General features: G+C 36.7%; 1 long non-coding RNA gene across 1 annotated transcript; it reads right to left on the bottom strand.

Moving 5' to 3' along the window:
• Window positions 1-43,843: 43,843 nt before the first annotated feature.
• On the bottom strand, window positions 43,844-63,825 carry LOC139083371 (uncharacterized). Its single transcript, XR_011540034.1, has 2 exons — window positions 63,363-63,825; window positions 43,844-46,686 (listed from the first exon to the last, which is right to left on the bottom strand). It is a non-coding gene; the product is annotated as an uncharacterized lncRNA (long non-coding RNA).
• Between the last annotated feature and the right edge of the window lie 8,264 nt (window positions 63,826-72,089).

Here is a 72,089-nt window from a genome sequence, read left to right as displayed (position 1 = left end):
TACCTATTTATTATATTGATTGACTATTGTCTATTTCCTCTGATAGAACATAAACTCCACAAGGGCAAGACTTCTTGCTTTGTTCATTAGTATATCCCAAACATGTAGAACAGTCCTTAGGAAATAGTAGGTACTCAGTTAAATATTAGTTGAATCTTGTTGAATGAATGTTAATAAAAAGGCTGCTTATGGTAATGAAGTCTGTACGCTTCCTTGTTTATTTACAGGAAGCACAGAACTGGCTTCTCTTGTTCTGGAGAACAAGAAGACTCTTTAGAACAAGGAAGTTTCTATCTCAGAAAGGACAAACAGAACTTTGCTGAATCTCATTGGCTAAAAATTAGATCACATGCCTTTCTTGAACCACTCATGGTCAAGGAAAATGAGGTTACTGAGATTGGTTTAAATTAAGCAGAACCTACTTCTCCAGTTTGGGGATAGGTTGAACCCCATCTAAATTAAGTCACATGGGCTTTGTGAGGAAGAGATGATTACTTGTACAAAATTAAGGTATTTTTAGGAAGAAGAGAATTGACACCAGTTAGGTAACCAACTGAGCCCACTACACTTCCTCTCTTATTTCTTATTTTTGTTTTATAGCCCCTCAGACAATAAACCGCAGGGTCATTTGTGTTTCCAGTGCTTGTCAGCTCTGGCTGCATGTTACAATCGCGTACAGAGTTTTCAAAACTCCCAGTGCCTAGGCCGCACCTCAGGCCAATTAACTTGGGATCTGGAGCGGTGAGCCAGAGACATCAAACATTTTTCAAAGCTCCCCAGGTACTGTAAAAGACACATTGAACTGGGCCAGTTAAACAGACAAGGAAGACTCACTCAAGACATTTGCAATAGGGAAGAGAGATGTTCACAGTCACGGAGAGAGACTGAACCCAACTCTGCTGAAGCAAAAAGCTGGAGAGTTTTTAAGCACTGGAGTAAGCTAGAAGAAAACCATTAGAGGAGTCAATTAGACTAGGCCATCTATGTTTGCTAATCGTGACTTATTGAAGTTAGGTTCCTACTTTCCCACAGACACTGGGGGATGGGAGCTGTCTTTCTCGATGATGGCATTTCAAAGAGATGGATCCCAGGTCCCTGAGAAGTTTATTACTAAACTGTAGAAGATTGACATCTCAAAGGGACAGAGAAAGAACTTACAGTTGCAAGTTTTTAAAAGTAAATGCTCTAAGAAAAGGGAGGTCAGGGCCTATTGTTGGGAAGAAATCTGTCTAAAGTTTAGTTAAGCTGAAAGGAACATTAAGGTCATCTGGTAAATTCCAGTGTGCAACTATTTCAGAAACACTGCTCTACTCCTTTCCCTTCCTCAATAACCACATGCATTCAGTTGTTGAACCCTCTTAATTTTATCCTCTGTAGGTAAAATTACGTATCTCTGGCCTGATTCCTTCTTGGCTCATGCTGTGCCTGGGCTCCTAAAAGAGACCCCAAACCAATCTTCCTAGCTTGGTTATTTTCTCACTATGATAAAACTATAACTTACTGCAAAAATTGTCTTACTAAAATACAAATCTCTTTATGCCATTTTCCTGTATAAAATCCTTCAGTGCTCTCCATTTTCCTCAAGAGAGCATCAGATCCTCCCAACATGGTTCATGAAGATCCTATGAATCAAGCTATGTCTTCCATTTTATTGTTTTTTTCCCCAAATTATTGAAGAGTCAACATTCCCTTGAGGTTTATATCCAATTCCAGCTTCTTTAGGAAGTCTTTCCAAATCCTTTCCAGACTCTCATGACATGTGTCATTATTACAACAATGATCATTATCTGCCTTGTATCATGTTTTCTGTGTAATTGTTTGATTTTTTCCTACATTGTGAGCACCTGTAAGGTCGTCCCCTCACTCCCCACCTTGATCTCCACACTCCCTGCCTCCAAGGCTAATACATGTTTGTTAAAATGAACTAGTAAGTGGTAGAACTGGGATTTGAACCCAAGAAGAAATCCTCCAGAAAATGTATTTGTAATCAAAATCTGTATGCTTTAGGTGTAAAGAAGATTTGGAACAAAGCCTAGGCTGACATATAATGTGAATGGATAATCAACTGGTTTATTTGTTACTAAAGCATAACTTAGACTAAACTCATTGGTACAACTCCCTTTAGTCTTTAGCTTTTGGGTTTTTATTTATTTTTTAGTTTCATGGCTGTTTTGTCTTTTGTATAAGTGGTAAATTTGTAGTGCATTGTTATAAAATTGAACTTAACAATTCATTCCATTAATGTATTTATTTTGTAAATAATAAAAAGAGATGTTCTTATAAACTAGCTTTTATTTCTTTTATTCAGAATTAAAAATAAAAGAAAGCAACAAATCGTGGCATGGTTCTGACTATCTTTGTCTGGTTAAAAGTGTCTTTCCACTCCTGAGAAATTTCCAGGGCAGCCTTCTCAGCAAAGTGCCTTCAGCGTTTCATGACCAGCTAGTGGACTCATAGCTATAAATGGTTGACTTGGGGGAAAGCCGTTTTATATCTGTGAGAATTTTAAAGTTATGTCTGAAAGTTCACACCTTTAGTCTTGGATTGGCATTGAACTTAAAATTTTGCCTCCTCCAAACTCAAAGAAAAGCTGACCTGAGTCAGAATGGTAATTGCCATAGAATGTGCTCAAAGAGAATAGCCACTTCAGCTTTTATCTGTGAGTTCACTGGTGCTGACTAATTCTATTCTGCTAATTGCTGTCAAAAAGAAATGCCCGTGTTCTTCTGTAAACCTGGGCAAGACTGACATATTTCTTGGCTCAGGCTCACAAGAGCCTTTGTAACAAAACTTATTGATCCCTCTGGAAATGAATCTGACATAGAAATATGCAATTTGCTGTTAGATGCTTAACACTCATAGACACGGATAGTTCTCAAATTCCATTAACTGCACTGTAGCTAGTCTGTAGCAAAAGTTCTTTTAACATTTGTTGACATGTGAGAGTACCTATGGTATTCTGTTTACTTACTTTGTTGGCTTCTTTCTCTCATTTTGACAATAAATGTTTACTTGGCTGAATTCTTCCTTTCATGAACATCTGGCACTCTCTACTTATTTCTAAATGCTCTTTATTTCTAGCAGACCAGTGCTTTGAAATCAAAACTTTTAACCACTGTCCATGCTCCATAAAATGTTTTTTGGAAGATTATTTTGCTTGGTATTAGTCTGAGTTGGACGTCTCTGCCCTAGCATAATTCAGCAGCTAGAAGGATGGAATAGCCTTTGGGTGCTCACTTCTCCCCAAAGTTTTCATTGTGATATTTTACTCTTTGATTTTATTGGACTTAAAAATGATATGTTTTCACTCAAGATCAAGGATAAAAATACATCTGAAGTCAAATATAAACTGATATTTGGAGTGGCCATCATTGTGTGTTATGAGTATGTCAGCTCCTTATTTGTGGAAGTGATCAAGAAGTAACTATACGGAATATTCTCCCCAGAATTCCCAGCATCAGTCAGTAAATAGGAGCTATACTAGAGAACAACTGCTTTGTATGGGATTGGCATAGGTATATGGGAAGTGGCCACAGTATTATCATCAAAAAGAAGATGCTGCCAGAGAAAATCTTCTATGCAGGAGATTTTGCTTTTTGTTGCTGTTACCAGAAGGAATACCTGGATTATTGAGTAAGTCTTTAAAAGTCATAGAATCAAGTCAAGTTCTCCACTATGCACTCTAGTTGTTTAACCTCAGAACACAAATCTTTCAAAAATTATGTCAAAGCCCTGCCTAACACTCCCAGGTTACTTTAGGAGGAACTTTCCTAGGTCCCACGGCCTCTTTTGCTTAGAACCTTATTGATCCGATGTTAATCATCCATTTGTTAGGCTCTATTAAATTCTATGCTCCTTCAGGGGACTTACCTTATAAACTCTGTCTGTTTATGTTTATGTCTGTTATGTCCAGTGACTAGCTTAGCAAGAGACCAATAGATGCACATGAATCAATTAATAAAAAGACAATTTTAGCTAGGGCCTCAGGACTGCTTGGAAACTTCGTTCTCAGTCAATTCCTTCATCAATTCTATCATCTATATACGATAAAAAACAATTCATTGTGCTCATTTCTCCTTTCATGGGGTGTTTTCACAGTCAATATTTATTTAGAGTAACCTTTACTAAGTTCTTGACTCATCATTGCCTCTTGCTGTCCACTGTCTCCTCCTAGATTGACATTTTCTTCTTGTTAGAAGCCATCCACTGAGAGGTGATCTATAGCAGCCACAATTTATGAGTGCTTGTATGTCTGAATATGTCATTAATTATCCCCACGTGTTTGAAGGACAGTTTAACTGAATATAGAATTCTAGACTCCCAATTCATCGAAGATACTGCTCCATAATATTTTTGCCTACCATGTGGCAGATGAAAATCTGATAATAATCCGATTCTTGCTTCTTCACTAGTAGCCTACTCCCACATTTGGTGTGTTTATATATGTATATTTTTATCATCGATATTTTTAAATTTTACTATGATGTATCTAGAACCTAGATTTGTTTTTATGTTGTTTTGTTTTTGTTTGCTTTTTAATTTATATCCTTAACACTTAATAGGTCTTTCAAATGTAAGTACTCTTATCTTTCTTCACTGTAGGGAAATTATTTGCCATCTTCTTTAAGTATTGATTCTTTTTATTGTCTCCATCTGGAACACCTATTGGATGAAGTCTATAATTTCCATATCTGTCTACAATGTATCTTTTCTTTTTTTTTTTATGTATTTCTTTTATTTCAGCTCAATACTATACTATTCAGCTATGCCAATTTTTCTATTCAACCACGAAAATTTATACATTTAAGTCCCAATATCTAAGGAGTTCATTTTATACGTAATAGTGTTTTTGTCACAAATGGCATATTCTTCCTAATTTTTTCCTAAAAATTATACTGGTTATAAATCCTCTATTTATTGTTTAATTAACTCTCTACCCTCAGGTATAAGTTCTTATACTAGTTGAGTTTAAGTCACTTTTATTCAATATATCAGTACTTTTCATATAGTTGGTGATGTGCTCATCATTTTAGTTGATGTTGTATGTCAGGCTGTCTGTTGCTGTGTTTATGCAGCTTCCTTTGCAAAGAGCAGGAACTCCTGCCTAGCTTGTACTCCACACTATTTCAGGGGTAGTGACCAATCGGCATGAAATGCTGCTGGGTGATTTACTTCTGTGGCTCATCTTCTGATTGTTGGTTCTTTATGTTCTTCCTAGAAATCATCAGCCATCTGGTTCCCTGCCCTTTCATTCATCCCTCAACTACCACATGTATTACTCTTGTGTGTAGACAGCTAACCTATTATTGCCTGGTCCTTTTGGAGTTAGGGATGGAGCATGTGTCAAAGAGAGATGCACAGCATTTGAAAGCCTTCTGTGTTTTCATAACAGAACACCAATGAATCAGCTTTGATTTCCCCAAGGCTTTCTCCTGCTCCTTGTATCCATCACTTCTGTGGAGAGATATATATATATATATATATATTTTTTTTTTTTTTTTGAGGAAGATTAGCCCTGAGCTAGCATCTGCTGCCAATCCTCTTCTTTTTTGCTGAAGAAGACTGGCCCTGAGCTAACATCCGTGTCCATCTTCCTCTACTTTATAGGTGGGATGGCTGCCACAGCATGGCTTGACAAGCGGTATGTAAGTTCACACCTGGGATCTGAACCGGCGAACCCCAGGCTGCCAAAGCAGAACGCACAAACCTAACTGCTGTGCCAGCGGGCCGGCCCCTGTGGCAAGATATTTTTTTCCTGCACATTCTGGCATTTTTCTCTTTAATCTAAAAACCTCTGCTTTCAGTATTTCAGGAATTCTGTAGGTTCAAGTTCCACCAAATCCCCCTCTCTCTTGTTTTTGAGCTGTGCTGACCTTTTATGTAGAAGGGGAGAGATTACATCATGTGCTCATTTTGCCATCCTACTTTTTTCAGATTTTCATCAAAACGAAACAGAAAATTTCTCATATACAGCTGAGGTCATGTCCTCAGATATACATTTTTTAAAACACTGTCCTTCACCACATAATCTCTGAGTTGAAATAACACATTGCTGCTTCCTTGCCATTGGATTCATTTTGGTACTGTTTTGACAAACAACTCAGAGCAACCTGGAAAGTACTCTTCTTGCTCTTGAGAAATCCGCCTTGTCTGCACACCAGCTTCTGAATCAAAGCAGGTGTGAAAAGCACAAAGCAGGCCAATTTGCCCAGATGGTATGGAGGTCAAGTAAAAACATGTTACATTCCCCTGAGTTGACAGTTGTGGGTAGTGTGAAAACATCAGTTATAAGACCTTGCTAATAATCAGTTCTGTATCATTTATGTGTACTCAGTAGCTCTCTGGTAACACTGTCCTTTAGAAATCTGATAACTGGAAAAGATGCATTACCCAGTATTGGAATTTCTTGTAATGACACAGGGAACACAGCCAGGGACAGATATCTAAAGAGACTATTTAAAAGGGTCAAAATATTAGACCCAGTTCAGTGAGTTCTGGGAAAGCACACTGTACATTTTTCATTACCAAATAGCATTACATCAATTATTATGCCAAGATTTTTAAGGCAGCTGCCAAATTGATGTATTGAGTTGCCAATACAAAAATGAGCCATTTATAATTAATTGTCCCTAAAGCACTCTTTTTAAAAAGCAACACATTTTCTTAGATTTATTAGCTGAGTTTATATAAAGCCTATCAATATTTTCATTTGGTAATAAGCTATGAGAACTGGACACAAAATATATTTTGCTAGAAATGTGACTCAAAAATAACATAGTACCAAAGGATTGAAATTCTAAAAATTTAATTCTCATTCAAGAAATTCCATCAGAGCCTTCCAGCATCATCTACAATTTACATCCTCGTGTTAGACTCTTCCTTCTTTGCTTTATGCGTTTTCGGGTCTCCTGCTCTGAGTAGCACTGCCCTTTTGGTTCAAGATCACATGGGTGCAGTGAAGCATCACAGGATCTCTTCAGTTTCAGGGCTATATTAAGCTCTAAAACCTACTTTTGGAAGCCATCTATGTATATTCTTGTTAGAACAAGCATTTGCCTTCACCATGAATTATTCACCATGGCGGATGGAGGGAAATATATCTCATCAAATTTAAGTGGGACATAAATTAGGATAAAACCATTTGGGGTATGAAAATAATCTTGGATTTCTATATGATATGATAAAGGACAATCACATCATGCAAGTCAAGAACTAGAATTCCCGGAGGAAGCTTGAAGTACAAAATAGTTTTACCATCAAGTATGGAGATACCTGCCAGTTGAAACTGATACTTTTACTGGCTAGTTCATTCATCCATCCATCCTCTTAAAGAAAATCTGTCACTACCACATCATAATCGCTATTCATCCAAATGCATTCAGACCTAGAAATTTTTCAGCATGTTTACAAATCTTAATAAAAAATAAAATACATTAGACATTAAAGTCTTACACAGTGGCATTCCTGGTGTCTGTTACTGCTTACTTAGCCTTTCCCATGGAGGTCTGGAAAGGTTCAAGATGATAACGAAAGGCAAGTACTTTGTCTTTCGTTGAGATGCTCACCAAGTTGTCTATCTGCTCAATTTTAAGCTAGTCTTTATTTCAGTGAGCATATAATCTGTTTATTCAAAAGTGCTTTAATACCAGTTTCCTGAGAGACAGGCATTGCTAACTTCCATAGGATATTTCTTCTTCTTAAGAAGACTGGGGAAAATTTCATAAGCCTACATAGTGTCAGATCCAAAATAATACTCTTAAAGTCAGGATGAACAGCAAACTTCTCAAATTGTTCCAATCACCTGTTATTCTTCTGCATTTAGACAGCCTCTGAGAGCGCAGAAGAGTGGAATTAAAATGAATATTGTGACTAGACAGATTTAAGTTTTCACCTTACCCCACATTTTATAGATGTGTCATTTTCATAAACTGCTTGGTCTCTCTGGGTCAGTTTCTTATTCTGAAAAAATTAAGTCAATACATACTTTTCAGGTTCGCATGTAGGTATGTGTGTGTGGATATAGCAATAGCTGCAAGAATTGTGAGTATTTTACACAAAATCTTGTTTAATATTCATAATAGTCCTGGAGGTAGCTATTATATCCCATTTTACAAAGAAGGAAACCAAATTCGAAGGATAAAGAATTTGTCATAAATCATTGAGCAAGTAATCATTGAAGTTGGGATTTGTATAAGGTTTCCTCACAATTTACCACCATTTTATGGTGTATATTTGGACTGTGTAACTCTTAGTGCAAAGAAATTTAAATGATCTCTGCTTTGAACCAAATAAGGAGATTAGGACTGTTGGATCTAAGTTCTAAGGGCCATAATACATCAAAACTGACAGTCCTTGGAGCCAAGTAACAGGACTATATTTTCCACCAAATGAAACTTTGTAGCAACCTTGGAGGAGCTATGGGACTGAGAATTTCTTATGTCAGGGTATGTCAATTATGTAAGATTGCAATTTCAAAACAAAGGAAAAAGAGACTGAGCGAGGTTCCATAGACCGATGCAGCGATTGCTAATAAAGAACTTGTGCTATCATTGTCTCTTGACCTTTCTCATTCAGGTCTTTCCACAAAGTCTTATTTTATCTTAAAACAACATTAAGATTTAAATAAAATTATTCCATTTCAGATATAAGAAGATCAAGACTTAAAAGTTACCTTTGCTAAGATCAGAGAGTTTTCAGTAATGGAAACAGCTCTTTGTGTTAAGCCCTCAGGTACCAGCTAAGAACTGTGGTTTATTCCAGGCCGCTACTAGATACAGTCTTTTGCAGTAGTACCAGGGGCCAGCTTTTGGAAGAGCCTGACAACTTTCTTGCATTTTCTGAAGCCGTTTTCATTATGTAGCAAGGAAATCTCTACTCACTTTGAACTCATCTTCAATCATCTTTATGGTTCTGGCTATGGGTTTGTCTAACAATTCTTGAACCTAGTTTTACTTACATATTTTCTGAATGGTAGTACATTTCAGAATTTTTATTGCCACTATGAAAAGAAGTGTTTTTATCTTTGATTCTAAAAATTATTTCAAGGTGCTAGTATGGAGGGAGGAATGATAACTAAGACAAGAAGAAAATAATGAAATTCAGGAGATCTGGGTGCTCTCTCCAAGATTTAGTCCTATTATGTATATAAGAAAGTAAAATTCTATTAGACCATTTGTAAATTGGAGTCCATGGAGATCTATTTGTCTATAGAAGGGCCCTCTAAAGTTTGCAAACCTCCTGATATTGTAGGAAAAATTGTTTTCCTATATCTGTATTTACATATCTGTAGTTTTTTTAGGGCGAGAAACCAAACTTATTAAGATTCTCAAAAGGACACAGTCTTTCATTCACTGAATCAACACATTTTTATTAGATGCCTAATATGGGCCAATCACTTTGCTAGTTCTAGCTTTATAGAGGTGACGTTTAAGAACTACAAAGAGTCTCAGATTTTACTCTACTTGCAAGCTCACAAGTTAGCCTGCTACAGATTCATGGATGCTGACAGAAGACATGAAATACTTGGGTCAGAGAAAAGGGGTAGTTTATTACTCACAGCAATAACATTAGCCAACATATGAGCATTTTTATCTGTTCCCCAAGCCCTATTCCCCCTGGGTGCTGTAAAGAGAGCCAGATGGCACCTGCAGACACAGTGGAGTGTGTTACAGGAGAGAAATCCTGGGAATAGGGAACTTAAGATCTTTCATAATAGTCAACAAGCACTCCTGACCTTTGTCTTGATGAAGACTATCTATATCTTCCCGGACAGTAAGAATGCCTACTTTGGAGACACTACCTCTATCTTCCAGGGCTATTTGCTATAAAAACATCCTTGAAAAGATAGTCAAGAACGAAGGCAGTCAGTGTTTCTGCCATCAAGATGTTCAGAAACTTGAGAGACGCATGCAAACTTGTCTCCCGAGAATAACCAAAAAAGACGTGCTCTCTGTCTTCACGGACTTTTTCTGCCTGGTTTTGTAAACAAATCCAAAACCAAATATATAATTACAAGATGTGATAAAAATCGAGAAAGAAAAGGAACAATGTGCTATTATAAATAGAAGATATGAGTTAGATAGAGGAGACTCAGAAAAGACATCTGAGACAGGAACTTTTAACCTGAGATATGAAGCTGAAGTTAGGCGAGTAGAGTTGAGGAGAGAGCATTTTAGAGCAGCATGTTTGAAGGTTTCGACTTCAGAGAATTTGGAGATTATTAAAACAGCCAGGATGGTCAGAATGTGTGAGAGAGGAGATAAAGGTGGGAGATGTGGTTGATGGGTAGATTACTATATTCAAAGAGCAACAAGAAAGCCACTGAAGGGTTTAATTAAGGAATCTTGCCATCTTATTTACATTTTAAATGATAGTTATGCTATATGTGGGACACATAGGAGGAAACAATGATAGAAGAAAAAACAGACAGGAAGCTGCTAGATGATAGTTGTTTGGAAAGGATGATGGCAGTAGAGATGGAGATAAGTTGTGCTCAGGACTGTTCTCTTGCTTTAACCACCTATTTCCAATTTTAAAAAAGAATTGAGTCTATTTTCACTTTTCCATTTTCTTCCAAATTTTGTAGTTTACTGCTGAATAGAAATAGTAAACCATGAGGGAGGCTAAGTCACCCTAACAGGTGGGATCTGCAACGGCACAATTGTTAGAATGTTGTTGTAAACCCCATTGGTGACAAATCTCCCCAAGTTAAATCCAATTTGAATAGATTTTTGGCTTCCTGGTGGCCAACACTAAGTATTTTACATCTTTATAGCCCATTAATTAAATTAATTAATATATGAATAAAGGAAGGATCTATGGCCAGCAAGTTTTACTTTTCTTGTGAACACTCCAGAGTAACAAGATGGAGCCCTCACCCCTAAATTTGGTTCAGTTATTAAGACTGATGATGTTACACTCACATCATGGGGGTTTGAAAAGACATTATTCACATAACGTGGCTTTCTGGGCAGAGCAGGGCTGGCCTCCCAAGCTGGTCCAAAAATGCACTGAGACAACAGGGAGGAGAGACTGGCTTGAGGCTTTTATATGGTTGGGGGTTGGGACTGGACTGAAGCTTCCTGAGCATGGTTGAACTGCCTGCTGGCAACAAAAGAAGAAACACTGGGACTTTATTATCAACTTGCCATCAGTGGAGCAGAAAATGAAGAGGGAAGGGTAAGACTTAAAAGCTATCAGCAGCCAAACATCAAAAAATGGAGTCACACTCTTAATTATGTTTGTTTACTACAACGAAACTTAAAAGAAAGCAGGAAAGTGATATGTGTGTCTTGGTCTCCCTAAACATAAATATCATGTAGTCTTTTTTGTTATTAAACTTCTCATTAACAAAGCTTACATTGAGATCAGATATCTCTTAGTGCCTTCACGATAAATAACCATCCTGCATAGCAGAGTTCATCCTGCTGGCTAGAAATTAATTTATTAATTACAAAATTATGGTCATTAATTTCTAGGACAAAATTATATTTGTGTTCAGTAGGGGGCCCTTATTACACGGTATTATCTTATTGCAGGTACTAAGGAAGATTGGCAGGACTCTCGACATAAACATCAGCACATTGTACTCAGGAAATTTGGATAAAGGTGAAAAAAGCAGCTCTGCTGACACCTCTGCCCCAAAGCTTAATAATCAAAGCAGGTACTTTTAAATTATTCACCTTTTTCTGGGCAGTAAACAGGCTTGGCAGGACTGGAACAAATTGGATGGGCCCATGATAATCAATTTAATAAAAGAAAAGAAATGAGGAAAAATGCTCAGAAAGAAGACAATGTATAAAATCTTGGAGGAAACATAAAAATTTTTTAGAAATGGAACATATGCTCAGTTACAGCCTGAAAATGAACACAAAATAATTGGATGGAGCATTTCCTTCAGCACATTTACATATTTGAAAAACAAGACCTCCATTTCTTTCCAGTGTGGGGATGTAATGGTCATTTATATTCTTATAGCAATGGAACCATTACAACCTGTGATTATTCAGGAATTGATTTTCTAGTTTGGGGGCTATTCATTCCCATTGCTTCTCTCTCTCCTCCTTTTTGCTTCCTGCCTTTTGGCTGCTTCCCTGCTCATTAGTGTTTATTCAGTAGCAAATGTCTGGAAACTGAATAATAAAGGAAATGAAATTCAAATGAGTCTGTTGGTTACCTACTAGCATATCAGCTAATAGGATTAATTAGGATAGAGGTGATTATACCTATCTGCTAAAATGATTTCACTTCTCTACACTATTGTCTCTTAATCACCATGGATAATCAAGAGCTGGTTACATCTAACTGAACAAAGACTGTTGTCTCTGTGTGGCTGTCAGACATTCTATGGAGTCATAGATACTGGTTTCAGTGATTGTGTGATTTTGGATGAAAAGAAAAACATAAGTACATAATTATAAAACCAATAGGTATTAGATAAAGATACGTGTCAAATAGATAGAGTTATCATAGTAAATTATAATCTTTTAATTAGCCTGAGCAGTAAAGAGTACCTGTAAATATTTGTATGAAAAATACTTTTGCAAAGAGAAATAGTATTTCCTCGTTAGTATTTTATGCAAGACAACCAACAGTTGAAAGATAAAATTAAGTACCTGTCACTTATTTCTTAAATATTTAACTTAATAGAATTTACCACCATTGAGTTGCACTGAGAAGTGAAATTGTAAAGGAAGACTAGAAGAAAATCCTAAAAAGGATGGATTCCACAAGATCCAGCCAACATGCTCCTTGGTACTTACCCAAAGGAGTTGAAAATCTACGTCCACATGAAAACCTGCACACAGATGTTTATAGCAACTTTATTCACAATTGCCAACACTTGGAAGCAACTAAGATGTTCCTTAGTGAGTGAATGGATAAATAAAATGTGTTATATCCAGATAACTGAATATTATTTACCACTAAAAAGAAGTTAGCTATCAATCTATAAAAAGACATGGATTAGTCTTAAATATGTATTACTAACAAAAGAAACCAATCTGAAACACCTGCATACTGTTATGATTTCTAGGATACGACAATCCAGAAAAGATGAAACTATGGAGATAGAAAAAAAGATCAGTGGTTACCAGGAGTTGGGGAAAAGTGTAGGGATGAATAGGCAAATCACGGAGGATTTGCAGGGGAGTGAAAATACTCTGTATGATACTGTAATGATGGATACATCTTATATTCATTTGTTCAGATCCATAGAATGTACAACACCAAGAGTGAACCCTAAGGAAACTATGGGTTTCGGGTGATTATGATGTGTTAATGTAGGTTCATCAGTTGTAACAAATGTACTACTCTGGTGGGGGTTGTTGATAACGGGGGAGGCTATGTATGCGTGGGGTCAGGGAATATATGAGAAATCTCTGTACCTTCGTCTCAAATTTGTTGTCACCCTAATATTGCTCTAAAAAAAAAAGGATTTTTAAAGAAGAAAGAAAAAAGATTAATGTTGCCACTTGTTAAAATTTTGTATTTTAAATTGAACAGTTTAATATTTTGACTTTAAAAAAAGATGTATAAAAGAGTAATAGAAATTAAAGACATGTCTTAAAAATTCTTTTTATTTGTCTCCGTCCTCTTCAACTTCATCTACGTATTTGGACGATGACATTCTTCCATCTTTTCCTAAGCCTTGAGCATATGTCTCAGTTCTTTATATATTTCTATGAACAAATAAAATCTTACCTCTTTTCACTCCTCCAATACTTCCTCCAGTGGCAAATCACTTTACTAAAGGTTTTAGACATATCCTTCTTGAATTTAGTTTGTATAGATTTTGAAATTAGTTTACATATAATGTCCAGATTGTTAATCTTATTTTATTTTTAACTCTTTTGGGGTTTAACTAACATCCTTTTGCTTTCATTAGCATACCTAATTGATTTGGATGCTGTAGCTTGTCATCAAGGCTATAAACCAGCAGCACGAAAATAACCCAGGAGTTTATTAGAAATGAAGAGCTTCAGGTACTACATGGATGTAATGAATCAGAATCTGCATTTTTACAAGATCACCAGGGGATTTATTTGCATATTGAATTAATTTATGCTGTACTTCTACCATGCTCCTGAGAACTATAGTATAGTGATAACAAACACAAGATTTGAATCCAAATCAACAATCCCAATCTGGCTTCACCACGTATTTACTCCATGACCCTGGGAAAGTAATTTAATCATTCTATGTGACTCACTGTATTCATCTGTAAAATGGATTAATACTTATGGTTGGTGTAAAGATTGAACAAAATAAAGCATATAGTATACTAAACAGTGCCTGGCACATAGTAAATACATAATAAATAATAACTATTATTATAATGCTTATATTCTTATGAATAATATAACCCTCTATTCCCCCAAACAGCATAAGTCCCTTTTAACCAAAAATAACTTTAAGCAATGGATAGATCACCTAGACAGAAACACAATAGGGAAACATTGGACTTAAACTATACATTAGACCAGATGGACTAAAGAGACATTTACTGAACATTCCATCCAACTGCAGCATTCTTCTCAAGTGCACATGGAACATTCTCCAGGATAAATCATATATTAGACCACAAAAATGTCTTAATAAATTTGAGAAGTTTGAAATCATATCAAGAATATTTTCTGACCACAATGGAATGAAAAATGAAATCAATTACAAGAAGAAAACTGAAATATTCACATACAGGTAGAAATTAAACAGCATTCCCCTGAACAACCCATGAGTCAAAAAAAGTTGAGAAGAAATTAAAAAAATCTTGACACAAATGAAAATGGAAATACAACATACCATAACTAATGGGATGCAACAAAAGCAGTTCTAAGAGAGAAGTTCATAGCAATAAATATGTACATTAAGAAAAAAGAAAGATTTCAAATAATAAACAATCTAACTTTACAGCTCAAGAAATTAGGACAAAAAGAACATATTAAACTCAAATTTAGTAGGAGGAATGAAATAAAGATCAGAGTGGAAATAAGTGAAATGAAGATAAAAAGGATAATAGAAAAGATCAATGAAACTTAGAGCTGGCTTTTTGAAAAGATAAACAAAATTGACAAACTTTTATCTAGACTTGCCAAGAATAAAACAGATAGGACTCAAGTAAATAAAATTATAAATGAAAGAGGAGACATTACAACTGACAGAACAGAAATATAAATGATCATAAGAGATTACTATGAACAATTATTTCCAACAAATTGGGCAACTTAGAAGAAATGCATAAGTCCCTAGAAACATACAACCTGCTAAGACCAAACCTTGAAGAAGTACGAAATCTGAACAGACCAATTACCAGTAATGAGATTGAATCAGCAATAAAAAAATTTCCCAACAAAGAAAAGCCCAGGACCAGATGGCTTCACTAGTGAATTCTACTTAACATTTAAAAAGAATTAATACTAATCCTTCTCAAATTCTTCCAAAAAATCAAAGAGAATACTTCCAAACTCATTTTGCCAGGTTAGCATTACTTTGATACTAAAATCAGATAAAGACACACAGGAAAAGAAAATTACAGGCCAATCCCCCTGAAGAACATCGATGCAAAAATCCTCAAAAGCATTAGCAAACTGAATTCAATAACATGTTAAAAGGATCACACACCATGATGTAGTGGGACTTATTTTAGGGATGCAAGGATGGTTCAACATCTGCAAATCAATTAATGTGATACACCACATTAATTAAATGAGGGATAAAAATCAAAAGATCCTGTCATAGATGCAGAAAAAACATTTGACAAAATTGAACATCTATTCATGATAAAAACCCTCAACAATGTGAATTTAGAGGAATTGTACTTCAAAATAATAAAGGCCAAATATGACAAGCCCACAACTAATATCATACTCAACAGGGAAAACCTGAAAGCCTTTCTTATAAGATCAGGAATAAGACAGTGATGCTCATTCTCTCACTTTTTATCAACATAGTACTGGAAGTTGTAGCCAGAGTAGTTAGGCACAAAAAAAGAAATAAAATTCATCCAAATCAGAAAGTAAGAAGTCAAATTGTCTTTATTTGCAGAGGACATGATATTCTATATAAAAAACCCTGAAGAATCTAGCAAAAAAATTTTAGAATTAATAAATGACTTCAGTAAAGTTGTAAAATAAAAAATCAATATAAAAAAATCAATTGCCTTTCTATACACTGATAACAAACTATCAGTATAGAATTTTTTTTAAATCCCATTTACAGTTGCATCAAAAAAAATCTAGAAATAAATTTAACCAAGGAGGTGGAAGATCTGTACACTGAAAACTATACACACTGATGAAAGAAATTGAAAAAGACACAAATATTTTTAGTGCTCATAGATTGGAAGAATTAATATTGTTAAAATAGCCATACTACCCAAAGCAATCTACAAATTCAGTGCAATCTCTATCAAAATTCCAGTGGCACTTTACACAGAAATAGAACAAACAATTCTAAAATGTATATGGAACCACAAAAGACCCAGAAGAGCAAAAGCAATCTTGAGAAAGAAGAACAAAGCTGGAGGCATCACACTTCCTGATTTCAGGCTAAATTATAAAGCTGTTATAATCACACAGTATGGTATTGGCTTAAAAACAGACAGATAGGTCAATGGAATAGAATAGAGGGTCCAGAAATAAATCCACATATATATGGTCAATTAATTTATGACAAAGGAGCAAGAATATACAATGGGGAAAGATAGTCTTTTCAATAAATGGTGTTGGGATAACTGGAAAGCCACATGCAAAAGAATGAAATTGTCTCTCACCATACACAAAAATCAACTCAAAATGGATCAAAGACTTGAATATGAGACCTGAAACCATAAAACTACTAGAAGGAAACAGGAGGGAAGCTCCTTGACATCAGTCTTGATAATGATTTTTTGGATTTGACACCAATAGCAAAGGCAACAAAAGCAAAAAAGAAAAAAAAAAAAACAAACACAACACCAAGTACTAAAAAGTTGTGTACAGCAAAGGAAACCATCAACAAAATGAAAAGGAAATGTAAGGAATGGGAGAAAATATTTACAAACCACACATCTGATAAGCGGCTAATAGCCAAAATATATAAAGAACTCATATAATTCAATGGCAAAAAATACCCAAACAACTTGATTAATAAATGGATTGGGGAAGTGAACAGACATTTTTCCAAAGAAGACATGCAAATTGCCAACAGGTGCATGAAAAGGTGCTCAACATCACTAATCATTAGGGAAATGCAAACCAAACCACAATGAGATATCACCTCTCATTGGAGAGAGAGTTTAAAAATAAGGGCCAAGAAAGAGTAGATGGAGAAAGAACCTACAGCAAGGAAGAAGTTGGAGTCCAGAGCACAATTTATAGTGAACAAAAAAGGGGTCAGATTTTCTTCTGACACAGATTCCATCTTTAAGTGTGGGGCTAGGAATTTGAAGAGATCTATATGTGATAGCATTAATTTTCTTTAAGGATCATGAGGTGAAGTCATTTGCTAAGAAAGAGAGAGACAAGGGTGGAATAGGGAGCTTTAAAGGGGTGTTAAAGTTTTGGAATAGCCGTTGCTGAGAATGCAAGAAGGAGGGCATCAGGGTCTACCCAAAAATTGACAAATGGGACTGTGGCCCAGCTGACTCTGGAAAACATATGTTAGTTGTGGCACTGCTCCATATGTTTAAAGAAATGGGTTTGCACTAAAGACAACTAGTAGAAGGTATTTAGAATTTGCAGACGAATGAAATATATGGTATATTATTGTGTCTGCAATGGTTAGAGGGTTGTGGCCATTGTGACCTGGAGGTTTCCTAAATTCTAACAAACTTCTTAACTTCAGACTCAACTCAGGAGAAGCCAAAATGTTCCAGGAAGCTGTGCCCATTCAGTCACCTTATATTCTTATCTGGTCAATAGTCTATTATTTCTTGATTGATTCAGTATTAAACTGAAGTGAATGTGATCTCAAATCAAATCTGAGTTGTCATTTTTGCCAATAGTCAAACCCAAAGGAGACCCCTGTGACATGGTCTAGCTTAGATAGACAGGAATGGAAGTCAAGAAATGAAGAAAAGGTGGACTGAGAAGATAACGGGGTGACTAAGAGTTAGAGAATCCCATGAGGCAGAAGAGTAGGGATGGCCAGAGCAAAGAAAGGAGAAATGCAGGGAAAGAAATTTGGTGGCTGGAATCTGAATTATAGCTTAATATTTTAAAAGTGACATTCCATATAATACTTCATATGTCCATAGAATTAGGTAGCTGAAATGAAAAGGCTATGAAAAATTACTGGAATTCCAGAGGTCAAAAAGCGTAGGGGCCCGCCCCATGGCCTGGTTAAGTTCGCGCGCTCTGCTGCAGGCAGCCCAGTGTTTCGTCAGTTCGAATCCTGGGGGCGGACATGGCACTGCTCATCAAACCACGCTGAGGCGGCATCCCACATGCCACAACTAGAAGGACCCACACCTAGAATATACAACTATGTACCGGGGGGCTTTGGAGAGAAAAAGCAAAAAATAAAATCTTTAAAAAAAAGCATAGAAGCCAGAGTATTTTGGATAAGTCAACCACATGGATATTGACTTGGGGTAGAACGTCCTTTGGTATTTGAATTTGTTTTCAACTGTAGGCCAAATTTATCTTAAAACCTACATAAGTGAATAGCCAAATATTGAAATTTTTTCCCTTCTTCTAGTTTTCTCTATTTTTGTTTCAGGAGTAGAAGGGTAGCAATTGTTGTTTTCCAAGTCAAACACAACAATCCCTTATTCTTGGCCTGTGGAAACAATACAGCACACATCTGGGCCTACTAATCTTTACTCATCTATAAGAAGCTACTTTTCACTCTCTATATCTTTTCTATATCATCGGGTAGTCTCTAGATAGTACTTTTTCTAGTACTCCAAATCATTAATTTAAACCTCAACGGGACATTTTCTAGGCCAGCTTTATGACTACAATGCCTACATAGTTATTTTTTTTTTTTTTACTTTTATTTGAGATTAAGGAGAATTCCACTTTTATTTATGCAAAATATTGCTCTTTGCTTCACTTTTCAGCCGGCAATTGCACCCCCAATTTTTAAAATCTGTAACCTCATGTTACTCTCTCATGCCAAGAATCTGTTTAGACATATTTTTCTCACATTCTCTCTAGAGAGGCTGAGAGCAGTTTTGTCATTGACGTTTTTGTCCTTTTCATTGTGTTTGCCATCTCCCTTGCTGCCATTTCAGCTTCATTAATGGTGAACTATAGCACTCAAAGAGGTCAGGTCCAATACTCACAAATGTTTTGATTGCGTTTCATTTTCATATGGATCTCCACCTGCCAAAAGACTCACGCCTTTTTGCAAGAACTAGATCAAATTCCCCGGACTAAGTTAAGCCTTTGCTCTTTCCCAGCGTCCTACGTATTCTCCCTTTTCTTTGATTTGCTATATTTGGATCTCTCTTAATGATTGGATCATTTATTCAAGAAACGGTGGCCACTTCCTACCTGCCAAACACTTCTTAAGCGCTAGGGGTATAAGAGGAAGATAACACAGACCCTCCTTCAAAAAGATCTTAGTTTATTAGGGAAGACCAATTTGCAAACAAGCTCTTGCAATATATTTTAAATGCAGTTATTAAATACGTTGTTGTATGATAATTACTCATATAACTATGTTATTTCTCCCAAGAGATTGTAAGCTCTGGAGGGCAGGGGTTCTGCCTATTCAGCTGGTATCTGAGAGTGGTTGGTACAGTCTCTGGCCAGTGGTAGATATTCAGCAAGTGTTGAAGATCCACTCCTACCCTTAACTAAACTTAATCCATTAATATTTTTAAACCAAAAACATCTTTCTAAAATATTTAACTACCTTATAAACATATTTTTTCTATCATTATGATTCTGTGACTATACCCCTGGTAGGAATAACTACAGAGTACACAGCCCTATTTCTGCAGCATACTTAGTCTGTATCTCACTACCTGCTGTACTCTGACACAGGCTGCATGTTTCTTTTATGGCTTTACCTTCTTCCAGGCCTCAAAGTGCAGGTAATTTTCAGATCTGATATTCTTGTCTACCCAAATCTGCTACCAATGGATCACTAGACCTCTAGTTCTATGACAGCTCCAATGACGGAAAACACAATTGGGCCCTCTCTGCTTCCATTCTCCCCCAACGATATAATCTATTCAGAGCTGCCAGAGAGCCCTGTGTCGCCGATAACTAAAGTAATTTCTGGCATACAGCAATCAAATGAAAGAATGAATTATAAGGCAGTCTTTTCCATTTCTAGACAGTTCTAATTGTTATTCAAGGTTATAAAATTGCAGAGTAAAAATATCCTTTAAATAATATTCAACTTGCTTTATTATGAAACTAAAATCTGCACATGGTAAAAAATTAAAATGTTACAGAAAGGTATCAAATGACTGCTAGAGAGGACATTTTCCTCACTTTTGGTCTACGTGAGGAGAGATTTCCTCTGTGAGCAAGTTCTGATTCTATTTTCTCCTTTACTCAATCTGTTCCTAAAGAAATGTCATACTGGTAGATTTGGTAATATTGGTAAATTATCATACTGGTAGATTTGACAGGAATGAATAGGTATGTTTGGCTTACTTCCACCCTCCTTTTCCTGTTTGGGATCTTTCCATCTGCAAGGACTAGGTTGTCTGCTGGTTCTCTAGGGTGGTAAGACATTGAGACAGGGAAGATAGTTACCTATGGGTAAAGCAGCCTTTCTGAGATTTGGATAGCAGAACTGTTTGTCTCACACTCTGCAACTTTCTCCAAACTGCCCTAACTCTGTATAAAAGTGAAGGTTTTTCCCTTCATTACTATTACATTTCTTGAATTACTAGTGGCTTTGGTAGGGACGAAGAAATCTGCTATTTATTAGGAATTCTTTGGGGACTCTCAACAATGATAGTAACCCACTCAATCTCTGATATTGGTCCTATTTCTGAGTTAAGGGTTAATACGTACCTTTGTTCCCTTTCCAAAAAAAAAAAAAATTACATATATAAATATATGTATACACATTTATATTTACACCGCTTTTTATACAAGTAGGACTAGTAGAGTTACATTATCTGTTTTATTCATCATTATGATTTACACTGAATATTATATCTTGGAGAGCTTTCCATAGCAGTCTATAGAAATCTACTTTAATTTTTGTATAACCACATAGTATGTTGTTGATGTATAATGGACTCCAATTAATTGACCCATGGGATAAAATCACCCACTTCACTGCTTTCATAATACATTTTGAGTGGTCACAATCTAAATCATAATCTGATATATTCTACCACGTCAATGCCTGACGTTTTTTGTAAATTTATCCATCACAGTGACTGGGGACATGTCATGCTGCAAAACTCTTCTCTATGCTGCTTCTTTTTTCTTATCCTATTGCATGTAGCAATTTTTCTCCCCCAATTATTGAAACTGGCAAACAGCCATTGATGATTAAGTATCTAGGTACTAAAGTTTTTCCTTTTTGCAATTACTGATTATAGCTTTTAGCTGTTTAACCCACCCATGGTTAGCTGTGCTGCTTAGACAGTATGCTATCTGACTCCCACTAGGATCCTATAGATATCATCTCCCTGGAGCCTGGGTCACCATGGTAATGGGTGTGTGAGCTGTTTTTCAGGAAGTAGAACTCTTTGTCCACTTCAGGCTGGTTGAGACCACCAGCTCATCAACTGGGCTCACGGAGATGTCCAGTAGGGGACCTTTTGATGTCAAGAGGCTAAAAACTCCACCCTCAGATCATGCTAACGCAGCCATTTTGTGAACATGGGTCCCATGAAGAGGCACGAAACCTGACAATGCTTGCACAGATCATCAATGACCTCACCTCCAATCACCTCTCTCCACATTTCAGACTACCTTGCCCCATCCCATAAATATCCCTGAGTCCCTATTTTCAGGGAAGTGTATATTTGAGGCTCATGCTCTCGCTTCCTCACATGACTGCCTTGTGAGTAAACTCTCTCTCTGCTGCAATCTTGTTGTCTCGGTGCTTGGCTTTCTGGGTGGCAAACAAAAACGAACCTGATTCAGTAACATTATCTCTACCAAATAACCTTCTTTAATCTCTCAAACCTTTTCTGAAGCTGTGAAAATATCATTAGACAGATCCCTTCATCAGACTGCTTTAATCCCACTCTTCACAGTATCAGAGTAAATGACAATATTGAAGGGTGAGATCCAGATCTTCTGCATCTTTGTAGTTCTTATCACAGAGAGAACACAATAGATATTCATTTTCTTCAGAAACAACATCCAGGTTTTTTAATCCAGTGTTTCCCCACTTCCTCCTTGTACTTTTAAGATAACTGTTAAAATAGAAAATAGTAAAATTGCTAAAAGCATCAGTGAACCTAGTACAATTGTACTTACTAGTCACAAGATTTATATACATTTGAAAAAAATTATGCTGACATTGGGAGGTATATACAGCCTACCCATCCCATGCTTTATATCCACAGTGCTATTATTTTAGGTCCATGTTATCCCCTAGAGAGTCTTTCATCTAGAATCGGGACTAAGGATTTAATAATGTTATCCTTTAGTCTGTATAACTTTTCAGTAAGGGAATTTCGGTAAGGGGATTTTGAAACTATAAAAAAGAGAGTGTGTACAAATAAGAGCAATAATAGTAACAGACATTTTTGAGTGTCATTTTATAATTTTATTTAATCCTCACTCCCACCTTTAAGTATTTTATATTAGTACCCACTTTATGAAACAGGTTTTATTAGTTTTCTTTTGTTGAAGAGGAAAATAAATCTTAGAGATGTTATTGATGCATCAGTAAGTGGAAAAATCAAGATTTATACCTAGATTCATCTGAGCTCCATATCTAAAAAAGAAAGATAAAATTAAAAGGATTTGTGCAAAATTCCATTTGTTTGGGGCCCAGAAAAGCACTTCACAGGAGTAGGTATTTAGTAGAGGTTTGAGGCCTCTTCTATTCATATCTAAATTGTTTAGCAGCAAAAATTTAAATACTATCAGCATTTTTCCATGAGGAGGTTATCAATCAACAAATTTAAAAAACATTTTTGGAGTACAGCAATGCGTAAGGCACTTTGAAAAACATTCTGCATATGGAAACAGTCCCTTTAGTCAAAGAATTTTACAACTCATTAGAAGGATAAAGCTATACCTTTAAAAGATTTCTGTTTTACAAGTGAGGTGGGATAGAAGCTCAGAAGAGACTGTGTTCATAAGAGATTCTTTCACAGAACAGATGGGTTTCGAATTGAACCTAGAAGGAGGAAGAACATGAGCAAAGGCATGTGATAAGATTAGGAGAAGTTAAGACATGTGTAAAGGACAATTTGAATAAAGCAGAGAGAACATTCTTATTGAGAGTAACAGAAGAAAGGGATAAAGAGGTTGGTGGACATTTTTATCCCAGTTAGGATTCTCTCTGTTGCTCAGCAGACATCTTCAGCTTCTTCCCTCTCAATTGTCCTTGGTCTATAACCAAAAAATTTAAACAATTTTTGTATCAGGATAAGCAAACTACCAGAAAGTTGGCTAGGCTATAAAGAGTATATAACCCATTCCAAAGTTAACCACAAATGATTTTTGTATTTTATACTATACTGCATTGTTCATTCACTTTCTCTTTTCTATTATGTGGATTTTGGAGATGTGCCGACATATTAAAAAGGAAAAGCTTTCCAAAAAAGAAAAGCAAATAGCTCCTTCTCAATAGCACCACTGTATATTTTTGTATCAGTATCAAGCAATTCATTTTTTAGCTTATAGTTTTGTGAAACATTTGCTTGCAGAATAGTTTCTTTATGGCTTCCCATGTTGCAATAATTAGGAACAATGGTCATTTTCAGTTCAGGAGAACCTGAGGTAATCATGGCTTTCTGGAAGCAAATTCAGGTATTATTATTCCTAAAAGATCTCAACACAGGCAGAACAGAACTCAGGAGCCACAGAGGCACAACTCCTGTTTTTGATTTCTCTGTTAATGGGGGCTACAGGCACTGGGTGGTGTGTATGGGGGTGAGAGAAGATTTCACTTATAAAAACAAAACAACTATGGGCCTGGCCCTGTGGCTGAGTGGTTAAAGTTCCATGCACTCTGCTTCAGCAGCCCAGGTTTGTGAGGTTGGATCCTGGACACGGACCTATTCCAATCACCAGGCATGCTGTGGAGGTGTCCCACATACAAAAAAAAAAAATAGAGGAAGATTGGCATAGATGTTAGCTCAGGGCTAATCTTCCTCAAGCAAAAAAAGAGGAAGATTGGCAACAGATGTTAGCTCAGGGCTAATCTTCCTTAGCAAAAAAGAAAAAAAACCCACACAATACCACCACAACAAAACTATTTTTCTTTGTGGAGAAAGTTTTACTTCAGATTTCTGCTTATCTTGGCACAGGAAACCGGGTCATGTTTACCAGGGAATCTTTCACAACATTGGCATTATGTACCCACCTGATCTCACAAAGCGCATTTCAGAAAGCCCAAATAGGTACTCTTAATCACCAGTGTGTAATCAGCAGCATGTTCAGGGGATATGTGGCCCCATGCCTCGCATGTCTTTGTTCTATTGACATTTATTTACTTAGGCTGTTGAAATGTCCTCAGTCTCCAGCCCCCAAATCAAAGACTCCTCTTGGTGTCGATGTCAAAGTACATTTTTGAGAATTATGGACTTCTGCCCTTTCTTGCTTCTTTTCTCAACATAAAAAATTTAAAAGTATCACCCTATGGGGCATTCAACATTGTTGCTGTCAAAATAAATGTTGTATAATTCCTTTTTAGGATTATTTATTGAACTGACATTTCACTCTTTTCCTTCCTCTTTCAGAAATGATAAAAGAATGTGGCATGGAGTCTCAGATAATACACAGAACACATTGAAATGTACATTTATTGATCTATCCTATTAAATGCTGAGAGACTGAATACACAGATGAACAATGGCCAGCCGATATGACAACAGAACTCTGACCCAAAAGCTCTGCAGCAGCCAGTCCAGAACAGTTAGGACCTGGTCAATAACTGCCAGCTGTCCTTATTTTTGTGCCTACTTCCAACTCAGAGCCAACCAGAGAAAGCCAATTTTGCTCCCCAGTCAATTCCATAGGATGCCCCACTTCTGGTTATCCGACCACCAGCTTCCCCATGACAATAACCTCCAATTGGGGCATATGTGAAGCCTTCTCTTTTTTTACTATAAAGTTTTCCTACTCCTTGGCCTGCCTTTGAGTCTACACTACATTCAAGTATTGGTGGCTGACTCACTTACTATAGAAAACTCTGAGTAAATAGCATCTGTGTTTTCTCATTTGAATTGTTTTTGTTTATGTCCACAATGTACTCCTCTCAAGGCCCTGATCAGCCAGCATACAGTCAAACAACACTGTAGGGACCTTAAAACATACATTAGGTTTTGAAAATAACTTCTAGGCACCAAACACACACCAGTCTTGTCTGTGAATCCTAGAAAATAATCAGACCAAAGGTAGTGAGCAATAGTTACCAAGATATGTCATTATCACTCTGACTTCTGCCATTGGTTTCTACTTAAATTTTAATATCAGAACTTTAGCTTGAGTCTTACCAAAAAAACCCAACAACAACTGCAACAACAAAACAGAAATTTAGAAATCCACCTTTTAGAAATCAAAGTCAGTATGTGTGTCAAGAGCTGTTGCTCAATGGCAGTGTATGGCTTACTTTTGAATATTTGCAATTCTATGTTGCTGGAATTTCAATTAGACTACAATAAAAATATGTTTCATTAGAGGTTTGCTTATCGTTTGCTTCATGTTATTCCCCTATGTGGTACCTTTAGCCATTAGTATTGCCATACGTGTAAAATAACTGCTTATTTCCCCACAATACAACTCACAAGTTTTATTAACAGATCATATTCATTCTTTCTTCAGCAGGAATTGTACTCAACCAAATTTCGATGTAGCTGGATTTTATGTTCTGACTCTCATGATCTCATCTTCCTGTGTCCTTTAACCCTCTCCTGTCTTCATGCTTTCTCTACTTCCATTTGAAAACTTGCTCTCAAAATGTCTGATAGTCAGCATCAAGAAGGAGTGAGCTCTTCCCTTCGACTCTCCCCTTTAAGACATAATTAAAAAGACATTCTTAAACCAATATGGGACATTCACACAACACAATAGACATCTGAGAGACCCACACAGCCATATGTCTGAAGGTGGAGGTGCTGGAACCCCCAGGAGGAAGTGGAAAGAGGTAAGGGGATCTCGTCTCCCTCCCTGGCAGCAACCTAGGGTGTGAGACTGCGCACAGCCCTGAGAGGAGAGGGGGGAGGGGTGGCTCTCCACAGGAATGCCTTTGATCTCCAAATTGCTTCCCAGCCATAGAAAAGCTCCACACAAAGGAGGCAAAGCTATTGCAGGGGTGTCTTCATCAAGCCAGGACCCCAGGAGAGCAGATAGCGAGGACAGAGTGAGGACGCCCCTGGGATTGCACATGAGAAAGAAAGTGCCCTTCTGCTGCCTGGAGCACCAGCTTAGCCAGCCAGCCAGAGCAAGAAACCCCTACAAGAGCACCTGCACATACGTTAGTAAAGCAGCAGCTGTGAGCGGACAATCACAGATGGGCCCTATCAGCATAGATTACAAAGGACAGCCACAGACACCAGAGAATGCAGTGAGCTCAGAATACAGAACTCCTGCCCCCTCCCTCCAGTGGCAGCAGGTGGAACCTGTGACCAGATACTACCAATATGTGAAGGCACAAATCCTTCCCATCAAATAATATGAGGAGGTATATTAATACTCCAGACCAGAAGGAAAATTATAAGCAGGTACAGAAATTTACAATCTAAATGACAGACAATTCAAAACAGCTATCACAAAAAAACTCAATAAGTTACAAGAAAATCCAGAAAGACAATTCAATGAGATCATGAATAAAATTAACAAACAGAGGGAATTCTTCACAAAAGAGATTGAAACAATAAAGAAAAACCAATCGAAAATGTTGGAGATGAAAAACACAATGAAGTAAAGAAAAATCTGGAGTCCTTGAATAATGGAGCTGATATTATGGAGGACAGAATTAGCAGTTTGGAGGAGAGAAATATAGAAATGCTTCAGATGGAGGAGGAGAGAGTACTAAGACTAAAAAGAAATGAAGGAATTCTCTGAGAAATATCTGACTCTATTAAGAAAGGCAACATAAGGATTATAGGTATTCCAGAGGAAGAAGGGAGGGAGAAAGGAGAAGACAGCTTGTGCAAAGAAATAATAGCTGAGAACTTCCCAAACCTGAGAAAGAAGTTGGAATTACAGGTAAAATAAGCTAATAGAACTCCTAACTACATTAATGTAAAAAGACCTCTCCAAGCATAAGGTAGTAAAACTGGCAAAAGTCAATGACAAAGAAAAAACATTAAGGGCAGCAAGGCAGAAGAAAATATCTTACAAAGGAACTCCTATCAGGATTTCAGCAGATTTCTCAGCAGACCTCACATACTAGGAGAGAGTTGAATGATATATTCAAATCTTTGGAACACAAAAACTTTCAGCCAAGAATACTCTATCCAGCGAAAATATCCTTCAGATATGATGGAGAAATAATATCTTTCCCAGATAAACAAAAGCTGAGGGAGGTCGTTATCACAAGATCTCCCTACACAAACTGATCAAGAAGATCCTCATATCTGAAAAAAAAAAGAAAAGGTTTACAAAGCCTTGAGCAAGGAGATAAATAGGCAGACAAAAATCAGAAAATTGCAGCTCTCTATCAGAACAGGTTAGCAAACAATTAAAACATTAAAGATAAAGGGAAGGAAAACATCAAAAATAACTATAATCTTGTCATTTTAACCACAAACTCACAATACAAAATGGAATACATTGCGACAATAACTTAGAAGGGGAACAGGAGGGGGATAGAAGATGCTTAGACTAGGGAAATACGAGGCTATCAGAAAACGGACTACCTCATCTATGAGATTTTTTATACAAACTTCATGGTAACCACTAAACAAATAATCAGAACAGAGACACAAATGATAAAGAGAAAACTGAGAAAACTGTCATAGAGAACTACTAAAGTGAATTGTCAGTCTGAAATACATTGGCTGAAAAACAAAGGAAACAGAAAACACCTGGAAAACAAGTGATAAAATGTGAGCATTAAGCCCTCATGTATCAATAATCACTCTAAATGTAAATAGATCAGATTCTCTACTCAAAAGACTCAGAGTGGTGGAGTGGATTAAAAAACAAGATGCAACAATATCCTGCCTCCAGGAAACACATCTTACCTCTAAAGAGAAACAGGTTCAGAGTGAAGGGATGGATAATTACAGGCCAATATCTCTGATGAACATAGATGCAAAATCCTCAACAAAATATTGGCAAACTGGATACAGCTATACATTAAAAGGATCATACATCATGTTCAAGTGGGATTTATACCAAGGACTCAGGGATGGTTCAACATCTGCAAATCAATCAATGTGACACACTGTGTTAACAAAATGAGGAATAAAAACCACACATTGATCTCAATAGAAGCAGAGGAAGCATTTGACCAGATCCAACATCCATTTATGATAAAAACTCTCAATAAAATGGGCATAGAAGGAAAGTACCTCAACATAACAAAGGCTATATATGACAAACCAACAGCCAACATCATACTCAATGGGGAAAAACTGAAACTCATCTCTTTGATAAGAGGAACAAGACAAGTGTGCCCATTCTCACCACTCTTCTTCCACATATTACTGGAGGTTTTGGACAGAGCAATTAGGCAAGAAAAAGAAATAAAGGGTATCTAAATTTGCAATGAAGAAGTGAAACTCTTGCTATTTGCAGATGACATGATTTTATATATGGAAAACCCTGAAGAATCCACCAGAAAACTATTAGAAATAATCAACAACTACAGCAAAGTTGCAGGGTACAAAATCAACTTACAAAAACCAGTTGCATTTCTATACTCTAATAACAAATTAACAGAAAGAGAACTCAACAGTACAATCCCATGTACAATCACAACAAAAAGAATAAAATATCTGGGAATAAATTTAACCAAGGAGGTGAAGGACCTACACAATGAAAGCCGTAAGACATTACTGAAAAAATCAACGATGACATAACAAAATGGAAAGATATTCCATTCACATGGATTGGAAGAATAAATGTAGCTAAAGTGTCCATACTACCTAAAGAATTTACAGATTCAATGCAATCCCAATCAGAATCCTAATGACATTCTTCATGGAAATAGAACAAAGAATCCTAAAATTCATATGGGGCAACCAAAGACCCTGAATAGCTAAAGAAATCCTGAGAGAAAGAATAAAGCTAGAGGCATCACCAACCCTGATTTCAAAATATCCTACAAAGTTATAGTAATCAAAACAGCATGGTACTGGTACAAAAACAGACACACAGATCAATGGAACAGAATTGAAAACCCAGAAATAAAACTACATATCTACAGACAGCTAATCTTTGACAAAGGAGCAAAGAATACGTAATGGAGAAAGGAAAGTCTCTTCAACAAATGGTGTCGGGAAAACTGGACAGTCATATGCAAAAGAATGAAAGTAGACCATAATCTCATGTCATACACAAAAATAAACTCAAAATGATCAAAAACTTGAAGGTAAGATGTGAAACCATAAAACTCCTAGAAGAAAATATAGGCAGTACACTCTTTGACATTGGTCTTAGAAGAATCTTTTCAAATACCATGTCTATTCAGGCAAGGGAAACAAGGGAAAAAATAAACAAATGGGACTTCATCAGACTAACGAGCTTCTGGAAGGCAAAGGAAACCAGGAACAAAACAAAAAGACAACTCACCAACTGGGGGAAAATATTTGCAAATCATATACCCAACAAGGTGTTAATGTCCAAAATATAAAAAGAACTCACACAACTCAACAACAAAAAAATAACCTGATCAAAAGATGGGCAGAGGATATGAACAGACATTTTTCCAAAGAAGATATACAGATGACCAAGAGGCACATGAAAAAATGTTCAACATCACTAATAATCAGGGAAATGCAAATCAAAATTACACTGAGATATCACCTTACACCTGTTAGAATGGCTATAATCACCAAGACAAAAAATAACAAATGTTGGAGAGATTGTGGAGAAAAGGGAACCGTCATCCACTGCTGGTGGGAATGCAAACTAGTTCAGCCACCATGGAAAACAGTATGGAGATTTCTCAAAAAGTTAAAAATAGAAATACCATATGACCCAGCTATCCCACTGCTGGGTATTTACCCAAAAACTTGAAATCAACAATTCAAAGAGACTTATGCACCCCTATGTTCATTGCAGGATTATTCACAATTGCCAAGATGTGGAAGCAAGCCATGTGCCCCAAAACTGATGATTGGATGAAGAAGATGTGGTATATATATACAGTGGAATACTACTCGGTCAAAAAACCCCACAAAATTGTCCCACTAGCAACAACATGGATGGACCTTATGTTTAGCCAGACAGAGAAAGACAGACATCATATGATTTCACTCATAGGTGGAAGATAAACTAATACATGGACAAAGAGAACAGACTAGAGGGGAAGGGGGCTGGGGGTGGGTTTAAGGGGTAAAGGGACACATTTATATGGTGACTGACAAATAATAATGTACAACTGAAATTTCACAGTGTTATAAACTATTATTACCTCAATAAAAAAATCTAATAACTAAACAACATTGAGGTATGCACAACTGAAAGTATGAGGTATGTGTGATTGTAGTAGACTTCAATATGCCGTTGTATCTGACAGAAAGTAAAATATAAGAAATTTGTTTTTGTATTTAGTAAGCACTTAATAAATATATCTTGGGGCTGGCCCGATGGCTCAGTGGTTAAGTGTGCATGTTCCGCTTTGGTGGTCCAGGGTTTGCCGGTTTGGATCCTGGATGAGGACATGGCATGGCTTGGCAAGCCATGCTGCGGTAGGCGTCCCACATATAAAGTAGAGGAAGATGGGCATGGATGTTAGCTCAGGGCCAGTCTTCCTCAGCAAAAAGGGGAGGATTGGCAGCAGATGTTAGCTCAGGGCTAATCTTCATCAAAAAAAAAATGCATATATCTTGAGTGTGTGTATGAATGAATATCATAACTTACATAAGTATCTAATTATTGAGACTTTCAGGCTTTTATTCAGTAGGAGGAATAAAGTTTCCTAGGGTCTCATAAATCACGTTATGTAATATTCAAATTTACTCAGGAATAAAATCAGAGAAACGCCTTTTCAAAAGTCTCTTCTGTGACTTAGGGCATTTTATTTACTAATGGGTTTGTAAATATTAGAAGTACCCCTCATTCTCTAGATGCTTGTATCTACAGTGTTTGTTGTCTATTTATGTTAATTTAAAGAACCAATGGTTAAAAATAAATACAATGGTAAATGATTTTTAAAATATTTATGTTAGGCTGTCAGGTGTTTGCTAAAATATTTTTCCATGGATTTAAAATCTATCAATCTTAGAACTAATTATTTGAAAAATTTTAACCATACTTTTAAGATTTTGCCGGCTAGGTAAATTGTCTTGACCTTGCCTTGACTACATCCATTATCTTCTTCAAAAATTCACTGTACCACTTCTGAGAAGAGTGTAAAGAACCAGTTATAAAACACACCTGAGCTCTTTTTGTCTTCTTGCCAACTCAGGGAAGTGATTGTACAACCTTGAGAGCAATTTTTATTTAGTCAAGTACTAGATGAAATAGGCTAATTGGCTGTTAGTGAGAAATTGAAAAAACATTTTTCTTCAAGAATAATATACTCAGGAATTATAAAATTATAGAACTCCAGACTTGGAAGCATTTTTAGATCATTTAATAGAGACCCTTCATTTTATGATAAAGGAACTAAAGAATAATTTAGAATTGACTGGACACTGACAACTATCTGAGAAGTAAAACATGGAAGAAGCCATAGGTAAACATCTCTGATCAGCACTTGCTTCGCCCATTGGAAAATTTCTCAATGACCTAGAAATTTCAGAAATTTGGATTCTTTCTTTTGGTGCTAAGTGAATAGTTGAAAGGATTCTCACTTGCCATTTCTTTTAACTGTGTCCAGACTTGTCCCCAGAATAGGAGAGGTAATAGTTTTGCTTTGTGTTGTAACACAAAGATTTTAATGGTAAAGAAATGTGAGGGAATTTGAAATTTTTGGCAACCATATCCCAAGGATATAGAGGAATTGCTTGGAAATAATGCTAATGAAAATATATTAGTATTGACACTTTTTATTTTTTAATTTAGACGTAATTGACATATAACATTATATTAGTTTCAGGTGTACAACGTAATGATTTGATATTTGTATATGTTGTGAAATGATCACCACGATAAATCTAGTTGACATCCATCACCGTACATCGTTACAAAAAAAATTTTTTCTTGTGATGAGAACTTTTAAGATCTACCCTCTTAGCAACTTTCAGAAATGCAGTACAGTATTATTAACTATAGTTGCTATGCTCTCCATTATATCCTCATGATTTATTTATTTTATAACTGAAAGTTTGTACCTTTTGACCCACTTCACCCATTTCATCAGCCCCTAACCCACCCCCTGAGCTCTGGTAACCACCAGTCTGTTCTCTGTATCTATGAACTCAATTTGTTTTTTAGATTCCACATATAAATGAGATAATACAGTATTTGTCTTTCTCTGTCTGAATTATTTCACTTGGAACAATGCCTCAAGTTCCATCCATGTAGTCTCAGAAGGCAAAATTTTCTTCTTTTTTATGGCTAAATAATATTCGTATACACACACACACACACACACACCGCACATACACGCACATACATATATAGCACATCTTTATCCATTCATCCATTGGTGGACACTTAGGTTGCTTCCATATCTTGGCTGTTGTAAATAATCCTACAATGAACATAAGGATGCATATATATTTTCGAGTTAGTGTTTTCATTTTCTTCAGATAAATACTCAGAAGTGGAATTTCTGGATCATACGGTAGTTCTATTTTAATTTTTTAAGGAGCCTCCATATTGTTTTCCATAGTGGCTGCAACAATTTATATCCCTACCAATAGCATACAAGGGTTCCCGTTTCTCCACATCCTCATCAACACTTGTTATTTCTTGTCTTTTTGATAATAGCCGTTCTAACAGGTGTAAGGTGATATCTTACTGTGGTTTTGCTCTGCATTTCCCCGATGATTAGTGATGTTGAGCACTTCTTGGTGTACCTGTTAACCGTCGGTCTTCTTTGGAAAAATGTCTATTCAGATTAGCTGCCCATTTTTTAATCAGATTGCTTTTTTACAACACTTTTTATACACTGAGACAAAGCAGTGATCTCTCTTAACCTCATTTTCAATGTAAAAGAGAGATAGTGGATGTGATGAACATTGGAGAGATAATAAGAGAAAGTGTAAGCTCCTGAGAATAATAACTGGGCAAACCGAGGTCCAGTGCCTAGTATCTGGAGGACTGGGCATTTAAAGCTATTTATTGAATGAAATAGGTGATTAGAAAAAATAGTTTTACCATAATAAAAAATATTTGAGCTCCTTCAAAGTTAAGGAAATTTTGGATGGAAATTTCTGTAGAGTGATGTTAGTCTTTCCATGATCAAGTTCTAACTTTTTTGCTATGTTTCCCCAAGAAACCTAAAGTTCTCCCAAGGAAGTTATATCAAATAGCATTGTGAAGAAGGGAGACAAAACAAAGATGGAAAAAAACATAGACACGGATCATTTTAAAACAAGTAGAAAAAATTTGTAATCTTTAATAGTCTAAAATTAGATAAGTTCCTGAAGGAAGGAGGAGAGTTACAGGATAGGATGGAAGGGGTATATATTTTGTCTTAAAAAGACAAGATAGAATACATGTCGAAAATCTATTTCCTGAAAATTTCTCTTGCCTAATGTGCTATATATTTCTGTATTATTATGTAATTCTCCAAAATACCAAACTCAAATATAATAACTTGTTAGGAGGAGAAGGTACCTAAATGAACATGACTTGGGAGTAAAATTCAGAAGAGAAAAATAATTAATAGGAGCTCGTTGGCAATCACTGGAATTCTGCTCAAAACTTAGCTCCTTTCAGTCCAGATAAATGGTATACTTTACTGGCTATCTAAAAGCAAAAAAATCGACTTCTATGGCTTCTTTCATACTTTTGTGCATGGAATAAACTTTTAAAAAACACTCATTCTTCCATAAAGTAGCTATTTTTCACCTCTCTTTTCTCACTATGGTTTTAGAACATCCACCTTGGAGCAAAAAAAACCCTGTTTTATAATGTCAGTGTTTCAGTGTGCTCAGATTCATCTAAAAAATGTAATTTTTTAGGGTTTACTGCCCAGGACTGAAGTATCTGGAGCAAAAGATTGAGATTGCATTGCCCTGATTTTCAGTTCTTTAGGTGCACAGGATGACCTGAGTGTATCAAAGGGGTCCTGAAGGAACCATGGAGGAGACACATGCATTATGTGAAACCTGTCACTCATAAGGTGAGTGTTGATTGTGAGCATGGCCCACTCTAGGTGCACTGTCTGTGCCAAATGATCCAGCCAGCCTTGGGAGGTGTTGTCACTTTTGATGACAGACTGATTAGATAAATGTCGAAAATCCAAGTTAGTAAATCAGCTACGTGTTTCAGACTTTCACAAAGATTATGACTTCTTAAGAAAGTTTCTTCTCCCTTCTCTAATAAAAGAGAATAATACTACCAAGGTATTTTGACCTACTGAATTGTAAAACTATTAAAATCCTTAGATCTAAAATTTCTCACCATGGTTAAAAAAATGGAAAGAGAAATTATAAATAAAACTACTTCAGAAGATTCTACAGGTAAAAAAAAAAAAATAGAAAGAATGCTTATCTAGATATGCGTGATCTCGTTATTAACCATAACTATATGTATTAGTTCATATGAAGAAGTTCAACAAGGGATAATAGTAGATTATGAAAGCATTCACTTCAAGTTCTATAATAGAAATATTGAATAACAGAACATTTCATGTACTGCTAAATATTCTATGCAGAGAGAGTAGCACATAGGAGAGCATGATAGAGAATAAGTCCATGGTATGGTTAGAAAACTATGAATTACTTGATACAGAGAATGGGTTGCAACAAGAACTCCCAGTAAGAAAAAAAAGCAGTTTGTTCCATCCAGACCTTAATATGTCATGAAAGTCTGAGTGGATTTGGTCCTGGACAGAAAGACACTGTGACTGATAGGAATTTTAGAAAAATTGTTCCAGGTATAGAATAGATGAGAAGGAAATGAGACTGAAAGTGGGAGATTAGTTGAGAGATTTTTGCAATAGATATGGGTGTGGAATTATAAAGCCTTGAACTAGAGAATAGTAGAGAGATAAAGGAAAGGTGATAGATATAAGAGATGATAACGTGTAATCCACAGGACTTTCGGATTAATTGGTTGGAAGAGGTAAAAAGAGAGTCAGAAAACTAGAGTGACTTAACTTTCTTGCTTGAGAAACTAGGCGGATGGTCATACTTGGGAAAGATGTTGAGTTTCATTATGAAAACGTAAAATTCACAGTACCTGTGGATATAGAGAGATCCAGCAGATAGTCAGATATATGAACTAAGGGAAAAAAAATCCGTGCTGGAGATTTAGGGTTGACATTTATTAGCATATTTGGAGCCGGGAAAGTGATGGGCATGAATAAAACTGTGTAGCAAAAAGGAGCCGTATTCACAGAGGAAGAGGAAGTAATGAAATAAATTGGATGCAATAAAGAAAAACTGGGAGAAAGTCATATGTCAAATGCTACATATAGGCCAAATAAGACAAAGTTGAAATTTGTCCATTGTTTTCAAGAAGTGAAAGTTGGCAAGAGCAGTTTCACCAGAGATTGCAGAGGGCTGAAGTATGAATGAGGATATTGACGTAGTGAGTGTAATGTTCTCTACCCAAAATGAAATCCGGGAGTTGAAAGCATGGGCTCTGGAGGCAGCTGCTTTGATTGGCTCTGTGACTTTGAGCAAGTTATATAAGTATGCTGTGCCTCAGTTTCCTCATCTGTAAAAAGCAACATTATGAGTACCTCATTAAGAGAATTAAAGGGACTAATACATATAGAATATTCAGATGCCTGGCACATAGTAACTAGCAAATTTGCATTAGAGATGTTATTATTATTAAGTGACTTGCCTGAAAAGTGTAGAAGAGTTTAAGGTGACTGAAGGAATAAAGTGGAAGAGAAAGGTTTTGGCTTTTTGGCTGTTTTTCAGGGTTTTTGTTGTTGTTGTTGTTACTGTTTAAATTAGGAGGGAGTCGTGAAAGAAAATATTTAGTAGAGAGGAAGGGGGTGGAAATAGAGGAATGTTATAAGTAAGAAGGAAATTTAAGTTGGTGCAAAGAGATGGGATTCAGAGCTAAGCTGAAATGATTATCTCGAAAAAAACATCTTTGCATTGAGATGGGGAAGAGGGGGAGATGGATGAAATAGAAGGAAATATTTTTGAATGTAGCTGTCTAGGAAACCAAAGGTGCTCTCACATGGCAGCCTCTATTCTCTACGTAGTGTAATGAGTCAAAGCAGGACAGAGAAGGAGCCGCGGTAGCTAGAAGACTTTTAAATTCACTCGCAAATGTTGAAGAATATAAATTTTCAGAGTATCTTTGCCAGAAGAAAAGGATGGCTTAGCTAAGTACCTTGGTCTTCTTTCCTCCCTCTGAGAGAAGGCGAGAAAGAGGGAGGGAGGGAGAGAGAGAAATTGCTTGTATAATCATTAGGGCAACTTCACACATCAAACGTACTGACCCATATACATATGACAGCTGTTTTCTCCTTGATGAAAGGCTCTCACTAAATGCTTCTCTGCCTTCATTTCAGATTTTGCGTGTGTTCTCTAAGCTTTATTTAATCATTGTTTTCATACTCCCTCCCAAAGCCATCTAGTTTTTGCTCTTTTTTGCTCCTGATTATCTTTTCTAGCAAAAGTCTTTAAATCTTGTTTTTATTTTCCTAGTGGCTTATAGAATATCTGTCCTTTTTTTTTTGCTTCCAGATATTCTTCTGCAGTCCACAGTAGATATTTTACAGCTGTGTTGGAGAGAGACTCTGGTCTCCATCTGTTATTCTGCATAAGCTTTGCTCTCTTCAGGGCAAGCATACGTATTTATTCTGAGGTTAAATACACCTAGATGCTATTTCTAGAAAAAGAGAAAGCTTGAGGCAGTACAAAAGAGATTCTTATTTTGTCAGATGTGTTAACAACGCATAAAAATGCTTAATTTACTCGGGTCATATCTTACTGAATTGTACTGTCCACTGCTAACTCAGTAAACTCTTTGACATAGAGAATATCATTTTTTGGCTGCTGATATACCTTGAAAAGATTCCTTGGGCAATTATTGTTTGAAGGCCAGAAAAGCCCTGGGAAGAGTTGTGCATTCAAGCCAGGAAACCACTTTTTAGCAACATATATTGATGATTAACTTCATAAAGGGAGCTAAGGAAGATATAAAAGAAATGTAAGATTATAACTCTTGTCTTTATATAACAATCTAAAGGGAAAACAGGATGGACTTTGAAAACTAGCTTATTTATACAAGGACATATATGTATTACATATGTATGTACATAGGTATATGTACATACATAAATGACATTTTAGAGGCTATGTAAGCAAGTTCTTGGCGTGTCCCCAAAGTAGAGGTTAGAATTTTTTCCTGAGGAGATGAAGTTTGAAGAGAAGGTAGCAACCGAAGAAGAGAGGAGTATGAACTGACAGGGTAAGTAACAAAGAAAGACAAAGAAGCGAGAATAATGAGTAAAAGAGAGAGACAAGAGATTTGCTTTATTGGGTGCTATAGCAGGTGATATGATGACTCAATAAAGTAAGCCTGGTGGTTAAGAAGCTCAAGTGTCTGTACCAGACAGACTGGGCAATGGAAATCCACTGTTATTTTCCACTATATGGATATGAGTGATCAAAATAGAATTGGAGGGAAATGATTTTACTCGAAGAACGAATAGATTGAGAGGACAAAAAGTTAGAAGTTAAGAAAGTGAAATACTATGTGGTGGATATCAAATGGCTTTCACAAATGTAAGGCAATCATTAGGACTGAGCTTGCAAAATGACAGAAAAAGAATCGAGAGCATTATACCTGATATTTGCAGAAGAAGGATAGACAGGACTGGAAGATGAATAAGGTGATATAAAATATGGTGATAAAAGTTAGAGAAGCTCATTCAATCATTTCTTCCTTCCTTCCTTCAATCATTTATTTCTTCGTGTATCCAACCACTAATGAAGTAAGCAATTTAGATTACTACAATGAGCAAAGGATTAGAGTAAGAAGACAGACTGAGTACTCACTCCTGACTACTCAAAGTCTCTTTAAAATAGCTTAATCTGAAACTTGGTTTCTTCATCTGTGCCATGTTAAAAGTAAAATGTTTCCACTCATGAGGATCAAATTAGATATTTGTAGTAATCAGAGCCCTTGCACATGTAACTGAAATGTACTCTTTGACATGTGTAAACCCCAGTTTCTGTGTAGATAAGGTTTGTGAAAATATTATGAAAAGCATAAAGTCCCAAATGAAGTTAGTGTATATTATTATTGCATTACATACTCTGGGCCCAGCATGACAGTAAGTGCTAAAGGGGAAGTAGAGTTAAGGTAAAATGTGCTCCCTGCCCTCAAGGGACCAGGACAAATGTACATAAAATAATTGAATAACAGTGCAAATTAGTGTCTGATAAGGGCAGGAAAGAGGCCTAAAGTTTTGAGGTCTGAGGTTCTTGGAAAGGCCATATGGAGGAGTCAAGACTTGAATTAGGGTTTAGGTACAGATAGAATTTAGTTAGGCAAATACATTGTAACATATGATGACCTTGAAGATCTTTCTTAAATCCTTCAGGGATACGGCTTGTTTACCTTTTTAAAAACATTTCATTTCCAAACCTCACCAAATACTGTATATTTACACCATCCTGGAAAGTGTAACAAAAAGTATCATTAGATGGGACTCAGACCAAATATATTTGTAGCTGTGGAAGGCAAATCAAAAGAGGGCAAAGTCTGCTGGTCACCCAAGTTAAAGTCATTAACTGATATCATCTTATTCTAGCTTTGCCAGAATCATAAAGAGACTTCATTTGACATAGAATGCTAAATTCCCAATAGAAATGTCCTAATGAATTTTTCTAGAATGAGGTAAAGTGCACTTTAAATCACAGAACATTGGTAGAGACATGGTGTCATCACAAAAGTTTCACCATAAGAAAATTAGTGTTCAACTTTTAATTAAGAATGATTTCAAAACTGCTTACTGACTCAGTTGAAACAAGTTCGCTACTCACATGAATAGCATTGTTATCCAACATACCGTTTCGAAATTATGTAAGAACTCATCCTGGGAGCTCGGTCTTATTGTGTCGCTGAGCAACAACCTCCCCTGTCGTTCATCTGACAACTTGGCAGGAAAACTTTGTTTAAGATTGAACTTCACTGTTTTTCGTTTAAAAAGAAGTTGGGAGACTAGTAAATTGTTCTCTGTTCTCTACTGAGTTATTATTATAGTACGTAGCTAACTATTTTCTCTCTGTTGATACTGCAACGAGACTATTCCTTCTTATGAAATCATGACTAGAATTTAATGTTTTAAAGTAACAGTATGTTTTGTTTGTTTAAAAATGCATAAAAATTTTCTTCCAAAATACTTCTATTGTGATACAGTTCAAGTGTACAGTGAATAACAAGATCCTTCTTAGCTAATAATAAGTACGAATGCTTATTTGGTACTTAACTACATGCTGTGTACTATGTTAGGCACATTATTTTCATTATTTCAGGTTTCTGCCTAAATATCACCTTATCAGAGAGTTCTACCCTATCGGCCTTAACTCCCCCACTCACAACTCTTGATTCCCTTACCTGTCTTATTTTACTCATAAGACTTTTTTAGCCAAGTAATATAATATATGTTTATTTGTTAAATTACTTATCATCTGTCTACGCCCTCTAGAACTACCCTGTCCCTTAGGAAACCACTGGCAACATATGGCTATTTCATTTTTTCCCATAGATTCTTTGTAATAATAAAAACAATTAAGTAGATCACACAGCACAATATTAGCTGAATGGACGCATGGTAGAGAAAAGCAAGTTGCATTACATGAGCATGGTTAATTATAATCAAGTTCGTGGTTTCAGTGTCTGGGTAGGCCAATTAGTTTTATAATTCATAACAAAGTGTATTCTTAGCCCTAAAGTTATATAATAAAATTGTACCATTGACAAAAAAACAAGAAACATCAGCCAAATAAGTTTTATAAGAGAAAACACAGATCCCTTTTTACTACATGAAAAACTTCTAAAATTAACATTTTTGCCAACAATGTAAGAATAGCCTATTTATTGTATTCATAAGAATAATACAATGATGAATTATCATGGGAGTGTAGCTTCTATTTTCTTCATAAATTCCCCTGCACTGTGTCTTATTTGGGGGACATTTACCTTTAGTAAGAATCCCTTGAAGTAGTAATCATGAACTGACTCCCAAAGAACTCCACAAACACTACCTCATTTGTTTGTAGATAAGAAAAACAGATATGTGTTGTCAATTTGTTTTGATCTGCAAGAGCTACACATTTTATACTTAAACCATTTCTTCTGTTCTTTTCAAACTTTATTTTCAATTTTATTTACACACGTTCTCTTGAAAGGAATGCCATATATGCTCCTTATCTGCTAAGATTTGGAATGTGAAAAGAGAACAGAGATCACTTGAAACTCGCAAACGCTCCCTGACAGCCTATTCTGCTCTTGCTCTCTCCTCCTCACCACTGTAGACATGGTCCCTTAGTCAGAACGAGCAGCTAAAGTCTCGTGAGCAGTGACTCTCAAACACTGAGATGAGCAAAGAGAGAAGATGTCACCAAGTATTTAGGTCTCAGGAAAAGAAACTAGCCAACCAAAGAGCTAATATGGGAGAAAGAATAGAACAAACAAAAAAACAAGTTAAATCTAACAGACCTCCTAGTGAGGTTTTGAGTAGATGTCAAATTCATGAAAAAGAAACAGCTAAAGATAAAGAAATTAAAAATATAATTTTAAAAGTCTCATTAGTTGCCCTTAATCACAAATATGGCTATAGTCAAAGAAAGAAGTAGTTAGCTGGAAATGAAGATGAAGATTTTCTGCAGGATAAGTGCAAATGCATAGATTGATAGCATAAAACAAAATGTTATAAACATAGAAAACAAAATCAGAAGTTCAAAAATCCACCTGAAAGTATATACAGAGCTCAAAACAGAGAATGAAAGAGAGTAGACGATAAAATAGAAAAAAAATCAATCCGTAATGGCTATGCAGCTATTCACACAGAAATTTCTTTAAACTGTATGAGCTGGGGTTTAAAAAAAAGACAGATACTTCTACTTATTTAGGTTAAGTCACAGAGCACCAGGAATAAAAATGAAATTTTAAAAGCTGCTTTGGAGAGATAAAAATATATAAATAAATATAAACATAAGATAATAAATGACAAAATGTAGTAAAACAAAAATATTAAAAAAATAAAATATAATAGTGGCTGGCCCAGTGGCATAGTGGTTAAGTTTGTGTGCTCTGTTTCGGTGGCCCAGGTTTCGCGGGTTCAGATCCCGGGTGTGGAACTACACACTGCTCATCAAGACATGCTGTGGTGGTGTCCCACATACAGAACAGAGGAAGATTGGCACAGATATTAGCTCAACAACAGTCTTCCTCGAGCAAAAAGAGGAAGATTGGCAACAGATATTAGCCCAGGGCCAATCTTTCTTACCAAAAAATAAATAAATAAAAATAAGTAAAAAGAAAATAATAATAAATAAAATATACCCACCAGAGTGGCATCACTATTCCCATTGATAACATTTGGTGACAGAAAGCAATGGAGCAGTAACTTCAAGTTCCCAGGGGAACTTACTCTGTTTTGTTTTGTTTTGTTTTTTGAGGAAGACTGTGCCCATCTTTCTCTACTTTATATGTGGGACACCCACCACAGCATGGCTTGTAGGTCCACACCTGGGATCCGTACTGGCGAACTCCCAGCCACTGGGGCAAAACATATGAACTTAACTGCTGCACCACCAGGCCAACCCCCTGAGGGTAACTTATTCTGACTGCAAAATCTATATCCAACTAATTAGTGTGGTGACAAAATAAGGAAATTTCTAAATATGTGAGGATATAGAAATTTTGCACAAACTTTTTTGAAGAAATTAATAGAACATATACTGTAGAAGAATAAATAATAAATCCAAGAAGAAGGAAGATATGATAGACAACAAATAATTGTAAAGAAATAATCCAATCCAACATGTGTTAAACTTAAATACTAAATTTTTTAAAAATCTGATTTTTAACTCTCAGATGCTCTAAAAGGAGACTGAAGAGATGAAGAAAATAGAATTATTCTAACAAATTTTTGTCAGGGGAGAATATAAATTCTAATTATCATTGGAGTTTGAGTTTGTTGAGGTTGCCATGACGAAATACCACAGTCCAGGTGGCTTAAAGAACAGAAGTTAATTTTCTCACAGTCCTAGAGGCTAAACTTTCTAAATCATGGTGTCGGCGGCATAATTTCTTCTGAGGCCTCTCTTTGACTTGTAGATGGCCATCCTCTCCTTGTGTCTTCACAGTCTTTCCTGTGATAGGATCTGTGTCTTAATCTCCTCTTCTTACAACGTCAGCAGTCATAATAGATCAGGGCCCATCTTAATGATCTCATTTAGACTTATTTCCTCTTTAAGACCCTAGCTCCAAATGCATTCACATTCTGAGGTATGAATGCTGGTGGATTATTGTTAACTTAATCAGGCGGTGACTCAATTACAGCCACTATTCCAGATGCAGTTCCATTGCTTCAGCAAAGTAACATTCTCTCATACTCGGTATATAGGGACTGATCTGACAAGTACTTTTTCTCAGTTTCTGTTGGTAAAGACTGCCAGAAGCAGTTTTCTTCAGCTGGCAAGGCCAGCAATGTACCTTTCCTGTTCTGCTTCACGGTTATATCAACTCTCCAGCTCTATGTCATCGTTTAATATGCAGTGATCTTGATCACCTTTTCCCTACACAAGTTATCACACTGGTCCGTTACTGTGATGATATTATGCTCACTGACCTGACCTGATGAACTAGAAGTAGCTACTACTCTAGACATATTGGTGAGTCATTTGTGCATCAAAAGGTAGGCAATACATCCCACAAAAATACAGAGACTTTCCACTTCAGAAAGGGAGATCATTTAGATAATCTGGGTAGACCTGATTCAATCCATTGAATGGTCCTAAGAACAGAGCTGAGGCTTCCTAGAAGAAGAAGAAATTCCACCTGTGGACAGCAGCTTCAGCCCACCTCCAGAGTTCCAGCCTGCCCTATGGACTTGCCTAGCCAGCCTGAGCAATTGCATAGGCTAATTCCTTGCAGTAAATCTCTTAATCTCTATCTCCCACTGTTTCTGTCCCCTGGATGAACACTGACTGATATGGATTTTGGCACCAAGAGTACTTGTAAGAAAGCAGACGGTGGTAGGCTGAATAATCACATTCACCCTTCCCTAGGATGTCCATGTCCTAATTTCTGTATTGATACAGAAGAGACTAAAAAAAATTATGGCACTCTTTTGTGCACCTTTATGCAAGTAAATTTGAAAGCCTAAGTGAAATGCATAATTTCTTAGGAAAATACAGGTTACCAAAATTGAAAGCTTGAAAAAGACCAACTCCCACAGATAAAGTAGGCAATTTTATCAAGGATCCAGCTAACAGAAAAGCACAGGCCCAGATGTATTCAAGGTGAATTCTAACCACCAGATATTTCAACTGCTAGAGAAATTTATTTGGATCATGGAAAAAGAGAAAACTTTCCAACCATTTTTATGTAGCAAGTACAATGTTGACATTTAAATCTAACAAAGATAGCACAAAAAAGAAAATTGCAGACTAACATTGCTTATGAATACTGAAAGAAAAATCCTAAGTAAGATATTAACTATTTGACTTCAATACACATTAAGTAAACAAGACCAAGGAGAATTTATATGATGAATCTAAGGGTATAGATTAAGAGAAAATATTTACAACACATATAACAAACAATTAATATCCAGAATATATGAAGGATTCATTCAATCAATAAGAAAACCAAACAGAAAAAATGAGCAAAGGTTACAAATAAGCCATTCAAAGGAAAAGCAATAAAAAACATAAAATTCATATTGATGAAGTATAGGGAAAAATGCATAGCCATGTTCTATTGGTGGGACTATGGAAATCAAAGCCCTGTTGTAATAATTTCAGCAAAATTTAAATGTGCATCTTTCCATCTTGAGTTCCAATTCTTATTATCTAAAAGAAATTCATTATTTCTATACACAAAGATCCACGTACATCCAAATGTTTACTCTAGTATTTCTGCAACTGAAAAAAACTTGAAATAATCCAAAGATTGAATAATAGGAAAATGGTTAAGTTCTAGACATGCATACTACAAAATACACAGCAGCTATTTAAAATATAAGCATTAAATCTGTACCAGTGATATGAAACTATCTCCAATATATTGTGAAAAGTGAAGAAAGCAAGTCATAAAACAAGTAAAATAGTATGATACCACCTATGGAGTAAAAGAACAATTATATATAAATTACTACCTCCACATATGCCAATGTATTTAAAACAATTTTAAGGATGCACAACAAACGATTCACAGTAGCTACTTCAGGAAACCGCAGCACCTTGGGATTCTGGGTTAGAAGCTGAAGAAGGACGTTAACATTCAACTCTACTTACATCTGCATTTTTAGTGTTTTAGGATGATGATATATCATAAAGTTTAAAAAGTCCTGTATTATAATAGAGATTTCTTGAAACTATATCGTGCCCTGGTAGAGGTTAAGTTAGCCAATTCATCCTTCTCCCAGGACAGAATCACAGCCTGTGACTTGTTTTCTATTGTTTGATTCAATTTCTTTTGAAAGGTCGCCACTTGCATCCCTTGTCACATTTCCCAAGCGGTACGACTAACATTTCTGTGACCGGTTAGCTCAGTTAGCTTGAGTACAATGCTAAAAACATTGGAATTAATATTTGCATAGAGTTTTATTTTAGCTCTGTTCTCAGAAAATGGACTATATTGTTAAGTTCTACATCCTTCAAATATGGAATCAACCCAGACCCATCATATGCCAACCCAATACCATCATATGCCACTGGTCTCCAGAAAAAACTACTTGTGAAGGCCCTGGCTCATTATTAGATTTATCACTTGATGGATTTAATTGACATTAGACAGCAGGTACTGGATTCTGGGTAAACAAAGGAGAGCAAAAAGGACATGGCTCTTTCCCTCAGAGTTTATAGTTTAGAGTCAAGAGAAAATCATGTGAAGAATTACAGTGAAGTGTGAAACATACAATGACATGAAAAACACAGTATAATCTAGGAGTACAAAAAGTCTAGCAAGTCAGGGAAGGCTTCCCAGGGGAAGTCACATTTAAGGTGAGACACAAAGAATGAGTGAGAGTTAGGTAAAGAGTTGAGGAACGCTCTATGCATCTCACAGAGTTACCGTTTCCTACCAAAAGTCAATAAAGACACAAGTACTTAGATCTTTTCAATATGGCCCTAGATATCCACCTGTCTTAGTCCGTTCAGGCTGCTAGAAAAAAATACCACAGACTAGGTGGCTTATAAACAACAGAAATTTAACTCTCACAGTTCTGGAGACTGGGAAGTCCAAGATCAAGGCACAAGCAGATTCCATGTCTGGGGATGTCACCTTTCCTGGTTCATAGACCAAATCCTTTTTGCTGTAATCTCACATGGCAGAAGGGGTGAGGGATCTCTCTGGGGTCTCTTTCATAATGGCACTAATCCTATTTATGAGGGATACACCCTCGTAACTTAATCACCTCCCAAAGGTCCCTCCTTCAAATACCATCACACTGGGGATTAAGTTTCAGCATATGAATTTGGGGAGGACACAAATACTCAGTCTATAGTGCTAACCAAATGTTATGCTACCAGCAAAATTGCTATAGTATGGATAATTTAGTGATAATTTACAATATAAACTTTGTAAAAAGTCTGCAAATTGTAAGTAAATTGTAATTGTTGAAATATGAGGAACTTTCAGGAATTGTTCTAATATAAAAATTTGACATAGCTTTTCAGAAGGAGGAAGAGATCCTTGAACCCTGGCTTCTCACCGAATATTTGCACTTACTGGAGGGGAATGTGGGCAGTGGGAGAGGAGATTGTCAAAGACAGACTGTCAGGTGGTTTTGTTTTGTTTTTTTTTCAAATTTCTTTCATTTTGTTGTATTTCACTTCCAGAGTACAAAAATGTCTGTCCTGTTACCAAACCCATCATAACACTGTCTTGCTTTTGTCCACATCATCCCGCTTCTGAGAAATGCCCATCCTTTACTTTACTAACTGATAACTCCCATTGATTTTTTCAAGACTGAGCTCTTGTTCTGTGAAGCTTTCACTCAAGGCAATACTGTTCTCCTACAGTGCTGTGTGGTGCCTCCACACTTGTTCGATGTTTACATGTCCACATCTTCTGCTACATTATGAGCTCTATGACATCAAGGTCTATGCCTTATTTACACTTCAATCCTCAGAGTCAGTATGGCACCTGGCAAGTAGTCAACCTATAAAAAAGAAAAGTAATTATATTTCAAGTTTATATTACTTGGGAATTAGCTTAATCACTCATATCTAGAAGCTATAAAACCAGGCTGGATATCTTGCCCTTGCCCTTGGGACTTCTGCAGTCACCCAAGGCAGTCTAACTGAGGTATCTGCTTTGTATATTCTAAGAAATGAGTCACAATAGCCTTTTAACCTTAAAAATATCAGTTCCTGCTCTGTGAGATGTGACTTAGTCCAATATTGAAGGCCTCTGCTATTCCTTTGAAACTCTAACATCCAATTCAAAAAGTTATATTAAATACATTCTATGCATTCCTCTGCCTATCTGATTCACCAGTTCATCTCTGAAGACAGGAAATGCCCTTGAGAAGAGCCTGCTATGGTATCTAAAAGGCTATTAAAACATTCATGTTTTATGGCCTATTGTTTCTTTTCCAGGCACCCCTGCTGCCAAAAATAAAGAAGAAAGTGCTTAAGTTGTTGTATCCCACTTCATCCTATACTTTTCCAGAGGGAAATGATGGATGTTAGTGGTTTGGAGATAGAAGGCAGTTGGGGGTTTGACCAAGCACATCTTAACAGTAGTGCCAGCTTCCCAATCAATGACATGCAAAAGAACAGCCGCTCTAGTAGTATTCTTAGTCTTTGAGGTTTAAACCATAAGCCACACGCTTCAACTGTAAGCAACTGAATAATTCGTTAGTCATCAATTTTATAACCATTAATTTACAAGAAATGCTTTTCTAGCCAATAATTTATTATTACAAAATATACTGAGAATAACACAAATGTTCAACTGTAGAAGATTAATTAAAATATAATATGGCATGTAAACAAATACTGTTCACTCATTTAAAAATGAGTTTATGGATTCTGATTTGTGCTGGGAATATGCATCATAAAAATGACATAAATATTAAATGGTGAGAGAGAATTCTTGTATGTCACATTTCATTTTAAATTTTTTCTAATACAAATAGTACATTTGTGTATTTTAAAAGTAAAATGATACAAAAAAGAATAAAGAAAAAACCTCAGAAGATGAAATTTGGGAGATATATATGAATTTTATAAGCATAAAAGTACTAGTATCAATAAGATCTAACGTTTATGGTGTTTTATTATATATCACTAATCTTTGTAAACAATTTGCATGTATGAAGCTAATCCTCACAACCAACCTGAGACAGATACTATTATGTTTCCTCTTATACAGAAGAGGAAGCTGAGGCATGGAGAGATTAAGCAAATTGCTTACAGTTGGGATTTGATACCAGAAAAATCTTGTTCCAGAGTCTGAACTCTTAACCAGCACAACTATGCAGTCTCAGTTGTAACCAAAATGATGAGTTAATGAAATCACTCAAGGAGCTTAGGCAGTGGACCAAAGACATGGCTTTGGGAAACATCACTAAAAGATACGCAGACATGATGTAACCCAAAAAATAACCAATAACACCAAAAAAACTGTTATAGAAATATGAAGAAAACTAGATGACGTGAAGCCAACTAATCCAGGGCAGAAAGAGATTTTTCAATAAGACAAGAATCAACCTGCCCGAGGCTGCTGAAAAGGCAAGATAGGGATGGAGTTGCTCATTGATTATGTTTTGATTGGTAGAGTTTTTTGTTCATTTTTGATGGAGAGAAATCAGGTAGCTTTAGTTTGAATGAAAACATTATTATTAAAAATGAAAACATTCAATATGCTGATATTATGCTAAGTTAAAATTAAGAAAATGTTAATAATAATAGATCGGGGACAGATAAAATGGTGCCAACAATGAACTTGCTCAGGGCCATTTTTCTTCCTTTTCTTTCTTTTCTTTCGGTAAGAAGGTTTAACATAAGATCTATTCTCTTAACAAATCTTTAAGTGCACAATACTTTTTAACTATAGACAACGTTTTATAGCAGATCTCTGGAATTTATTTATCTTGCACAACTGAAACTTTATACCTGTTGAATAAAAACTGCCCATTTTCCCCTCTCTTGAGCCTCTGACAACCACCACTCTATTGTATGCTTCTACCACTTTGACTATTTTAAGTACCTCATGTAGGTGGAATCGCGCAGTATTAGTCCTTCTATGACTGGCTTATTTCACTTAGCATAATGTCCTCAAAGTTCATCCATGTTGTCACATATTACAGGATTTTTTTCTTTTTTAAGGCTGAACAATATCCTACTGTAAGAATAGACCACATTTTCTTTATCTATTTACCCATCAATGGACATTTAAGTTGTTTCCACATCTTGGCTATAGAGAATAGTGCTGCAATGAACATGGGAATGCTAATATCACGTTAAGATACTGCTTTCAGATTTTATTTTTGATAAATACCCAGAAGTGGGATTGTTGGATCATATAGTAGTTCTATTTTTAAATTTTTGAGGAATCGCCATACTGTTTTCTATAGTGGCTGTACTATTTTGCATTCCCACCAATAGTATACAAAGATCACAATGTCTCCATATCTTTACCAACACTGGTTTTTTGCTTTTTGATAATGGCCATCCTAACAGGTATGAGGGGAGACCTCAGTGTGGTTTTGATTTGCATTTCCCTAATGATCTATGACATGGACCCACTTTTCATATACCTGTTGGATATTTGTGTGTCTTCTTTAGAGAAATGTCTATTCTAATCCATTGCCTATTTTTGAATTTGGTCATTATTATCGCTATTAAGTTGTAGGAATTCCTTATATATTTTGTAGATTAACCCCTTATCAGATACATGGTTTGCAAATATTTTCTCCCATCCCATAAGTTATCTTTTCACTTTGTTGACTGTTCCCTTTCCTGAGCAGAGCCATTTAGTTTGGTGTAGCCCCACTTGTCTCTTTTTGGTTTTGTTGCCTGTGCTTTTGGTGTCATATCCAAGAAATCATTGCCAAATCAATGTCATAAAATTTTTCCCAAGTTTTCTATTAGGAGTTTTAAAGTTTCACATCTTATGCTTAAGTCTTTAATGCATTTTGAGTTAATTTTTGCCTATGGTGTAAGATAAGGGCCCACTTTCATTCTTTTGCATGTGGATATCCAGTTTTTCCAGCACCATTTGTTGAAGAGACTATCCTTTCACTATTGTATATCTTGGTGGTCTCATCAAAAATCAGTTGTCCATATATGTGTAGATGTGTTTATGGGCTCTCTATACTGTTCCAGTGGTCTATATGCCTGTCTTTATGTCAGTACCATACTCTTTTAATTACAGTAACTTTTTAATATATTTGAAATTGGGAAGTGTGAATCCAGATTTCTTCTCCTTTTTCAAGACTGTTTTGGCTATTCAGGGTCGTTTGTGGTTCTGTAAGATTTTAGAATTGTTTTTTCTATTTCTGTGAAAAATGCAATTGGAATTTTAATAGAGATTGCATTGAATCTATAGAGTGTTTTGAATAATGTGGACATTCAAACAATGTTAATTCTTCCAATTTGTGAACATGGGATGTCTATTTATATTCTTTAATTTCTTTCATCAATGTTTTGTAGTTTTTCAGAGTACCAGTGTTTCACCTCCTTATTTAGATTTAATCCTAAATATTGTATTCTTTTTGATGCTACTGTAAATGGAATATTTTCCTAATTTCCTTTTAGGATATTTCATTGTTACTGTTCTTCGTGTTCCTTGTTAGTGATTTTTGTGTGTGTGTGTGTGTGTGAGGAAGATTGGTCCTGAGCTAACATCTGTTGCTAATCTTCCTCCTTTTGCTTGTGGGATGCTGCCACAGCATGGCTTGACTAGTGGTCCTAGGTCTGTGCTGGGGATCCGAACCTGTGAACCCAAGACCACCAAAGCAGAGCACGCAAATTTAACTACTATGTCACTAGGCCAGCTCCCTGTTAGTGATTTTTTATGTTGATTTTGCATCCTAGAACTCTACTGAATTGTTTATTGGTTCTAACACATTTTTGTGACACCTTTAAGGTTTTCTGCATATAAGATCATGTCATCTGAAAAAGAGACAATTTTACTTCTTCCTTTTCTGTCAGGATGCTTTTTTTTCTTTTTGTTGCTTAATTGCTCTGGCTAAGACTTCCAGTACTGTATTGAATAGAAGTGGCAAAAGTAGGCGGCCTTGTCTTTTTCCTGATCTTAGAGGAAAACTTTCAGGTTTTTTTTACATATTTTTTTTTTTGAGGAATATTAGCCCTGAGCTAACGCCTGCTGCCAATCCTCCTCTTTTTTTTTTTTTTTTTTTGCTGAGGAAGATTGGCCCTGAGCTAACATCCGTGCCCATCTTCCTCTGTTTTGCATCTGGGACACCTGCCACAGCATGGCTTGACAAGTCAGCACCCAGGACCCAAATCGGTGTACCCCAGGCCACCGAAGCAGAATGTGCGAATTTAACTGCTTCACCACTGGGCCAGCCTGAAAGTTTTCATCAATGAGCATGATGTTAGCTGTGGGCTTGTCATATACGGCCTTTATTATGTCAAAGTAATTTCTTTCTATTCTTAGTTTGTTGAAGATTTTTATCATGAAAGGGTGTTGAATTTTGTCAAATACTTTTCCTGCGTCTATTGAGATGATCATATGATTTTTATCCTTTATTCTGTTAATGTGGTATATCACATTGATTGATTTTTATATGTTAAATCATTTGTGCATGCCAAGGAAAATCCTACTTTGTCACAGTGAATGATTATTTTAATGTTCTGTTGAATTCAGTTTGCTGTTATTTTGTTGAGGATTTTACCTCTATATTCTTCGGGAATATTGTCCTGTATTTTTCTTTTCTTGTGTGTCTTTGACTTTGGTATCAAGATAATGCTGGCCTCCTAAAATGAGTTTAGAAGTGTTCCTTCTCCCTCAATTTTTTGGAAGAGTTAAAGATATAGATCTTGCTTGATATAGAGCTGTTCAGATTTTCTATTTCCTCATGATTCAGTCTTAGCAAGTGGTATGATCCTAGGAATTATGCATTTATCTTAATTTATCTGATTTGTTGGCATATAATTGTTCATAGTTCTCTCTTATGTTCCTTTTTACTTCTGCAGCATCAGTTGTAATGTCTCCTCTTTCTTTCCGATTTTGTTTATTTGAAGCTTTTTTCATTTTTTTTAGTCTAGTTAAAAGTTTATCAATTTTGTTTATCTTTTAAAAAAACCAACTCTTAGTTTTGTTGATTTTTTTCTATTCTCTATTTCATTTATTACTACTCTAATTTTTATTATTTCTTTCCTTCTGTTGACTTGAGTTTAGTTTATTCTTCTAGTTCCTTGAGGTGTAAAGTTAGGTTGTCTATTTCAGATCTTTTTTTATGTTGGTGTTTATTGCCATAAACTTCCCTCTTGGTACTGCTTTGCTGCATCCAATGAGTTTTGTTATGCTGTGTTTTATTTTTGTTTGTGTCAAGATGTTTTTTAATTTCCCTTTTGATTTTTTTCCAGATATAATATTCTTGGTTGGCAGATTTTTTCTTTCAGCAGTATGAATATATCTTCCAACTCGCTTCTGTCTTACAAGGTTTCTGCTGAGAAGTCCACTGATAGTCTTATAGGCAAGTTGCTTTATTCTTGCAGCTTTCTAAATTCTCTCTGTCTTTGAATTTTGACAATTCGACTATAATGTGTCTCAGTGTGGATTTCTTTGGGGTTCATCTTATTTGAGACTTTTGGGCTTCCTGAATCTGGAAGTCCATTTCCTTCCCTAGATTTGGGAAATTTTGTGCCATTATTCTTTTACATAAGCCTTCTAGTCCTTTCTCTCTTCTTCTGGGACTCGTGTAACGCCTATATTGGTCTCCTTGATGGTGTCCCATAAGTCCCTTAAGCTCTCTTTACTCTTTTCATTATTTTTTCTTCTTACTCCCCTGACTGGATAATTTCAAATGACCTGTCTTAAAGTTTGCTGATTCTTTTTCTGCTGGATCTAGGCTGGTATTGAACCACTGTACTGAATTTTTCAATTTAGTTATTGTATTCTTCAGCTCCAACATTTCTGCTGTTGTTTTTTTAACTTTCTGTCCCTTTGTTGAAATTCCCACTTTGTTTGTAAATTATTCTCCTGAGCTCACTGAGCATTTTTATGGTGATTATTTTCAAATCTCTGTTGGGTAATTAATATATCTCTGTTTCCTTATAGTTAGTTTCTGGGATTTTATCTTGTTCCTTTGTTTGGATCATATTTCTTTATTTGTTCATTGATCTTGACTCTTTGTGTTGGTATCTACCCATTAGAAAAATTGCTACCTCTCCTCGTCTTCATGGGTTGGCTTTGTACAGGAGAAGACCCTCACCAATCAGCCTTCCCAGATAGTCTGTGGATCTCTTAAGTCTTTGTGCTAGTCCAAACCACTATCCTTGATCTTAGCAGCTGTTAGGCATTTAGAGAATGCTAAGTTAGATTATGCTTAGCATTCTGAGACAGGCAAGACAGAAGCCAGTCCCTCAGTCAGTAGCCAGAAAAGTTGGAACATTGGATGTGATGTCCAACTCTTTCCCTATCCAGAATGGGAGAGAGAAACTAGGAGCTGAGTTTTTCACTTGCTTGTTCTGCATTGAGCCAGGAGGAGCTGTGGTGAGAGCCTGTGCTTCCTTGGACAACAATTTTTTGTTTTCTGGAGCCCAAGGGTCTAGTGTATCTTGGGTCCTGTCAGTTCTCTGATACAGGCAAGACAGAAGCCAGTCCCTCAGGTAGCCCTGAGAAAAGTTAGACTGTTGAACGTGCAGTCCAACTCTTTCTCACCCCAGGGAAAAGCTGGGAGCTGAGTTTTCTTTACTCACTTGCTCACTCTGCACTTAGCCAGGAGAAGGAGCTGTGGAAAGTGCTCATGCACTAGTTCCAAACACAATCTTTGTTCTCAATAGCCCCCAGAGGTCTAATTTCTGATGGGTCCTATCAGTGCTTTGCGACAGGTGAGACAGAAGCCAGTTCCTTGGGTAGCCCTAAGATAAATTGGAACTTTAATGTGTAATCCAGCTCTTTCCCTTTCCAGGGAGAAGCTGGGAGCTGGGGATTTATTCCCAATAATATGTGCTGTGGTGGCAGTGGGGATTATGATAAGGTGGTATCTCAAATTTTCCTACTGGTTTCCATGTGGCTGGTTTTATGATTGCCTGGGATGTAGGAGCCCCTCAAATAGTTTTTGGTTTTCTCATAAAGAGAAATTATCCATGTACTATTATTGAATAGGTGTATTCATGAGGAGAAGGAGTGGTCAGGGCTCCCTATTCCACCATCTTGCTGATGTCAATTATTTACTTTCTTTTTTAATGCTCTTTAAGTAGCCAATGATCATAGGCTCCAACTGAGAAAACAATCTAAATTAACCCATTAATATTTTGTATTAGAAAATAGATCTGCCTCAGTTAACAAAAAAGTTCAATGGCCAAAAGAAAAAAACCTCCAACAAAACTACAAATATATGTTAAATAAAGATATTTTAAAAATACAAAAAAGACTCAGGGATGATAAATGATGGCAAACTGAATATAAGTTAAAAATGTAATATTAGTGTTAAAAAATCTAATATGATAACCTGGATATGATAAAAGGTATATCAACGTGCAAAAGTCAGAAAGTAATAATTATATTACTTTCAGCATTAATCAGATTCTTACAGTATCTATCACACTTCTTAAAAGGATTCAAGGGGCCAGCCCCATGGCCGAGTGGTTGAGTTCGTGTGCTCCACTTTGGCGGCTCAGGGTTTCACCAGTTTGGATCCTGGGTGTGGACATGGCACCACTAATTAGTCCATGTTGAGGCGGCATCCCACATGCCATAACTGGAAGGAACCACAACTAAAATGTACAACTGTGTACTGGGGGAGCTGGGGGTGTGGGGAGAAAAAGCAGAAGAAAAAAAGAAGATTGGCAACAGTTCTTAGCTCAGGTGCCAATCTTTAAAAAAAAAAAGGATTCAGAAATAAATCTAAATGCGACAGAGTGGATTAAAATTAGGATCAATGTAGAAATGTTTAATAGAATTAAAATTGAAATCTAGAGTAAAGAATGGAGGGTTCTCATTTCATTACCAAATTTGATTTTGCGAGTTAAAAGGCTGCTGAGAAGTATTACCTAGCCATGGAAGTGAAAATAAACGTAAGCCAAGGAGCAGAGCTTCTGTTTACAATAATATATTAGACATTATTGAATTGTGTTCCTAGCTCACAGTCCTTCTCTCAGTCCCTATGTTTCCTTGGATTAATTCCTGAAAATTATTTTTCAACTTGAAACCGTCCTCCTGTGAAATTTGATTAGTCCAGGATGGGCTGTGACAATAATTAGAACTAATGGAGTATAAGGTAACTCAATTCTTCCTGGACAATTTATATGTAAACTCAGGCTTATCAAAGGCACGTGCTTTTTCACGGTGTTACCCTTTTGTTAGAAAAAGAAAGCAAGCTGTTCCATAGAGAGAGAAATAGAGAATAAAGCACACTTATGGAAATGCATAAATGCAAGAAATTTTGGAGTTGGGGTATCATGGTGTTCTAGATTTAGGGTTCCGCTCATTATTACATCACTGGCCTTGGAATATATGGGACTGTGTCCGTAGGTAATAAATTTCTTTTTAGTTGATGTTAGTTCAAATGAATGTCGTTGCTTGTAATTAAGAAAATTATTACTAATCCAATGGAGAAGAATCTTTTAATTATGAGCGACAGAATGTTCTGTAAAATACTATTAACGTGAGAATAGAAGCATCTTTGGGTATTCTTGTTCACAATCATCTTCACTCTCCACTTAGGCTTTTCCACTGTGCCCTTCCCCCACCTTACATTGCCTGCCTGGAGTATCACGAGGGCTTCAGAATAATCAAAATGCTACTAATCACTCTCCATACCCACACATTCAGCAGGCAATGGCCATGTTAATTGTCTTTAGCTGAGATTCATATAATGTCATTTTCCTGTTCCAGTTAGGCTTCCTAAGCCCTGTGCAAAGTGCTCCTATTCACATTTCCTTTGCATCACAAAAACTGGACTATTTAATATTTTCAGAATATGCTTATAATTTGTCTAATTTCATGCTTTCGTTTATGCCTTTCCCTGCACTAAAATTATCCCTCAATCATCCCTGCCAAATTTCAGCAAATTATTTAAAACTTATTTTAAACATCACCTCCTCCATGACTCTACTTGATCACTCCATCAGTAATTAAAACCTTGTTGCAGTTCTCCATAGCAATTATTTTTCTGTTTACATAAGCAATGCATGTTACTGTAGATTTGGAATTTACATTTAAGAGCACTTAGCTGAATGAGAGAAGATTTGCTAGCCTAGGGATCAGGTAATGGACCCTGTGTACTTCTGGACACAGACAAACCTCATAACTTCTCTAGAAAGTACAGGGACCATCTTTTTTTTTTGTTTTATTGAGTTCATAATAGTCTACAACATTGTGAAATTTCAGTTGTACATTATTATTTGTCAGTCACCATATAAGTGCTCCCCTTCACACCCTGTGCCCACCCCCTAGACCCCTTCCCCAGTAACCACTGAACTGTTCTCTTTGTCCATGTGTTTGTTTATCTTCTACATATGAGTGAAATCATATGCTGTTTCTCTTTACCGTCTGGCTTATTTCACTTAACATAATACTCTCCAGGTCCATCTAAGTTGTTGAGAATGGGATGATTTTATCTTTTTTTTATGGCTGAGTAGTGTTCCATTGTATCTGTATGCTATATCTTTTTTATCCAATCATTAGTCGATGGGCACTTGGGTTGTTTCCATGTCTTGGCTACTATGAGTAATGCTGTAATGAACACAGGGGTGCATAAGTCTCTTTGGATTGTTGATTTCAGGTTCTTTGGATAGATACCCAGTCCTGGGATGGCTGGGTCATATGGGATTTCTATTTTTAGTTTTTTGAGAAATCTCCATACTGTTTTCAATAGTGGCTGAACCAGTTTGCATTCCCACCAGCAGTGTCTGAGGGTTCCCTTTTCTCCACAACCTCTCCAACATTTGTTATTTTTTGTCTTAGTGATTATAGCCATTTTAATAGGTGTAAGATGATATCTCAATGTAGTTTTGATTTGCATTTCATTATTAGTTATATTGAACATCTTTTCATTTGCCTATTGGCAATCTGTATATCTTCTTTGGAGAAATGTCTGTTGACATCCTCTGTCCATTTTTTGATCGAGTTGTTAGTTTTTTTGTTGTTGAGATATATGAGTTCTTTATATATTTTGGGTATTAATTCCTTATCAGATATGTAGTTTACAAATATCTTCTCCCAACTGTTAGGTTGTATTTTCGTTTTGTTGACGGTTTCCTTTGCTATGCAGAAGCTTTTTAATTTGATGTAGTCCCATTTGTTTATTGTTTCTATTGCTTCCCTTGTCCAGTCAGACATGGTACTTGAAAATATGCTCCTAAGACCCATGTTGAAGAATGTACTGCCTATGTTTTCTTCTAGAATTTTCATGGGTTCAGGTCTTACATTCAAGTCTTTGATTAATTTTGAGTTAGTTTTTGTGTGTGGTGTAAGATACTGGTCTGCTTTCATTCTTTTGCAGGTGGCTGTCCAGTTTTCCCAACACCATTTATTGAAGAGACTTTCCTTTCTCCATTGGATGTTCTTGGCTCCCTTGTTGAAAATTAGCTGTCCACAGATATGTGGGTTTATTTCTGGACTCTTGATTTTGTTCCATTGATCTGTGTGTCTGATTTTATGCCTGTGTCATGATGTTTTAGTTACTATAGCTTTGTAGTATATTTTGAAATCAGGGAGTGTGATGCCTCCAGCTTTGTTCTTTTTTCTAAGGACTCCTTTGGCTACTCAGGAGCTCTTTTTGCTCCATACAGATTTTAGGATTCTTTGTTCTATTTCTGTGAAAAATGTTGGAACTTTGATAGGGATTGCATTGAATCTGTGGATTGCTTTAGGAAGTATGGACAATGTAACTAGGTTAATTCTTCCAATCCAAGAGAATGGAATATCTTTCCATTCGTTTGTGTCTTCTTCAATTTCTTCCAACAATGTTTCACAGTTTTCAGTGTACAGGTCTGTCACCTCTTTGGTTAAGTTTATTCCTAGTATTTTATTCTTTTTGTTGCAGTTTTAAATGGGATTGTATTCTTCATTTCTCTTTCTGCTACTTCATTGTTAGTGTATAGAAATGCAATTGATTTTTGTATGTTGATTTTGGGTCCTGCAACTCTGCTATATTCATTTATTATTTCTAAAAGTTTTTTGGTGGAGTCTTAAGGATTTCCTCTGTATAAAACCATGTTATCTGCAAATAGTGACAGTTTCCCTTCTTCCTTTCCAATTTAGATCCCTTTTATTTCTTTCTCTTGCCTGATTACTCTCACTAGGACTTCCAATACTATGTTAAATAAGAATGGTGAGGGGATGGTCCTTTGGCTGAGTGGATAAGTTTGTGTGCTCCGCTTCGGTGGCCCAGGGTCTTGCCGGTTCAGATCCTGGGCACGGACATGGCACTGTTCACCAGACCATGTTGAGGCGGTGTCCCATATACCACAACCAGAAGAACCACAACTAGAATATACAACTATGTTCTGGGGGGCGTTGGGGAGAAGAAAAAAAAAAGATTGGCAACAGATGTTAGCTCAGGTGCCAATCTTTAAAAAAAATTTAAAAAAGAGTGGTGAATGTTGGCATCCTTGTCTGGTTCCTGTTCTTAGAGGGAGCTTTCAGTTTTTCTCCATTGAAGATGATATTAGCTGTAGGTTTGTCATATATGACCTTTATTATGTTGAGGTACTTTCCTTCTATATTCATTTTATTCAGAGTTTTTATCATAAGTGGATGCTGTATCCTGTCAAATCCTTTCTCTGCATCTATTGAGATGATCATGTGATTTTTATTCTTCATTTTGTTAATGTGGTGTATCACGTTGACTGATTTGCAGATCTTGACCATGACTACATCCCTGGAATAAATCCCACTTGATCATGGTGTATGATCTTTTTAATGTATTGTTGTATTCGATGTGCTAGTATTTTGTTGAAGATTTTTGCATCGATGTTCATTGGTGATATTGGCCTGTAATTTTCTTTTTTTGTATTGTCCTTGTCTGGTTTTGGTATCAGGGTAAGGTTGGCTTCATAGAATGAGTTAGGAAGCTTCCCTTCCTCTTTAATTTTTTGGAGGAATTTGAGAAGGATAGGTATTAAGCCTTCTTTGAATGCTTGGTAGAATTGGTGAGGGAAACTGTCTGGTCATGGACCATCTTAACTGACATAGACTATTTATAGACGTTACAAGTTGGAAAGAAACATTGCTTGTTTTGCAAAGGTCCCAGACACCTAGTGGAACTGGATTTTTACCCATTGGATCATAAACTACGTAGGAGTGGAACATGGCTTTACTCTATCTGCAGTTCTACAGTGCCTAGAACAGTTCTTGGCACACACACGCCCTTAAGAAAATTATGTATAGATATATAGAGATCATGTTTACATGCCATGTATACACACACATGCGATTATACATGCTTTATGTATATATTATATATATCGTATATTATAAATAATATAAAACACATTATATTATAACATTATATAATATTAATTACTTGACGTGTGAGGTTAGATTATTAATCTGAGATTTTTAGTCTTTTAAAAATATGAATATTTATAGTTATAAATTTCCCTATAAGCATTGCTTTACCTGTATCCAATGTTTTGGAATGTTGCATTTTCCTTTTAATTCATCCCAAAGTATTTTCTAGTTTCCCTTGTGATTTCCCTTTTGATCCATTTGTTATTTAATAGTGTATTGTTTAATATCCACATATTTGTGAATATCCAAAATATCCTTCTGTTGTTGATTTCTAATTTAATTTCATCAGATCAGAAACATTCTTTATATGATTTTATTCTTTATAAAGCATTGAAGTTTGTTTTGTGGCTTAGCGTATGTTCTACCCTGGGTAATACCCCATGCATGCCTAAGAAAAATGTGTATTCTATTATCTCCGGGTGGAGTGTTCTATAGATTTGTATTAGGTCTAATTGGCTTATAATGTTATCCAAATCTTTGATTTATTGTAGATCTTCTGCCTAATGGTTCCATACATTATTAAAAGTAAAGTATTGAAGTCTCCAATTAATATTACATTGTCTTTTTCTCCCTTAAATTTTGTCCTCTTTTCCTTCATGTATTTTGGGCTCCGTTGTTAGGTGCATATATGTTAATAGCTATTGTATCTTCTTGATATATTGACACTTTTACCATCCTTTGTTTCTATTAATATTTTATCTTAAAGTCTGTCTTGTATTACATTAGAATTGCCACTCTTGCTCTCTTTTAGTGAGTGTTTTGTTTCTATCTTTTACTTTCAACCTATTTGTGTATTTGAATCTAAAAATGTCTGGCACACAGGATGCAGTTGGATCACGGGTTTTTAAAACATATTCTGCCAGTATCTACCTTTTTATTGGAATGCTTTATCCATTTACTTTAAATGTAATTAACAATAAGAATTTCTGCCATTTTACTATTTTTTCTGTATGTCTTATGTTTTTCGTCCTCTCTTCCTCCACCACTGCCTTCTTTTGTGTTAAGTAGATATTTCCTATTTTTAATTTCCATTTTACCTTCTTTTTGTTTCCTTTACTATATGTAGTTTGAGTTTTTTCATAGTAGTTGCCTTGGATATTATAATTAGCTTCTTAATTTAAACCAATCTAGTTAGGATTAATACTAATTTCTTTCAAATATGAAACTTTGATCCAATATAGCTTCATTTCTCCACTCTTCTTTGTGAGTGTATTGTCATATAAATTATATCTTTATACATTATAAGTCCATGAAAATAGTTTTAGAATTATTGCTTTATGAAGTTGTCTTTTAAATCAGGTAGAAGAGTTAAAAAGAAAATATACGTTTATAATGTCTTCATATTATATTAACTTTATCATTACTATTACTGGTGCTCTTTATTTCTTTGTGTGGACTCAAATTACCTTAATTTCAGCCCAAAGGACTCCCTTTTACTATTTCTTATAGGACAGATATGCTAGTGATAAATTCTCTTGGTTTTTATTTATCTTAGAAATCTTGATTCCTCCTTTTTGAAGGACAGTTTTGCAGAATATAGAATTCTTGGTTACCAGTCTTGTTCTTTCAGCACTTTTAATGTCATCTCACTGCCTTCTGATCTCTGTGGTTTCTGATGAGAAATCAACTGTTAATCTTACTGAGAATCCCTTATACATGATAAACTCTTTTCATCTAGCTGCATTAAAGTTCTCTCTTTGTCTTTGTCTCTAGACAATTTGACTATGGTGATGAAATCTGTTCAGTTAGCTTGTTGATCAGCTAATAATTGGTAAGTGATTTCCTTAAGTACTTTGAATCAATTGGTCTTCTGCCCTTTGCCGAAGAACTCTGTGTTTGTGTTGCAGCATACCTTCAAGGCTCAGGACGTTTACAACGTTAGTCTTCACTTCCTGCTTACACAGGAACTCAAGTTTAACCAGAGGTAAGAGATTAAGGCCCTTTTAGGTCTTTCTTTGCAAGTGCATATGTGTGCAACCTTTTAGATCCCCAGGAATGCTATGCTATAAAAATATGCTTCCCATTTATTTTAAGTGTTTAAAGTAAGCAACCTGGAAAAAGGGACAATCCTTAAATGAAGGAAGTCATCATGAGAAAGGACATCTATCAGCCTTGGCCAGACTAAGAGATGTGATTATAATGGTGTTATGAATGTGATTTCAGGTATTTGTGAAGTTATGTTTGATTTCTCTGACCTTTCCCATCTCATCCCTAGGGCCTAAGCTCACTGAAAAGAAAAGGGGGAGAGCACTCAGAACATGTGGCATGTTTTGACAAGTCCCTATTTGGGGGACTTTAGATTGGCTCAAATAATTTGACATTATAGATAATGCTGAATGAATTCTTCTGTGTACATATATTACTCAATTTTCTTATTATCTTTCAAAGGTATATTTTCAGATATAGAATCATTTAATCAAAGCATAAGCTTTTGACAGATATTACAAGAACTCTAAAGAATAGTTATACCAATAGCAGTGTCTGAAATTATGTTTTCCAGAATTTATTGCCATGTTTAGAATTATTTATTATTATTTTTAATCTTTAAAAATATGATAGGTAAAGCATAGTATCATATTTTAAACTTCATTTCTCTGATTACTATGGTGGTTACACATCTTTTCAAATAATTTATTATTTTTGTTTCTTTTTTTCCAAATGTCCTAGGCTTATTTGTTCATCTTGTACTAGATGTGGTTTTCATTCTTTCACTTCTATGAACCCTTTATATGTAAAGGAGAATAAGACATTACAATAAAGTATAGTGATAACACACTATTAAATGTCACACATATTTTAGATATTTTTCCTAATTTGTAATTTGTCTTTTAATTCTTTCTGTAATTACTTCTGTTTGTTATTTTTATTTAAAATTAATGCATGATGCCAGGTAGATCCTTACAGAAACTCCCACAGGGGGACTAAAATTTTCTTTATGCTGAAACATGAAAACTTTTCCCTATTTATGAGAACAGAGAACATTATATTACAATAATTTTTGCTAAGTAAGGTTTGCCAAAGAGCTTTGTTCCCTATGTTAACTTAGCTGCATGTTTGCATTGAGAAGCACAAGTAGAATATGCAAATTCCATACCTTTGTTTAGATCTGTTTAGAGAGAGGATTTGTTTAGAGAGAGGATTTGTTTACTTTCTAATAGGATTTCCTAGATAGGAACTTTGCATAATATATTGGGATTAATCCCTGTGAAAGCTATGTGTGAATTTTATTATTAGTCACAGCCTCTGCCCTCCCACTCTGTGAAATGTCTAAGAAAAGGATAGAGACAAACTCTCCAGTTGCATGAGAAACAGCTTAGTTATAGGCTACTGCCCGCACCCACATATACACTCACGTAACACAGACCCACACAACATACAAAGTCTCCCTTGAGCTGTCAGTCATTCCAAATATGAGTAAGAAATAGGGACCCAGAAAATTAAAATTTTCTGTGTTCAAGCAAACAGCAAAGGCAATATAGGAATCTAAGAATTTAGGTTTTAAAATGAATTGTGATCGATAGGGTATGCTAAACACTGACCAGTTGATGTCTCTAATAATTATGAAATATCTAATTCACTTTAATTAAAATGTGATTAAACCCAAATAGTGAAGACATCTTTATTTAGGACAGAGACAAAGTTCCATACTTACAGGGAAAAAACTCTACACAGGAGAGAGATGTATATGGTAAGTTTTTGTAGATACTAGTCTTCCATTTTTTATTTGTTGAATAATAAAAAGAACTTCAATTAACATAGCACTTACTGTGTACCAAGTATTTTTCTAAGTGCATTATATATCACCTCATTTAATATTCAAACCACTCTGTAAGGTCGGTAATATTGTTGTCCTTATCTTAAAGATATGGAAAATGAAGCACAGATTTAAGTTCCTGCTCAAGGTCACAGAGCAGTAATTTTATCAATGTTTTCCATAATGGCTTCTTTTTATGCTCTATTTTAGAAAAGATTCTCTCACTACCAGATTATATACATACTCACCCGTTTGCTCTAACTTTTTTATGCATTAATCGTTACATTTAACTCTTATTTCACCTAGAATATATTCTCAGATGGCATGAGGAAAGTATCAACTGTATTTCATTCATTCTAAGACACAAATTTTTCATTTTAACATCTCTGAAAGCAGAATGCCTCTTAGAACCAAAGAAGTCTTACCATCACTGTCCGTCAGGCCATAGTCCTCACTTGATCCTGTCTGGTGTGATCAAAACAGTGTCAACAGGTTCTCATCAAGATGGCGCTGTGAGCAGACGTTGAACTCACCTCCTCCCACAAGCACAACCAGGTTACAACAATTTTAGGAAGAATCACCCTGGATTGAAAACTGAAAACTGGATAAAGAGAACCCCCACAACAAGGGACAGTCCTGACGAAAGCAGAAGAGGCAGTAACTCCGGGCAGAGAGGAAAAAAGCCACCTTTGGGAGCAGCGGAGCTTCTCAGCTGGCCAGGCGGGAGCCAACCTAAGGTACGAGCCCTCCCTGGAGGAGTGAGGTTCGTAGCGGGGGCAATACTGCTATAACCATCCTTCGGACTCAGCCCAACTGAGAGGGGGGTCTTACTGTCTGTCTTTGCTGCCTATCAACTGCAGCGAGGACACCCCAGAAAAGCTATTGGCCGAAAGCCGAAAAGATCCGGGTCTTAAAGGGCCCACGCACAAACTCACTCATTGCAGCAACCTAAAGTCACCAGAGAGAAGGCTGACTGTCGTTTGGTGAAACAAGACTCACCTGGTGGGCTCTGGGGGCATCTTGGTGAGCGGAAGATCCTCTCGGGAGACCGAGACATTGGTGGGGGCCGTTGTTATGAGCTGGTCCAGGCGTGCTGATACGGACACAGGTGGGGGCCATTGAGGTGCGATCCTTGGGCTGTTAGCCCGGGGGGGTCTGCCACACCCACTAGAGCACAGATTTAATCCAGTTCAGCCAGGGCAGGCAACCCGCCCTAGGGACTGGCCCCACCTAACAGCAAGCCCTCAGGCTACTTTTCAGCCTGCATTGACTGGGTGTCTTGATCCTCTACAGGCAGGCAAAGGTGTCTGCCTCTGTGGGGCAGGGCTTGTGTGAGGACCAGGTGAACTGTGGGGGGCATTGGGGCAGAGGTGGAGGCCTCTGCAGTGTGGTGTTGGGGTACGCTCCACGGGGTTGAGAAGTGTGCATGGACCAGGACTGTGCTGACAGTGTATGTGGTCCAGAGGAGGGTGAGGCTTATCAGCGGCAGAAGACTTGTGTTTCACAAATAGCCATAAAAAGGATCAGCCCACCTTCCAAAGCCTGAAACAACTGAGTGCCTCCATGCCAAGGCTTAGCTCTACTCAGCTGCACTCGTAAGAGAACTGACATCAGCCTTGTTGGCCTCAGACCTATCACAACTGTACACCCCAAGCCTAGCAACCAGCTACACTGGGTACCAATCCAATTAAGAGGACAGTTGCAATAAGAGTGTGCTAATAGGCAGGACCAAGATAGCAGAGTGATTGGTCTTCTTTGTCCCCCCCCCCATTGAGTCTACAACTAATTGGACATTCACCGATTAACAAAGGATATCCAGATAGTATCTCAAGACGCCTAAGAGTCTCGTGCTTCTATACATTGGAAGGCGGACGGACTTCCCCCCCAGGAGGAGGTGGAAATAATTGAAAACTCTCTGACACCCGACCCCTGGTTGGCCTAGCTCCTGCAGGAGGCTCTCTTCCAGCAGACTCCCCCATAGCATCGCCACACACCAAGGGCAGGAGTGTGCACTCACCAGCAGAGTGACAGTGGAAACAGGTGACAACAGCCCTACTCAAGCCCCCCGTGATTACACCTAAGCCCAGGGGGAATCCCGAGGGTCCTGCACCCACCAGCAGGGAAGGCCTCTGCTCACCATTAGCAGGGAGGCCCCGCCCAGAATCCAGGACAAAGGGAAGCTCCTGGTGGGCAGATTCCCCGGCCCAGCACCAGACCGGAAGCTGATGCTGGGCCCATGGTCTCTGGCGCATGGGTCGGTGCAGGGGGTGCCTGGACTTCCCATGGATGTGCTTGGGGACTGGGTGGAGCTCCAACACTGGCTCTGCGGCCCGGGGGGACACTCCAGGGTCCCGCACCCCCCCAGCAGGGAGGGCCTCTGCTCGCCACTGGCAGGGAGGCCCCGCCCAGCATTTGGAACACCAGGAAGCTTCCTAGAGCAGAATTCCCCACAAGGCAGCAGCTTACAAGCCACCGCCAGGCCCACAGACTCTGACCATGTCCCAGACGAGGCAAGGGGCTCCCAGAGATCCTGTGAGAGTGGAATGGGACAGAGTGGAGCTCCAGTGAAATGGCTATGTAGCCCGGGGGGAACTCCAGGTTCCTACAGCAGCCTCAGCAAAAGCTTCTGCACAGCACTAGTGGAGAGGTCCCAACTGGCAATTGCAAGGCGGGAAGGCCCTGGGGCAAAAGTAGCACAGCTAGGTGAGCTAACGACAGACTGCAGAAGATACCTATAGCTCTGCTGGGACCTATAGTGGACAAGTGTGATCTTGTGGGCTCTGTTAGGGACAAAGCGGTGATTATAGGTGATCCTGCTCCTGGCTGCTGGGAAAGCCCACAACACTGCTGCAGACCAAAAGAAGGGAGCGCGTCTAAGGGGGCTGCAACAGTAGGCACCAGCAGCCTGAGGCCCCCTTGCGATTGCCCCCACAACCAACGAGGGACCCCACAGGACCACTGTGACTATGAGGAGGGGTCCAGGTCCAGTCAGTAACAGCTGACAGGGTTCCTGGTTGGTGCTGTCTAAACAGCTGTCCCCCCCACACCAGTTGCAACAAGTGGAAGCAGCGACTAAACTTTATCTGTATGCGGAGGCACAAATCCATGCCATAAAGCAGTATGAACAAATATATTAAAGATCCAGAACAGAAGGAAAATGATAAGCACCCAGAAAACAATCCCAAAGACAATGAAATCTATAACCTAAATGATGATGATTTCAAAACTGCCATTATTAAAAAACTCAACGAGTTAAAAGAGAATTCCGATAGACAACTCAATGAGTTCAGGAGCTATGTCACAAAAGAGCTTGATACTATAAAGAAGAACCAATTAGAAATACTGGAGATGAAGAACACAATGGAGGAGATTAAGAAAAATCTGGACTCTCTGAACAGTAGGGTCGATAATATGGAGGACAGAATTAGCAATTTGGAGGATAGGAATATAGAAATGCTGCAGACAGAGGAGGAGAGAGAACCAAGACTAAAAAGAAATGAAGAAACTCTCTGAGAATTATCAGACTCAATTAGGAGATGCAACATAAGGATTATAGGTATACCAGAGGGAGAAGAAGAGAAGGGGGCAGAAGGCCTGTTCAAAGAAATAATAGCTGAGAACTTTCCAAACTTGGGAAGAGAGATGGAACTTCATGTGACAGAAGCCAATAGATCTCCAAACTTTATTAATGCAAGAAGACCAACCCCAAGGCATATAGTAGTGAAACTAGCAAAAGTCAATGACAAAGAGAAAATACTAAGGGCAGCCAGGCAGAAGAAAATAACTTACAAAGGAAACCCCATAAGGCTATCAGCAGATTTCTCAGGAGAGACCTTACAGGCTAGAAGAGATTGGAATGAAATATTCAAAACTCTGAAGGACAAAAACTTGCAGCCAAGAATACTCTACCCAGTTAAAATATCCTTCAAATACGATGGAGAAATAAAAACTTTCCCAGATAAACAAAAGTTAAGGGAGTTCATCACCAGGAAACCTCCTCTTCAGGAAATGCTCAGGAAGAACCTCATTCCTGAAAAATCAAAAAAAGGAAAGGGGTTACAAAATCCAGAACAAAGGAGATAAGCAGAAGGACAATAACGCAAAGTAACAGCTCTCCATCAGGACAAAATGCAAAAGAACCAGAAAACAAGTGATAAAATGGCAATGGTAGGCCCCCACGTTTCAATAATCACTCTAAACGTGAATGGATTGAACTCTCCAATCAAAAGGCACAGAGTGGCAGGATGGATCAAAGAACAAGATCCAACAATATGCTGCCTTCAGGAAACACACCTCAGCCCCAAAGACAAACACAGACTCAAAGTGAAGGGATGGAAGACCATACTCCAAGCTAATAATGAACAAAAGAAAGCAGGTATTGCCATACTTATATCAGACAAAGTAGACTTCAAAGCAAAACAGATAAAGAAAGACAAAGAGGGGCAGTATATAATGATAAAAGGGACGCTCCACCAAGATGACATAACACTTATAAATATATATGCACCTAACACAGGAGCACCAAAATTCGTAAAGAAACTATTAACAAAACTAAAAGGAGACATCAACAGCAATACAATAATAGAAGGGGACCTCAACACCCCATTAACACCAATGGACAGATCATCCAGACAGAAAATCAACAAGGAAATTATAAAATTAAATGAAAAATTACATCAGATGGACCTAATAGATATATATATAGGACACTTCATCCAAAAACAGCAGGTTACACATTCTTCTCAAGCGTGCATGGAACATTCTCAAGGATAGACCATATCTTGGGCAACAAAGCAAGCATCAATAAGTTCAAGAGAGTTGAAATAATATCGAGCATCTTTTCTGATCTTAATGCTATGAAACTAGAAATCAACTACAAGAATAAAGCTGGGAAAGGGCCAAAAATGTGGAGACTAAACAACATGCTATTGAACAAACAATGGATTATTGAAGAAATTAAAGAAGAAATCAAATATTATCTGGAGACAAATGAAAATGAAAACACACTGTACCAAATGATTTGGGACGCAGCAAAGGCAGTCTCAAGAGGGAAATTCATTGCAATACAGGCTCACCTCAATAAGCAAGAAAAATCTTACATAAACAACCTCAAACGACACCTAACAGAATTAGAAAAAGAAGAACAAACAAAGCCCAAAGTCAGCAGAAGGAGGGAAATAATAAAAATTAGAGCAGAAATAAATGATATTGAAACAAAAAAGTAGAAAGGATCAATGAAAGAAAGAGTTGGTTCTTCGAAAAAATTAACAAAATTGACAAACCCTTAGCCAGACCCACTAAAAAAAAAAGAGAGAGGAGAAATCACAACAGATACCGAAGAAATACTAAAGATCATAAGAGAATACTATGAAAAACGATATGCCAACAAATTGAACAACCTAGAAGAAATGGATAAATTCCTAGACTCATACAACCTACCCAAACTGAATCAGGAAGAAATAGAGAATCTGAATAGACCAATCACAAGTAAAGAAATAGAAACCCTAATCAAAAACCTCCCCAAAAATAAGAGTCCAGGACCAAACGGCTTCTCTGGAGAATTCTACCAAACATTCAAAGAAGATTTAATACCTATCCTTCTCAAACTATTCCAGAAAATAGAGGAAGATGGAGCACTCCCTAATACATTCTATGAAGCCAACACCACCCTGATCCCCAAACCTGACAAGGACAACACAAAGAAGGAAAACTACAGGTCAATATCACTGATGAACATAGTTGCAAAAATCCTCAACAAAATTTTGGCAAACCGAATACAGCAATATATCAAAAAGATTACACACCATGATCAAGTGGGATTTATACCAGGGACACAGGGATGGTTCAACATCCGCAAGTCAATCAACGTGATTCACTACATTAACAAAATGAGAAACAAAAACCACATGATCATCTCAATAGATGCAGAGAAAGCATTCAACAAGATCCAACATCCATTTATGATAAAAACCCTCAATAAAATAGGTATAGAAGGAAAGTACCTCAACATAATAAAGGCCATATATGACAAACCCACAGCCAACATCATACTCAATGGACAAAAACGGAAACCCATCCATCTCAGAACAGTAACAAGACGAGGGTGCCCACTTTCACCACTGTTATTCAACATAGTACTGGAGGTGTTGGCCAGAGCTATGCATCAGGAAAAAGAAATAAAAGGAATCCAAATAGGCAACGAAGAAGTAAAACTCTCGCTGTTTGCAGACAACATGATCTTATGTATAGAAAACCCCAAAGAATCCATAGAAAAACTATTAGAAACAATCAACAACTACAGCAAAGTTGCAGGGTATAAAATCAACATACATAAATCAGTAGCATTTCTATATGCTAACAATGAACTAACAGAGAAAGATCTCAAGAACTCAATCCCATTAACGATCGCAACAAAAAGAATAAAATACCTTGGGATAAATTTAACCAAGGAAGTGAAAGATCTATACAATGAAAACTGCAAGACCTTCTTGAAAGAAATCGACAACGACATAAAGAGATGGAAAGACATTCCATGTACATGGATTGGAAGAATAAACATAGTTAAAATGTCCATACTACCTAAAGGAATCTACAGATTCAACGCTATCCCAATCAGAATTCCAATGTCATTCTTTACAGAAATTGAACAAAGAATCCTAAAATTCATATGGGGCAACAAAAGATCCCGAATTGCTAAAGCAATCCTGAGAAAGAAGAACAAAGCTGGAGGCATCACAATCCCTGACTTTAAAACATACTACAAAGCTACAGTAATCAAAACAGCATGGTACTGGTACAAAAACAGATGCACAGATCAATGGAACAGAATTAAAAGCCCAGAAATAAAACCACACATCTATGGACAGCTAATCTTTGACAAAGGAGCTGAGGGCCTACAATGGAGGAAAGAAAGGTTTTTCAACAAATGGTGCTGGGAAAACTGGACAGCCACATGTAAAAGAATGAAAATCAACCATTCTTTTTCACCATTTACTAAAATAAACTCAAAATGGATCAAAGACCTAAAGATTAGGCCTGAAACAATAAGTCTGCTAGAAGAGAATATCGGCAGTACACTCTTTGACATCAGCTTCAAAAGAATCTTTTCGGATACCATAACCCCTCACATGAGGGAAACAATAGAAAGAATAAACAAATGGGACTTCATCAGACTAAAGAGCTTCTTCAAGGCAAGGGAAAACAGGATTGAAACAAAATAACAGCCCACTAATTGGGAGAAAATATTCACAAGTTATTTATCCGACAAAGGGTTAATCTCCATAATATACAAAGAACTCACACAACTCAACAATAAAAAATCAAACAACCCACTTACAAAATGGGCAGGGGACATGAACAGACATTTCTCCAAAGAAGATATATGGTTGGCCAATAGACACATGAAAAGATGCTCATCATCACTAATCATCAGGGAAATGCAAATCAAAACTACACTAAGATATCACCTTACACCTGTTAGAATGGCAAAAATATCCAAAACCAAGAGTGACAAATGTTGGAGAGGCTGTGGAGAAAAGGGAACCCTCATACACTGTTGGTGGGAATGTAAACTGGTGCAGCCACTATGGAAAACAGTATGGAGATTCCTCGAAAAGTTAAGAATAGAAATACCTTATGACCCAACCATCCCACTACTGGGTATCTATCCTCAGAACCTGAAATCAGCAATTCCAAAAGTTCCATGCACCCCTATGTTCATTACAGCATTATTCACAATAGCCAAGTCATGGAACCAACCTAAGTGCCCAGCATCTGATGATTGGATAAAGAAGTTGTGTTATATGTATACAATGGAATACTACTCAGCCATAAAAAAGAACAAAGTCGTCCCATTCACAACAACATGGATAGACCTTGAGGGTATTATGTTGAGTGAAATAAGCCAGACAGAGAAAGACAAACTCTGTATGACTCCACTCATAGGTGGTAGTTAACATATGGACAAAGAGAACTGATTGGTGGTTGCCAGGGGAAAGGGGGGTCAGGTGAGGGCACTAGGGGTGAAGTGGTGTACCTACAACATGACTAATAATGAACTTTAATAGGAAAACCTAAAATGTCTTATTGTTTCATATGAAGTTGACTGTTGAGATTTATAATAATAAATATTTTAGTAATAAAGTATTTTTTTATATTTCTATTTTCATGAGAATTCTTTATTCCTAGAAATAGATGTTGAATTTCAGTAAATATTTTTTGAGAGATCTATGAAGATGACCATATTTTTCTTCTTTTACCTATTTTTGGGAAGTACTGTGGCAATGCATTTTCTAATTCTGAAACATTCTTTCATTACTAGAATCATTCCCACTTGGTTATGTTATGTCAGTCGTGAATAATTTGCTAGTAACTTATTTGCATTTTTGCATATATGTTGTTAGTAAGTTTTATCTATATTTTCTTTTGATGTAATCTAATCTTTATTAGATTTATGTATTAAAGAAATTATACGACTTCTACGGAAAGCAGTATGGAGTATCCTCAGAAAATTAAGGATAGATCTACCATATGATCCAGCTATTCCGCTGCTGGGTATTTATCCAAAGAACTTGAAAACGCAAAGGCATAAAGATACTTGCACCCCTATGTTCATTGCAGCATTATACACAATAGCCAAGACTTGGAAGCAACCTAGGTGCCCATCAAGGGACGAATGGATAAAGAAGATGTGATATTCATACACAATGGACTACTACTCAGCCATAAGAAATGACGAAATCCGGCCATTTGTGATAACATGGATGGAAATAAGTCAGAGGGAGAAAGTCAAATACGATATGATCTCACTCATAAGTAGAAGATAAAAATGTCAAAAAAAAAAACAACACATAGCATTGGAGATTGGACTGGTGGTTACCATTGGGGAAGGGGGGAGAGGGGAGGGCAAAAGGGGTGATTAGGCACATGTGAGGGGGTGCACTATAACTAGTGTTCGGGTGGTGAACATGATGTAATGTATCCAGAATTTGAAATGTGATGTACATCCTAAAAAAATAAAAATTTAAAAAGAAAAAAAAAGAAAGCCAAAGTCAGAAAAAAAAAAGAAGAAATTATATGACTTCAAAATGAAATGGAAGAGTTTCATCTTTTTCTATGCATGTTGGTAGCACTGGAATTATACATTTCTTAAA

This window comes from Equus przewalskii, chromosome 5 (assembly GCF_037783145.1).
Source record: "Equus przewalskii isolate Varuska chromosome 5, EquPr2, whole genome shotgun sequence".
NCBI classification, from domain to species: domain Eukaryota; kingdom Metazoa; phylum Chordata; class Mammalia; order Perissodactyla; family Equidae; genus Equus; species Equus przewalskii.
Note: the sequence above shows the minus strand (reverse complement) of the source record. Positions and strands in the feature narration are given on the sequence as shown.